Here is a 72,089-nt window from a genome sequence, read left to right as displayed (position 1 = left end):
GAAGGGGATCTAGTCCTGGGGGCGGTTGTGTACAGTAATGGAAGGGGTCTAGTCCTGGGGGGGGGGGCCTGTGTACAGTAATGGAAGGGGATCTAGTCCTGGGGGGAGGGGGACTGTGTACAGTAATGGAAGGGGACCTAGTCCTGAGGGCGGTTGTGTACAGTAATGGAAGGGGTCTAGTCCTGGGGGGGGGGGGGACTGTGTACAGTAACGGAAGGGGATCTAGTCCTGGGGACGGTTGTGTACAGTAATTAAAGGGGTCTAGTCCTGGCGGGGGGGGCTGTGTACAGTAATGGAAGGGGATCTAGTCCTGGGGGGAGGATGACTGTGTACAGTAATGGAAGGGGATCTAGTCCTGGGGGGGGGGGGCTGTGTACAGTAATGGAAGGGGATCTAGTCCTGGGGGGAGGGGGACTGTGTACAGTAACGGAAGGGAATCTAGTCCTGGGGGCGGTTGTGTACAGTAATGGAAGGGGTCTACTCCTGGTGGCGGTTGTGTACAGTAATGAAAGGGGTCTAGTCCTGGGGGGGGGGCTGTGTACAGTAATGGAAGGGGATCTAGTCCTGGGGGCGGTTGTGTACAGTAATGGAAGGGGTCTAGTCCTGGGGGCGGTTGTGTACAGTAATGGAAGGGGTCTAGTCCTGGGAGCGGTTGTGTACAGTAATGGAAGGGGATCTAGTCCTGGGGGGGGGGTGGTGTACAGTAATGGAAGGGGATCTAGTCCTGGGGGGGGTTTGTGTACAGTAATGGAAGGGGATCTAGTCCTGAGGGGAGGGGGACTGTGTACAGTAATGGAAGGGGATCTAGTCCTGGGGGCGGTTGTGTACAGTAATGGAAGGGGTCTACTCCTGGTGGCGGTTGTGTACAGTAATGAAAGGGGTCTAGTCCTGGGGGGGGGGGCTGTGTACAGTAATGGAAGGGGATCTAGTCCTGGGGGCGGTTGTGTACAGTAATGGAAGGGGTCTAGTCCTGGGGGCGGTTGTGTACAGTAATGGAAGGGGTCTAGTCCTGGGGGCGGTTGTGTACAGTAATGGAAGGGGATCTAGTCCTGGGGGGGGGGTTGTGTACAGTAATGGAAGGGGATCTAGTCCTGGGGGCGGTTGTGTACAGTAATGGAAGGGGATCTAGTCCTGGGGGGGGGGCGGTGTATAGTAATGGAAGGGGACCTAGTCCTGGGGGGAGGAGGACTGTGTATAGTAATGGAAGGGGATCTAGTCCTGGGGGAGGGAGGCTGTGTACAGTAATGGAAGGGGACCTAGTCCTGAGGGCGGTTGTGTACAGTAATGGAAGGGGTCTAGTCCTGGGGGGGGGGACTGTGTACAGTAACGGAAGGGGATCTAGTCCTGGGGGCGGTTGTGTACAGTAATTAAAGGGGTCTAGTCCTGGGGGGGGGGGGCTGTGTACAGTAATGGAAGGGGATCTAGTCCTGGGGGGAGGATGACTGTGTACAGTAATGGAAGGGGATCTAGTCCTGGGGGGGGGGGGCTGTGTACAGTAATGGAAGGGGATCTAGTCCTGGGGGGAGGGGGACTGTGTACAGTAACGGAAGGGGATCTAGTCCTGGGGGCGGTTGTGTACAGTAATGGAAGGTGTCTACTCCTGGTGGCGGTTGTGTACAGTAATGAAAGGGGTCTAGTCCTGGGGGGGGGGGGCTGTGTACAGTAATGGAAGGGGATCTGTCCTGGGGGCGGTTGTGTACAATAATGGAAGGGGTCTAGTCCTGGGGGCGGTTGTGTACAGTAATGAAAGGGGTCTAGTCCTGGGGGCGGTTGTGTACAGTAATGAAAGGGGTCTAGTCCTGAGGGGGGGGGCTGTGTACAGTAATGAAAGGGGTCTAGTCCTGGGGGGGGGGGCTGTGTACAGTAATGGAAGGGGACCTAGTCCTCGGGGCGGTTGTGTACAGTAACGAAAGGGGTCTAGTCCTGGGGGGGGGGGGGGCTGTGTACAGTAATTGAAGGGGACCTCGTACTGCGGGGAGGAGGACTGTGTACAGTAATGGAAGGGGATCTAGTCCTGGGGGGGGGGGGGGCTGTGTACAGTAATGGAAGGGGATCTAGTCCTGGGGGGGGGCTGTGTACAGTAATGGAAGGGGATCTAGTCCTGGGGGCGGTTGTGTACAGTAATGGAAGGGGATCTAGTCCTGGGGGGGTGGCTGTGTACAGTAATGGAAGGGGACCTAGTCCTGGGGGGCGTGGTTGTGTACAGTAATGGAAGGGGACCTAGTCCTGGGGGCGGTTGTGTACAGTAATGGAGGGGGATCTAGTCCAGGGGGGGGGTTGTGTACAGTAATGGAAGTGGATCTACTCCTGGGGGGGGGTTGTGTACATTAATGGAAGGGGATCTAGTCCTGAGGGGAGGGGGACTGTGTACAGTAATGGAAGTGGATCTAGTCCTGGGGGCGGTTGTGTACAGTAATGAAAGGGGTCTAGTCCTGGGGGGGGGGGGACTGTGTATAGTAATGGAAGGGGACCTAGTCCTGGGGGGAGGAGGACTGTGTATAGTAATGGAAGGGGATCTAGTCCTGGGGGGGGGGGGACTGTGTACAGTAATCGATTGGGACCTAGTCCTGGGGGCGGTTGTGTACAGTAATGGAAGGGCTCTAGTCCTGGGGGTGGTTGTGTACAGTAATGAAAGGGGTCTAGTCCTGGGGGGGGGGGGACTGTGTACAGTAATGGAACGGGATCTAGTCCTGGGGGCGGTTGTGTACAGTAATGGAAGGGGTCTAGTCCTGGGGGCGGTTGTGTACAGTAATGAAAGGGGTCTAGTCCTGGGGAGGGGGCTGTGTACAGTAATGAAAGGGGTCTAGTCCTGGGGGGGGGGCTGTGTACAGTAATGGAAGGGGACCTTGTCCTGCGGGGAGGAGGACTGTGTACAGTAATGGAAGGGGATCTAGTCCGGGGGGGGCTGTGTATAGTAATCGAAGGGGATCTAGCCCTGGGGGGAGGGGAACTATGTACAGTAATGGAAGGAGATCTAGTCCTGGGGGGGGGGCTGTGTACAGTAATGGAAGGGGACCTAGTCCTGGGGTGGGGGCTGTGTACAGTAATGGAAGGGGATCTAGTCCTGGGGGCGGTTGTGTAAAGTAATGGAAGGGGATCTAGTCCTGGGGTGGTGGCTGTGTACAGTAATGGAAGGGGACCTAGTCCTGGGGGGCGTGGTTGTGTACAGTAATGGAAGGGGACCTAGTCCTGCGGGGAGGAGGACTGTGTACAGTAATGGAAGGGGATCTAGTCCTGGGGGCGGTTGTGTACAGTAACGGAAGGGGTCTAGTCCTGGGGGAGGGGGGCTGTGTACAGTAATGGAAGAGGACCTAGTCCTGCGGGGAGGAGGACTGTGTACAGTAATGGAAGGGGATCTAGTCCTGGGGGGAGGGGGGACTGTGTACAGTAACGGAAGGGGATCTAGTCCTGGGGGCGGTTGTGTACAGTAATGGAAGGGGTCTACTCCTGGTGGCGGTTGTGTACAGTAATGAAAGGGGTCTAGTCCTGGAGGGGGGGGGGGCTGTGTACAGTAATGAAAGGGGTCTAGTCCTGGGGGGAGGCTGTGTACAGTAATGGAAGGGGACCTAGTCCTGCGGGGAGGAGGACTGTGTACAGTAATGGAAGGGGATCTAGTCCTGGGGGGGGGGGGCTGTGTACAGTAATGGAAGGGGATCTAGTCCTGGGGGGGTGGCTGTGTACAGTAATGAAAGGGGACCTAGTCCTGGGGGGCGTGGTTGTGTACAGTAATGGAAGGGGACCTAGTCCTGGGGGCGGTTGTGTACAGTAATGGAGGGGGATCTAGTCCAGGGGGGGGGGTTGTGTACAGTAATGGAAGGGGATCTAGTCCTGGGGGGGGGTTGTGTACATTAATGGAAGGGGATCTAGTCCTGAGGGGAGGGGGACTGTGTACAGTAATGGAAGTGGATCTAGTCCTGGGGGCGGTTGTGTACAGTAATGAAAGGGGTCTAGTCCTGGGGGGGGGGGCTGTGTATAGTAATGGAAGGGGACCTAGTCCTGGGGGGAGGAGGACTGTGTATAGTAATGGAAGGGGATCTAGTCCTGGGGGAGGGGGGCTGTGTACAGTAATGGAAGGGGACCTAGTCCTGGGGGCGGTTGTGTACAGTAACGGAAGGGGTCTAGTCCTGGGGGGGGGGGGCTGTGTACAGTAATGGAAGGGGATCTAGTCCTGGGGGGAGGGGGACTGTGTACAGTAATGGAAGGGGATCTAGTCCTGGGGGCGGTTGTGTACAGTAATGAAAGGGGTCTAGTCCTGGGGGGGGGGGGGGGACTGTGTACAGTAATGGAAGGGGACCTAGTCCTGGGGGCGGTTGTGTACAGTAATGGAAGGGCTCTAGTCCTGGGGGCGGTTGTGTACAGTAAAGAAAGCGGTCTAGTCCTGGGGGGGGGGGGGGACTGTGTACAGTAATGGAACGGGATCTAGTCCTGGGGGCGGTTGTGTACAGTAATGGAAGGGGTCTAGTTCTGGGGGCGGTTGTGTACAGTAATGAAAGGGGTCTAGTCCTGGGGAGGGGGCTGTGTACAGTAATGAAAGGGGTCTAGTCCTGGGGGGGGGGCTGTGTACAGTAAAGGAAGGGGACCTAGTCCTGGGGGCGGTTGTGTACAGTAACGGAAGGGGTCTAGTCCTGGGGGAGGGGGGCTGTGTACAGTAATGGAAGTGGACCTAGTCCTGCGGGGAGGAGGACTGTGTACAGTAATGGAAGGGGATCTAGTCCTGGGGGGAGGGGGGACTGTGTACAGTAATGGAAGGGGATCTAGTCCTGGGGGCGGTTGTGTACAGTAATGGAAGGGGATCTAGTCCTGGGGGGGGTTGTGTACAGTAATGGAAGGGGATCTAGTCCTGGGGGGGGGTTGTGTACAGTAATGGAAGGGGATCTAGTCCTGAGGGGAGGGGGACTGTGTACAGTAATGGAAGGGGATCTAGTACTGGGGGCGGTTGTGTACAGTAATGGAAGGGGTCTAGTCCTGGGGGAGGGGGGGACTGTGTACAGTAACGGAAGGGGATCTAGTCCTGGGGGCGGTTGTGTACAGTAATGAAAGGGGTCTAGACCTGGGGGGGGGCTGTGTACAGTAATGGAAGGGGATCTAGTCCTGGGGGGAGGAAGACTGTGTACAGTAATGGAAGGGGATCTAGTCATGGGGGGGGGCTGTGTACAGTAATGGAAGGGGATCTAGTCCTGGGGAGAGGGGGACTCTGTACAGTAACGGAAGGGGATCTAGTCCTGGGGGCGGTTGTGTACAGTAATGGAAGGGGTCTACTCCTGGTGGCGGTTGTGTACAGTAATGAAAGGGGTCTAGTCCTGGGTGGGGGGGCTGTGTACAGTAATGGAAGGGGATCTAGTCCTGGGGGCGGTTGTGTACAGTAATGGAAGGGGTCTAGTCCTGGGGGCGGTTGTGTACAGTAATGAAAGGGGTCTAGTCCTGGGGGGGGGGGCTGTGTACAGTAATGAAAGGGGTCTAGTCCTGGGGGGGGGCTGTGTACAGTAATGGAAGGGGACCTAGTCCTGGGGGCGGTTGTGTACAGTAACGAAAGGGGTCTAGTCCTGGGGGGGGGGCTGTGTACAGTAATGGAAGGGGACCTAGTCCTGCGGGGAGGAGGACTGTGTACAGTAATGGAAGGGGATCTAGTCCTGGGGGCGGTTGTGTACAGTAATGGAAGGGGATCTAATCCTGGGCGGGTGGCTGTGTACAGTAATGGAAGGGGACCTAGTCCTGGGGGGCGTGGTTGTGTACAGTAATGGAAGGGCACCTAGTCCTGGGGGCGGTTGTGTACAGTAATGGAGGGGGATCTAGTCCAGGGGGGGGGTTGTGTACAGTAATGGAAGGGGACCTAGTCCTGGGGGGGGGTTGTGTACATTAATGGAAGGGGATCTAGTCCTGAGGGGAGGGGGACTGTGTACAGTAATGGAAGGGGATCTAGCCCTGGGGGCGGTTGTGTACAGTAATGAAAGGGGTCTAGTCCTGGGGGGGGGGGCTGTGTATAGTAATGGAAGGGGACCTAGTCCTGGGGGGAGGAGGACTGTGTATAGTAATGGAAGGGGATCTAGTCCTGGGGGAGGGGGGCTGTGTACAGTAATGGAAGGGGACCTAGTCCTGGGGGCGGTTGTGTACAGTAACGGAAGGGGTCTAGTCCTGGGGGTGGGGCTGTGTACAGTAATGGAAGGGGATCTAGTCCTGGGGGGAGGGGGACTGTGTACAGTAATGGAAGGGGATCTAGTCCTGGGGGCGGTTGTGTACAGTAATGGAAGGGGTCTAGTCCTTGGGGGGGGGGGGACTGTGTACAGTAATGGAAGGGGACCTAGTCCTGGGGGCGGTTGTGTACAGTAATGGAAGGGCTCTAGTCCTGGGGGCGGTTGTGTACAGTAATGAAAGGGGTCTAGTCCTGGGGAGGGGGCTGTGTACAGTAATGGAACGGGATCTAGTCCTGGGGGCGGTTGTGTACAGTAATGGAAGGGGTCTAGTCCTGGGGAGGGGGCTGTGTACAGTAATGAAAGGGGTCTAGTCCTGGGGGGGGGGGGGCTGTGTACAGTAATGGAAGGGTACCTAGTCCTGGGGGCGGTTGTGTACAGTAACGGAAGGGGTCTAGTCCTGGGGCGGGGGGCTGTGTACAGTAACGGAAGGGGACCTTGTGCTGCGGGGAGGAGGACTGTGTACAGTAATGGAAGGGGATCTAGTCCGGGGGGGGGCTGTGTATAGTAATGGAAGGGGATCTAACCCTGGGGGGAGGGGAACTATGTACAGTAATGGAAGGAGATCTAGTCCTGGGGGGGGGGGCTGTGTACAGTAATGGAAGGGGACCTAGTCCTGGGGGTGGGGGCTGTGTACAGTAATGGAAGGGGATCTAGTCCTGGGGGCGGTTGTGTAAAGTAATGGAAGGGGATCTAGTCCTGGGGTGGTGGCTGTGTACAGTAATGGAAGGGGACCTAGTCCTGGGGGGCGTGGTTGTGTACAGTAATGGAAGGGGACCTAGTCCTGCGGGGAGGAGGACTATGTACAGTAATGGAAGGGGATCTAGTCCTGGGGGCGGTTGTGTACAGTAACGGAAGGGGTCTAGTCCTTGGGGAGGGGGGCTCTGTACAGTAATGGAAGAGGACCTAGTCCTGCGGGGAGGAGGACTGTGTACAGTAATGGAAGGGGATCTAGTCCTGGGGGGAGGGGGACTGTGTACAGTAATGGAAGGGGACCTAGTCCTGGGGGCGGTTGTGTACAGTAACGGAAGGGGTCTAGTCCTGGGGGGGGGGGCTGTGTACAGTAATGGAAGGGGATCTAACCCTGGGGGGAGGGGAACTCTGTACAGTAATGGAAGGGGATCTAGTCCTGGGGGCGGTTGTGTACAGTAATGGAAGGGGTCTAGTCCTGGGGGGGGGGGGGACTGTGTACAGTAATGGAAGGGGACCTAGTCCTCTGGGCATTTGTGTACAGTAATGGAAGGGCTCTAGTCCTGGGGGCGGTTGTGTACAGTAATGAAAGGGGTCTAGTCCTGGGGGAGGGGGGGACTGTGTCCAGTAATGGAACGGGATCTAGTCCTGGGGGCGGTTGTGTACAGTAATGGAAGGGGTCTAGTCCTGGGGAGGGGGCTGTGTACAGTAATGAAAGGGGTCTAGTCCTGGGGGGGTGGCTGTGTACAGTAATGGAAGGGGACCTAGTCCTGGGGGCGGTTGTGTACAGTAACGGAAGGGGTCTAGTCCTGGGGGGGGGGGCTGTGTACAGTAATGGAAGGGGACCTTGTGCTGCGGGGAGGAGGACTGTGTACAGTAATGGAAGGGGATCTAGTCCGGGGGGGGCTGTGTATAGTAATGGAAGGGGATCTAACCCTGGGGGGAGGGGAACTCTGTACAGTAATGGAAGGAGATCTAGTCCTGGGGGTGGGCTGTGTACAGTAATGGAAGGGGACCTAGTCCTGGGGGGGGGGGGCTGTGTACAGTAATGGAAGGGGATCTAGTCCTGGGGGCGGTTGTGTATAGTAATGGAAGGGGATCTAGTCCTGGGGTGGTGGCTGTGTACAGTAATGGAAGGGGACCTAGTCCTGGGGGGCGTGGTTGTGTACAGTAATGGAAGGGGACCTAGTCCTGCGGGGAGGAGGACTGTGTACAGTAATGGAAGGGGATCTAGTCCTGGGGGCGGTTGTGTACAGTAACGGAAGGGGTCTAGTCCTGGGGGAGGGGGGCTCTGTACAGTAATGGTAGAGGACCTAGTCCTGCGGGGAGGAGGACTGTGTACAGTAATGGAAGGGGATCTAGTCCTGGGGGCGGTTGTGTACAGTAATGGAAGGGGTCTAGTCCTGGGGGCGGTTGTGTACAGTAATGGAAGGGGATCTAGTCCTGGGGGGGGGGTTGTGTACATTAATGGAAGGGGATCTAGTCCTGGGGGGGGTTGTGTACAGTAATGGAAGGGGATCTAGTCCTGAGGGGAGGGTGACTGTGTACAGTAATGGAAGGGGATCTAGTCCTGGGGGCGGTTGTGTACAGTAATGAAAGGGGTCTAGTCCTGGGGGGGGGGGCGGTGTATAGTAATGGAAGGGGACCTAGTCCTGGGGGGAGGAGGACTGTGTATAGTAATGGAAGGGGATCTAGTCCTGGGGGAGGGAGGCTGTGTACAGTAATGGAAAGGGACCTAGTCCTTGGGGCGGTTGTGTACAGTAACCGAAGGGGTCTAGTCCTAGAGGGGGGGGCTGTGTACAGTAATGGAAGGGGATCTAGTCCTGGGGGGAGGGGGACTGTGTACAGTAATGGAAGGGGATCTAGTCTTGGGGGCGGTTGTGTACAGTAATGAAAGGGGTCTAGTCCTGGGGGGGGGGGCCTGTGTACAGTAATGGAAGGGGATCTAGTCCTGGGGGGAGGGGGACTGTGTACAGTAATGGAAGGGGACCTAGTCCTGAGGGCGGTTGTGTACAGTAATGGAAGGGGTCTAGTCCTGGGGGGGGGGGGGGACTGTGTACAGTAACGGAAGGGGATCTAGTCCTGGGGGCGGTTGTGTACAGTAATGGAAGGGGTCTACTCCTGGTGGCGGTTGTGTACAGTAATGAAAGGGGTCTAGTCCTGGGGGGGGGCGGCTGTGTACAGTAATAGAAGGGGATCTAGTCCTGGGGGCGGTTGTGTACAGTAATGGAAGGGGTCTAGTCCTGGGGGCGGTTGTGTACAGTAATGAAAGGGGTCTAGTCCTGGGGGCGGTTGTGTACAGTAATGAAAGGGGTCTAGTCCTGGGGGGGGGGCTGTGTACAGTAATGAAAGGGGTCTAGTCCTGGGGGGGGGGCTGTGTACAGTAATGGAAGGGGACCTAGTCCTGGGGGCGGTTGTGTACAGTAACGAAAGGGGTCTAGTCCTGGGGGGGGGGGGCTGTGTACAGTAATGGAAGGGGACCTAGTCCTGCGGGGAGGAGGACTGTGTACAGTAATGGAAGGGGATCTAGTCCTGGGGGGGGGGCTGTGTACAGTAATGGAAGGGGATCTAGTTCTGGGGGGGGGGGGCTGTGTACAGTAATGGAAGGGGATCTAGTCCTGGGGGTGGTTGTGTACAGTAATGGAAGGGGATCTAGTCCTGGGGGGGTGGCTGTGTACAGTAATGGAAGGGGCCCTAGTCCTGGGGGGCGTGGTTGTGTACAGTAATGGAAGGGGACCTAGTCCTGGGGGCGGTTGTGTACAGTAATGGAGGGGGATCTAGTCCAGGGGGGGGGGTTGTGTACAGTAATGGAAGGGGATCTAGTCCTGGGGGGGGGTTGTGTACATTAATGGAAGGGGATCTAGTCCTGAGGGGAGGGGGACTGTGTACAGTAATGGAAGTGGATCTAGTCCTGGGGGCGGTTGTGTACAGTAATGAAAGGGGTCTAGTCCTGGGGGGGGGGGGGGACTGTGTATAGTAATGGAAGGGGATCTAGTCCTGGGGGGGGGGGGACTGTGTACAGTAATGGAAAGGGACCTAGTCCTGGGGGCGGTTGTGTACAGTAACGGAAGGGGTCTAGTCCTGGGGGGGGGGGGACTGTGTACAGTAATGGAACGGGATCTAGTCCTGGGGGCGGTTATGTACAGTAATGGAAGGGCTCTAGTCCTGGGGGCGGTTGTGTACAGTAATGAAAGGGGTCTATTCCTGGGGTGGGGGGGGACTGTGTACAGTAATGGAACGGGATCTAGTCCTGGGGGCGGTTGTGTACAGTAATGGAAGGGGTCTAGTCCTGGGGGCGGTTGTGTACAGTAATGAAAGGGGTCTAGTCCTGGGGAGGGGGCTGTGTACAGTAATGAAAGGGGTCTAGTCCTGGGGGGGGGCTGTTTACAGTAATGGAAGGGGACCTTGTCCTGCGGGGAGGAGGACTGTGTACAGTAATGGAAGGGGATCTAGTCCGGGGGGGGCTGTGTATAGTAATGGAAGGGGATCTAGCCCTGGGGGGAGGGGAACTATGTACAGTAATGAAAGGAGATCTAGTCCTGGGGGGGGGGCTGTGTACAGTAATGGAAGGGGACCTAGTCCTGGGGGGGGGGGGGCTGTGTACTGTAATGGAAGGGGATCTAGTCCTGGGGGCGGTTGTGTAAAGTAATGGAAGGGGATCTAGTCCTGGGGTGGTGGCTGTGTACAGTAATGGAAGGGGACCTAGTCCTGGGGGGCGTGGTTGTGTACAGTAATGGAAGGGGACCTAGTCCTGCGGGGAGGAGGATTGTGTACAGTAATGGAAGGGGATCTAGTCCTGGGGGCGGTTGTGTACAGTAACGGAAGGGGTCTAGTCCTGGGGGAGGGGGGCTGTGTACAGTAATGGAAGAGGACCTAGTCCTGCGGGGAGGAGGACTGTGTACAGTAATGGAAGGGGATCTAGTCCTGGGGGGAGGGGGACTGTGTACAGTAATGGAAGGGGATCTAGTCCTGGGGGCGGTTGTGTACAGTAATGAAAGGGGTCTAGTCCTGGGGGCGGTTGTGTACAGTAATGGAAGGGGATCTAGTCCTGGGGTGGGGTTGTGTACAGTAATGGAAGGGGATCTAGTCCTGGGGGGGGGTTGTGTACAGTAATTGAAGGGGATCTAGTCCTGAGGGGAGGGGGACTGTGTACAGTAATGGAAGGGGATCTAGTCCTGGGGGCGGTTGTGTACAGTAATGAAAGGGGTCTAGTCCTGGGGGGGGGGGCGGTGTATAGTAATGGAAGGGGACCTAGTCCTGGGGGGAGGAGGACTGTGTATAGTAATGGAAGGGGATCTAGTCCTGGGGGAGGGAGGCTGTGTACAGTAATGGAAAGGGACCTAGTCCTGGGGGCGGTTGTGTACAGTAACCGAAGGGGTCTAGTCCTGGAGGGGGGGTTGTGTAAAGTAATGGAAGGGGATCTAGTCCTGGGGGGAGGGGGACTGTGTACAGTAATGGAAGGGGATCTAGTCCTGGGGGCGGTTGTGTACAGTATTGAAAGGGGTCTAGTCCTGGGGGAGGGGGGGCTGTGTACAGTAATGGAAGGGGATCTAGTCCTGGGGGGAGGGGGACTGTGTACAGTAACGGAAGGGGATCTAGTCCTGGGGGCGGTTGTGTACAGTAATGGAAGGGGTCTAGTCCTGGGGGGGGGACTGTGTACAGTAATGGAAGGGGACCTAGTCCTGGGGGCGGTTGTGTACAGTAATGGAAGGGGTCTAGTCCTGGCGGGGGGGGGACTGTGTACAGTAACGGAAGGGGATCTAGTCCTGGGGGCGGTTGTGTACAGTAATGAAAGGGGTCTAGTCCTGGGGGGGGGCTGTGTACACTAATGGAAGGGGATCTAGTCCTGGGGGGAGGAGGACTGTGTACAGTAATGGAAGGGGATCTAGTCCTGGGGGGGGGGGGCTGTGTACAGTAATGGAAGGGGATCTAGTCCTGGGGGGTGGGGGACTGTGTACAGTAACGGAAGGGGATCTAGTCCTTGGGGCGGTTGTGTACAGTAATGGAAGGGGTCTAGTCCTGGGGGCGGTTGTGTACAGTAATGAAAGGGGTCTAGTCCTGGGGGGGGGGGGCTGTGTACAGTAATGGAAGGGGATCTAGTCCTGGGGGGAGGAGGACTGTGTACAGTAATGGAAGGGGATCTATTCCTGGGGGGGGGGCTGTGTACAGTAATGGAAGGGGATCTAGTCCTGGGGGGAGGGGGACTGTGTACAGTAACGGAAGGGGATCTAGTCCTGGGGGCGGTTGTGTACAGTAATGGAAGGGGTCTAGTCCTGGGGGCGGTTGTGTACAGTAATGAAAGGGGTCTAGTCCTGGGGGGGGGGCTGTGTACAGTAATGAAAGGGGTCTAGTCCTGGGGGGGGGGCTGTGTACAGTAATTGAAGTGGACGTAGTCCTGGGGGCGGTTGTGTACAGTAACGAAAGGGGTCTAGTCCTGGGGGGGGGGCTGTGTACAGTAATGGAAGGGGATCTAGTCCTGGGGGGAGGGGGACTGTGTACAGTAATGGAAGGGTATCTATTCCTGGGGGCGGTTGTGTACAGTATTGAAAGGGGTCTAGTCCTGGGGGAGGGGGGGCTGTGTACAGTAATGGAAGGGGATCTAGTCCTGGGGGGAGGGGGACTGTGTATAGTAACGGAAGGGGATCTAGTCCTGGGGGCGGTTGTTTACAGTAATGGAAGGGGTCTAGTCCTGGGGGGGGGACTGTGTACAGTAATGGAAGGGGACCTAGTCCTGGGGGCGGTTGTGTACAGTAATGGAAGGGGTCTAGTCCTGGCGGGGGGGGACTGTGTACAGTAACGGAAGGGGATCTAGTCCTGGGGGCGGTTGTGTACAGTAATGGAAGGGGTCTAGTCCTGGGGGCGGTTGTGTACAGTAATGAAAGGGGTCTAGTCCTGGGGGCGGTTGTGTACAGTAATGAAAGGGGTCTAGTCCTGGGGGGGGGGGCTGTGTACAGTAATGAAAGGGGTCTAGTCCTGGGGGGGGGCTGTGTACAGTAATTGAAGGGGACCTAGTCCTGGGGGCGGTTGTGTACAGTAACGAAAGGGGTCTAGTCCTGTGGGGGGGGGCTGTGTACAGTAATGGAAGGGGACCTAGTCCTGCGCGGAGGAGGACTGTGTACAGTAATGGAAGGGGATCTAGTCCTGGGGGGGGGGGCTGTGTACAGTAATGGAAGGGGATCTAGTCCTGGGGGCGGTTGTGTACAGTAATGGAAGGGGATCTAGTCCTGGGGGGGTGGCTGTGTACAGTAATGGAAGGGGACCTAGTCCTGGGGGGCGTGGTTGTGTACAGTAATGGAAGGGGACCTAGTCCTGGGGGCGGTTGTGTACAGTAATGGAGGGGGATCTAGTCCTGGGGGGGGATTGTGTACAGTAATGGAAGGGGATCTAGTCCTGGGGGGGGGGGTTGTGTACAGTAATGGAAGGGGATCTAGTACTGAGGGGAGGGGGACTGTGTACAGTAATGGAAGGGGATCTAGTCCTGGGGGCGGTTGTGTACAGTAATGGAAGGGGTCTAGTCCTGGGGGGGGGGGGGCTGTGTATAGTAATGGAAGGGGACCTAGTCCTGGGGGGAGGAGGACTGTTTATAGTAATGGAAGGGGATCTAGTCCTGGGGGAGGGGGGCTGTGTACAGTAATGGAAGGGGACCTAGTCCTGGGGGCGGTTGTGTACAGTAACGGAAGGGGTCTAGTCCTTGGGGGGGGGGGGCTGTGTACAGTAATGGAAGGGGATCTAGTCCTGGGGGGAGGGGGACTGTGTACAGTAATGGAAGGGGATCTAGTCCTGGGGGCGGTTGTGTACAGTAATGAAATTGGTCTAGTCCTGGGGGGGGGGGGCTGTGTACAGTAATGGAAGGGGATCTAGTCCTGGGGGGAGGGGGACTGTGTACAGTAACGGAAGGGGATCTAGTCCTGGGGGCGGTTGTGTACAGTAATGGAAGGGGTCTAGTCCTGGGGGGGGGGACTGTGTACAGTAATGGAAGTGGTCTAGTCCTGGGGGCGGTTGTGTACAGTAATGAAAGGGGTCTAGTCCTGGGGGGGGGGGGGGACTGTGTACAGTAATGGAACGGGATCTAGTCCTGGGGGCGGTTGTGTACAGTAATTGAAGGGGTCTAGCTCTGGGGGCGGTTGTGTACAGTAATGAAAGGGGTCGTGTCCTGGGGGGGGGGGCTGTGTACAGTAATGAAAGGGGTCTAGTCCTGGGGGGGGGGGCTGTGTACAGTAATGGAAGGGGACCTAGTCCTGGGGGCGGTTATGTACAGTAACGGAAGGGGTCTAGTCCTGGGGGGGGGGGCTGTGTACAGTAATGGAAGGGGACCTTGTCCTGCGGGGAGGAGGACTGTGTACAGTAATGGAAGGGGATCTAGTCCTGGGGGGGGGGGGCTGTGTACAGTAATGGAAGGGGATCTAGTCCTGGGGGCGGTTGTGTACAGTAATGGAAGGGGATCTAGTCCGGGGGGGGTGGCTGTGTACAGTAATGAAAGGGGACCTAGTCCTGGGGGGCGTGGTTGTGTACAGTAATGGAAGGGGACCTAGTCCTGCGGGGAGGAGGACTGTGTACAGTAATGGAAGGGGATCTAGTCCTGGGGGGAGGAGGACTGTGTACAGTAATGGAAGGGGATCTAGTCCTGGGGGGGGGGGGGCTGTGTACAGTAATGGAAGGGGTCTAGTCCTGGGGGGGCGGGCTGTGTACAGTAATGGAAGGGGACCTAGTCCTGCGGGGAGGAGGACTGTGTACAGTAATGGAAGGGGACCTAGTCCTGCGGGGAGGTGGACTGTGTACAGTAATGGAAGGGGACCTAGTCCTGGGGGGCGCGGTTGTGTACAGTAATGGAAGGGGATCTAGTCCTGAGGGTAGGGGGCCGCCCCACAGAAGGCGCTGATTGTTGCTGCCTGGCACCTCCCTGAGCAATCTGGCTCCCTGCTCCAGCCCGTTAGAGTGGAGCCAGGCCCGTGGCACTCGGGGCTCTGGAGCTGTGGGAGGACCGGCGGGAAGCCTCCTTGTCTTGAAGGCCTGGGCCTCCTGCCTCCCACCAGGTGCGGTGAGACCCAGGCCCACTTAGCACCACTGGAAATGGCAAGAAAATCACCACATGGCCTTGTATTCTTGTTGCTCTCTTATCTTTTTTTAAAGTTAGGAAGCCACAAAGCCACAGCAAAATCACTGAAAATGTCAAACAACTACCCATTTCATTTGGCCTCTGTGTGTGTCTGTGTTTATTTTATCCTAATTATCATATCAGTGACATGCCACCTTTCAAATTAAATCTCTTTCCGCATTACCTTGGCTTACCATCCTTGTCTGAGTTCACTGGATATCGTGGCAGCGCTAAAGCCAGAGCTGCCGAGTGTGGCTGTCATTAGGCGGAGGCTCCATGCTTGCTTCCTCACTTCCTTTGGATTCTACCGCCTGAATGCTGAGCGAGGGTCTGGCGTGAGTTCCGTGCGGATTTCTCAGAATTCCTCCCCAGGCTTCCTGTGATCCTGGGACTGTCTGGCGCCACACGTGGTTTCTGCAGGGAGAGCTTTGATCCCGCGATGCTATGCTCCATGCAGGCAGCTGCGAGCAGAAAACCCCAAACAAAATGTCTGGGAGTCTCTGCCTAGTACCACCCGGAGCACCCCAGTCGCCTCCAAATAGAGGGACCTCCACTTTATTCAAATGATGTGCAAAGTGGCTTTTCCCAGACTTTGCCTGGCCCTTCCCTTGCCTGGAGACAGGCAGGTGTCCTGATTAAGAGGTTGGCTCTGGCCCTGGCTGGTTTGGCTCAATGAATGGGGTGTCAGCCTGCAGACTGAAGGGTCCCGAGTTCAATTCTGGTCAAGGGCACATGCTCAGGTTGTGGGCTCAAACCCCAGTTGGGGGCGTGCAGGAGGCAGCCAATCAATGATTCTCCCTCATTATTGGTGTTTCTATCTCTCCCTCTCCCTTCTTCTCTGAAATCAATTAAAACATATTTAAACATTTTTAAAAAGAGGTTGGCTCTGAAGCCACAATGTCAGGTTCAAATCTTACCTTGATCTCTTACCAGCCCTTGAACTTTGGGGTTTACTCCTTGGATGGAGATGTGGGAGCTGTGCTCCACAGTGGACTGCGAGCTCTGAGGTAACGTATATAGAGCGTTCAGAACATGCCTGCACCGCAGCGGCACACGGGTGCTACTGCTGCTGCTGCTGCGAGCCTGACCTCCTGGAGGCAGCAGCTCCCAGCTGGGTTCACAAGTAGCAGGAAGGCAGACATAGGCTGAGTTTAGGGGCCAAATTCCTGTCCCTGGGAGAGAAGCTCAAAAGGACTACACAGGACTTAATGTGTAGTGGGCACCTATTGATTTTGCCTGCCCAATAGATTCATGGTCCCTCCGGGGAACTGCGACTTGGGGCCTCGCAGCAAAGTAGAAAGCACTCCAGGCATTTCAAATGCAGTCAAGTTACCCCGGGAGCTAGTTATGAAGTCGATGGGAGAAGGGTCAAGGGGACAAGCAAGGGTGGTGAGGCTGCCCAGTGGGTAGCAGCAGCAGGAGCTCTCCACCACACTTAGGGCCGGGAGACCCAGGGGGAGGAAATGTCACCAGAGTCCAGGGCATCTTCTGGTTTCTAGGCAGGTTCTGCCATTGGAGTCATTGATGGACATGAGAGGACAGGAGGAGAGTGAAGCTAAGGTACTTGTTCTCCTCTGTTTCCTTCCAGGCTGCAGACATGGCTGTGTCTCTGGGGCGCTCCCTGAGTGTCCGGTGCCTGCTGGTCAGGCCCACCATAGTTCTAGCTTCCAGAAGACGCGCTCCCTGTGGTGCAGAAGACCTGAGAGCAAGCAGGCAAATGCCTGGCCCGGGAACCGTCTCTCCCCCACCACCCAGTCCATCTGATTCTGGTGGAGCCCATCTTGACCTCTGGCTTCAGGGAGGCTTGTGACTAGACCCGGCCAATCAGTGCATTTCACTCTGCTAGTGATGGTGACCCAGGTTGGTCCAGTAAGAGTGAAGTCAGATAATGAGAGACTGTTAGGCAAGAGGAGTCGTATACCTGCCCTGACTACCATGTAACCATGATTCTCTCTTCACTTGTCTTCTCCAGTAGACTGTGAGGTTTCAAGAGCAGGAATTCTGTCTTTCAACTCCATTTCCTGGCCCTCAACCTGGCACCCTGCGGGCCCCTCCTGGGCATTGCTTGGCTAATTGACTGATGGAATTCCTGGTGCCAAACCCACCTGCATTGTTCTGGGCTGAGGTGTGAGGGAGAAGCCCGTGCAAACCCAAGTGGCTGTCTGCTCCATCTGGCCTTAGCGGGACGCCAGCTGTTCGAGGACCCGCACACTGACATTGCACAAACTCCGCCTACTTCCTTATTATTCCTTACCATGTTACTTGCCAGACAGAGGATGTTACTCTCCATTACTTAAAATATGTGATTATTGGTTGAAAAGTGTTCCTCTAGGGATGGTAGGCAGTTTCCAGAGTCACTCATTTATTCATGTATTATTCAGTAAATATTTACTGAAGGATATGGCAAGTTCATGGCTGATGGGAGTGGGTTAGGGAATAGATAAAACATGAATCCTGCTCTCAAAGCTGAGTTAAAATATGATAGCTACTATTTCTAGGGCACCTACTATGTACTAGGCATGTGCTAAATAGTCTTCATATATCGTCTCATTTGTTCTTTGCCATCGCCATAAAATATAAATAACAGATGAGGCAATGAGCGACCTCGCTGTTAAAGCTACTTGCTCAAGATCATGCATCTGGTCAGAAGAAAGTGGAGATTCATTCCAGGTCTCTGAGGCGCTGAAACCTGGTCCTCCCTGCCCTGCTGTACCGCCTCCAAAATAAGGGCGGATAATCTCAGGCATGAGCCAAGATGAGGCATTGGACTGAGTGCTACTTTGGTGATTGGCTATTCTAAGAGGTCGGGTATATGTGACTGGGATGTGTCTTGGACATAAAGCAAATGCGGAGTTCTGATCTGCAGTTCTGTTCTCCCATGAGGGAAGAGGCCAGAGAGGGATGAAGCAGATCTCAGGGAGTGCAAGAAATCTCCAGTATGGGGGATTGAGTGCCGTTCAAGAAATCTCCGTTATGGGGGATTGAGCACAGTCACAAGGGACTCTCGGGGACTGCAAGAAATCTCTACTATGGGGGATTGAGCACAGTGCAAGACATCTGCAATGTGGGAGGTTGAACACGTAGTCACAAGGGACTTTCTGAGGATGAAAAACAAAAATTCTAGGCCTAGGGAATACATTCCCCAAATAGTCCATTGGGAGAATGCTGAGGTTCTGGAGAAGGGCAGTCCCTGAAGCAGGGATAGAAAACATTGCTCTGCTTCAGTGGTATTTTTATGCAAGGCATTCTGTGGTGTCTGTGGTCATGCATGCCCGTATAAGAGTGTTTCTGTTAATGTTTTATGTCTTTTTGTTGTTTGGTTTAATTTCTTTAAAGATAGAGCCCATTCCACTTTGGGGGAACCCAGCTATTGTGGTAATGCTGAACACGTGGCAGAGATGGCAGGAACATCTCAGCAGCTGCCAAGAATTCTTAATCTTGGGGACTCTTCCTGCTTTCCCTCTCAGGGCGTCAGCCACCAGAAACTCCTAGCTAGTGAGATTTTTGTCTGTGTCTGTAATGTAATTTTGGTTACTGATTTGCTTTTCTTGCTTTGTATATTTTGGGGGACTTAATTTGACATGGGGAAGTAGGGATTACAGGCATGGGGGAGTAAGCAATGCAGGCTAGGGTGGGACTCCATTGTTTGGAAAACAAGGTTAATGTTTCCATGAAGGTGGGCAGTTCTTGAATAAGAATCCAAGGTTGACTCTCAGGTCACAGGGGTGTACAATTCCCAGATTTTTGCTCCTAACACTAGAAGGAGCAGATTTGCAGAAATACCCTCCAGCAGACTGTAAAATAGCAGTGGGGGGCCACCCCCATTTTGTAAAGAAGAATAAGCTTGTACCCTAACTGGTTTGGCTCAGTGGCTAGAGTGACAACCTGTGGACTGAAAGGTCCCAGGTTCGATTCCGGTCAAGGGCATGCACCTTGGTTGTGGGCACATCCCCAGTGGGGGGTGTGGAGGAGGCAGCCAATCAATGTTTCTCTCTCATCTGTTTCTCTCTCATCGATGTTTCTGACTCTCTATCCCTCCCCCTTCCTCTCTGTAAAAAAATAAATAAAATATATTTTGAAAAAAACAAAGAAGAAGCTTGTGAGTAATCCCTGTTACAAAATTTGTCAAGAAAATGCCTTGGGTAATAATAATTAGCTTTAAAATCTTAAAGTTGGTAAGACATAAAAAATAGATGTAACTAAAATAAAGGGTTTATGGTAAAGCTTTTCAGTGATAGATATGTATGCCTAAACATAGTTTTCCAAAGTTTTTGGTAACTTAAAACTTTGGAGTTTGCTGAGTTAAATGGTAAAAATCATTAAATATCAAGGCATTTTGAAATAACAGGATACTGAAATATTAATCTGTGTATGCCTCATATGGAGAATCTAGAGGATGAATTTGAATCTGTTAATGAATAAATCGTGTATTTTATTTAAAATATCTCTTAAAAATGTGAATATATTGCTAATCTGAAGAATGTTAACTACTTACATATCACCTAAAGGTTAAAGTTTCTAAGGGTTAAGAATTCTAATTGGAAAGAAATAATGGGTTTGGTGTCATTTTGAAGGAAAAAGTGGGTTCTGAAAGTTGCAAGGTTTGTGAGGAAGGGTAATATTTGTAAAGAAAAATGTTGAAAGGAAGTTAAATAAATGACACATGCCAGTAAGCCAGGACAAGTAAAATAGGGAAACTGAGATGGTTAAACAGCAATTTGGAGCTACCTAGTAAATCCCATATTCCCTAAACCAAGGACACTTAAGAGTAAATGATTTACATTTTACATCCCTAACCAGAGGGCAAATAGCTTATATCAATGTACTCAGGGAGACAGATAGCAGAAATCCAATTAGTGTCATTTGCTGGCCACACTCAAGGACAAAGGAAGTTAAACTTTCTCTTGACCTAGAATTGCCATTAGGCCCTGGAATGCCTCAAGATCTTCCTACAATGGAGACTAGGGACCAATTTCTTAAAAACTATGTACTGGGTATCTCTTCTACTTTAATGTCTCTCAGGTTAGAAGGCCTCCTGGCTCAAAGCCCTCCTCCAAGTTTCCAGTTCATCGCACCGACCAGCAGACTATGTTCATTCTAATCAAGACCTGGATGGGAAATAAGTTTTAACCCCTTCTGGGAAGGACCCTACTTTGTCTTGCTTACCACTGAGGCTGCTGTTTGGACTGCAGAATGAGGTTGGATCCATTACACACGGGTTAAGGGCGGACTACCAGCTTCTCTGGGTGGAGACATCTCAACTTGAACAGCCATACCAGGACATAGCCCCTTGAAATTAACACTAAAAACTGTGAGCTCTCTTAATAACCATCGTATACTGGGTTCTATTTGCCTTAGAGCTCTGGAAAATTGCAGGGGCTTACAATGTGGGCTGGAGAAGTGTGTACAATCCAGATCATGCTTACCCAGTTAAGTTGCTGGTTATAGATAACTCAAATGACTTGAATATTTCAACCTTTAGGCCAAAAGATTGGCTAGGAGTAGATTTAGGAATAGATGTCACAGGACAAGATCCTTTAGGCCACTGCCACCACCATGCAAATAGAAGTAGGATACAAGGGAATGAATGCCTGGGTGGAATGGATTAAATATTCTGTACGCTCCCTAAATATTCTGTTACGCTTGCATGGCAGGAAAACTAGAGGCCAAGTGGTCCCATTGCCATTCTGATGGACCTCAGACAGTAGCAAGATGGAATGTGTGCTTGCCCTGTATCAGGAGGAAACTGCCTGGGGAAATGCTTCCTGTAAGACTCTCTCCCTGCTGTTCCCATCAACGGAGGTAAAGAGCAGGGATTCCCCAAAACGATCCAGCCCCAATCTTCCAACTTAAACTATACCTCCTTCCTCTCAAGGAGTGGGGGGAACAGTACTCAGAGTTTATGGGAAATTTGTCTGGATGCATAAATGGCTGAGTATCCTCAGAAACCAGTCGTGCTGCACTGTCAATGCCCTGTGCTGATGTCTGGTGGTATTGTGGGGGACCATTACTTGCAGCCTTGCCCAGCAGTTAGAGCGGAACTTGCTCTCTGATACAGTTGGCTATCCCTTTTGAAAGGGTGAGGGCTAGGCCCTCCACCTTGCCCCAGGGTAAGGGCTACACCCTCCACCTTGCCCCAGGGTAAGGGCTACGCCCTCCACCTTGCCCCAGGGTAAGTGCTCCATCTTACCTTGGCCACGTGCTTGGCAAGGAGCTTCTTCCCGGAAGTCTAAGCCTCTGCTAGCCACACCCAGGAACAAGACACCAACTTGTGCCTGGCCAATCGGCAGAGCACAGTCCTTTCTCCTCCCCTTACTCCAACTCCCCCTATATAACCCGTCTCCACACAGAGTTATCTCTCTCTGCTTCCTGCCGCTGCGTCGGCAAGATGGGGGAGCCGAGCTAGCTTGAATAAAGATTCTTATGCTTTTGCATCGGACATGGCTGGCTCCCTGATGTGGTTTCTTGGGGATCCTGAAATCTGGGCATAACATTTGGGGGCTCGTCTGGGATTCCCAAGACCATCCAGGGACCCCCAGTTCGAAGAGTCTGACTGGCCGCGGTAAGTGTCTGTGTGTTGTGTATTCTGTTCTGTGTGATATATGTTATCTCTAAGGGACTCATCCTGTATCTGGAGGAATGGCTTCTAGATGGTGCTCACCATCAGGGTAAAAAAGGTAGAAGAGAAGCATTCCTAGGCAGTTTTCTACTGCCTCTGTTCAGGGTCTTGTTCTTTATCTGTCCTGTGTGAGCTCACTTCTGGAATCTGTGCCTGAGGGGTCCAGGCGGACGCGCCATGTACGACCACAGGCGGGGGAGAGTTAGAAGACATTCTGCTCCCCACGAGGAATGTGTATTCTCCTCACGGATTTGAGGGATGTGTATTCCCCTCATGAGAGATGTGTATTCCTCTCCCGGATTTGAGACGAGGCGGTTCGCTCCCACCGGTTTGGCGTAAGGCCATCGTCCAGTTGCTTCCATGGAGTTGGAAGGCTGTTCTTTGGGGCCCTGTTTGTCTGTGTCTGTGTTTTTCTGTTTTCTGTGGACTTACTGGACGGATGTTATGGGACGGACTCAGACTGCTCCTTTGGGTATTGTGATTGATCATTTCAAGGAGATTGGGGGAGGCTGTAGAGCTCCCTCAGGAGTTGGGAAGTTGTTAGGAATTGAATGGATTGTTTAAACTCTGAATGAATGTCTGGTGAAAGTATGTGAGTGCAAAGGCAGGGGAGGGGTCCCCGCCCGCCCGAGCACCTCCCAGGCAGGGAAGGTGAGCAGGGATCACTGTGCCTCGGGCTGCAGGAGAGGAAAGATGCGCCTGGATGCGGAGGCTGAGGCCGGCGCACCGAGGCCGCTTGCTGCGCAGTTGGGTGCCGGGCGCCCAGGGGCAGGTATGCAGGAGTGCGGTGCGTGGCGAGCGCAGCCCTCGCCCCGGGGCCCGGCCGCGCCGCAGGCCTAGGCGGCTTGGGAGCAGGGCTCTTCCTGTGGAGATCGCCCCAGCTAGATGATAGAAGTTAAATGTATCCTTAAATGTAAAAGTATTGATTTGAAAGTCCTTCTTGTAATTGAAAAGTTTTAAAATGCATCTGGGATTTCTGTGCACGTGTAAAGGGAAAAGGCCAGTTCAAAAACGAGTGAGCATAGTTTTGAGTTGAACTTGACCTTTTGCGGTGTACAGAATAAAAACCCGAGACTGTTTTGGCCTTAAAAATGGTGGAGATGAACCTGACAAAGAAATGTTCGGGTTGAATTGGGAAAAATTGTGTTATTGTGGTAACTAAATGCCTTTGCTTTATTGGTACAGCCACCATTTTGGGCTGCATGTCTTGGCAGCCGCCATGTTGGCCGCATGGTTTGCCGCTCCCCTGGGGGCCGCCATCTTGAAACAGCAAAGGCCCCTCCCTCTGATTTAGTCAGGGGTGGAGCTTTAAGGCAAAGTTTTATGGGGCTGCAAATGTGCTTGCTTTGATGTATCCTTGTTGTTAAATTTGAATGTATTGTTAATCTGAGGAATGTTCATTATTTACGTGTCACCTAAAAATTAAGGCTAAAAGTTCTAACTAACTGAAAAGCATGGCTTTGATGTGATGGGAGGAAAGAGAAATGCTGAATGGATGGTAGGCCAGTAAGCTGGAACTGGTCACTGGTGGTGGATTGTGAGAAGGGCTGGACATTGCCTAACTTCTCCTTCCTTGGTACCCCTGAAACATCAGAGGGTACTTCTGGCCTCGATTTTCTTGGTTTTTGGTTTTGGATTTGTTTGTTTGTTTGTGATGAAAACCGTTTCTATCTGAATGAGACATAGGTCAAGAATCCTGTCCTGGGATGTGGGAAAGGGAAGACCCCCCACATCTGTTCCTGTCAGGCCCCCATCAGGGGACTTGGGCGATGTTCCTGTTATCAGCTCAAGAGCCCAAGACTGTAAAAATACTTGTTCACTGAAAAGGTGTAAGTGTAAATGTTTATTTGATGTTTGTAAGCATCTCTGTTTGTTTGCTGGGAACTTTGATTTGCTATGTGATATTCTGTGCTGGGTTGCGATTTTGGAATTCTGGGGTAAATTTAAAAGGTATTTGTGGCTTTTCTAGTCTGATTGGGACATTTAAGGATGGGGCTCACAGTTCCTCAAGGCAAAGATTTAATGGGCCCTTCCCCCTGCCTGTGCCGAATTAGATAATACAGGCCAGTACTGATTAAGAAAAAAAAAATGGGCCTTGGAATCTGTAAAGATAGGCGGGAATGAAGCTGGTCTAATGTACTGAAAGGGTTTGGTACCTATTACTGCTAGCAAAGGAGGGGCTGATACCCCCCTCCTAGCGCACTCCCTTGAAAGAGGCCTGGTTGCTGCTCTGCCACAAAGGGAACTGGTAGAAACAAACCATGGAACCTGGTGGGGGCCATGGAGTGAGACCCTCGTGAGGTCTGAGAGTCACTGGAGCAGCCGGCCACCATGGGGCCCTGGGGAGAACCAGAGCTCCTGGTGTGGTGCCCAGAGGCAGTAGCCTCGGCTCCCCCACTGCCTGTGGGCCTGGAGGTGAAGTTGGGGACCCTGGTGCTCCTGCTGGTGCTCATGCTCATCTGCAGTCTGGTGCCCATCTGTGCTACGCCGACCGGGATCCAGCCCCGAAGCCTCAGCCTTCCGCCAGAAAGTCCTGAGCCTGGTAAGCTGCTTTGCCAGGGGTGTGTTTCTGGCCACCTGTCTCCTGGACCTGCTGCCTGACTAACTGTCTGCCATAGACGAGGCCCTGGCAGCCCTGCACGTGCGACCTGGGTCCATCACACCCACGTCCAGTCAGCGGACCCATCCATGATCTGGAAAGACTTCGTCACCAAATGGAGTGTCGATCGAGATCAACTCAACCTGCTACCTGCCTGATGCTGGTAACATTGCTCGCGACTCAGATGATGCCTGCATCTTCATGAACATGGCTCCCAAGAGACAAGGACAATTTATAGGAAGGCCAAAAATAGACTTTAGTAGGATGTGGCTGCCTGAAGCAGCCATGATGCCAATATCATGTTTCATTGTATTGATATGTTATATTAACCTTTAATTCTCTTGCAGGTTTGAATGTATGTTGGCTGTCCTGGAAGGGAACTATGTGGGGTAACCCCCAAAAGTAAAGGGTGACTAGCTGCCAAGAGGGCAGGTACCCAACTGGGCAGGGAACGGTGCCCATCAGGTTTTGGTCTCTGTTGAGAGACAGCTAACAGTTGGCAGCCTGTGTACTGCTTGCAGGCCTTTGTGACGATGCCCATGTCAGGGGTAGTAAGCTGGAAAAGGCCTGCTTAGAATAGAAGGTCGAAGGCATGGTTATGCATAGAAAGAAAGTTTAATGCCAACAATTAAAAGGAATTGGCAAGGAAAGTCAGAAAATCTTATAGTAGATCAGTATCTTTCTTCTTATGTAATTCCTCCGAAATTTGGCAATGCTAACATCAGGACATTTCTTTGCATAGATTCAATAAGACCGGTTCCTAATAGTGGTTTTATTAACGGAAAACTTTGACTGGAGTATCATGTTTTAAAGAGCCCTGTCTGAGCTCTAAAGACTTGAAGCCAGTAAGAATGCCATGAAGAAAGCCTGGTATCCTGCTTGGAAGCCCTGAAGATGGCTGGCACTGGAGTGTCAGGCCGATGCCCTACCATCACTGGCGGTTGGTAAGAGTAGAAGGGGAGCAGTAAGGATGCCTCTGCATCCCTGCGGAACCCCCACACACTCTTGGCCACAACAAGTAGGAGGGCTACTGAGATGGGCCTTAAAGCCTGGAGCGTGGGCTCAGGTGGAGTTGCTACAGGTGAGGGATTCACCTAATTCAGCAGATACTGCAGGCAGGCCTGATGGCAGCTGGGTGGCGTGGCTTCCTGGCCCTACGGGGCATATTAAGATTCAACCATGAGATTCCAGTAAAGGTGGTCGGTTACCATTCTTGTGTTTATGCAAACATCAGGCCAAATTGAATACAGTAGATAAATTAATCTTGATTTGGTTTTTTGATAGCCATGGAGGAATTTTAAGAAGAAAAATCCTATTTCAATAGAAGTTGTTAAAGCTAAAATGGTTTCTTTCCCTTCCACCGGACCATTTGTTAAGCATATAGGGATAGTTCAGTTGATAGTTCTGTGTGCCCAGTTCAGGCCTCTAGCAACGGTGGAATAGAAATGCAGTCCGTCTCATGATTGAGCCGGAAGTTCCAAGACAAAGGGGGGAATGAAAGGACGAGGGCTAGGCCCTCCACCTTGCCCCAGGGTAAGTGCTCCATCTTACCTTGGCCACGTGCTTGGCAAGGAGCTTCTTCCTGGAAGTCTAAGCCTCTGCTAGCCACACCCAGGAACAAGACACCAACTTGTGCCTGGCCAATCGGCAGAGCACAGTCCTTTCTCCTCCCCTTACTCCAACTCCCCCTATATAACCCGTCTCCACACAGAGTTATCTCTCTCTGCTTCCTGCCGCTGCGTCGGCAAGATGGGGGAGCCGAGCTAGCTTGAATAAAGACTCTTATGCTTTTGCATTGGACATGGCTGGCTCCCTGATGTGGTTTCTTGGGGATCCTGAAATCTGGGCATAACACCTTTCACTTTGGCATATCATAAACCTATTTCAACAGACAGACTAGGAAGAAGAGAGAGTTCAGGGGGCTCCCATATTTACATAGATTCCACTGGAATTCTGTAACTGGACAATCAATGGGTCTGTGCTGCCTATCACTACTTGAGCCAATTAAGCAGAGACAAGGTTGAATAATATATGAGTGTTTATTCCAGTACTGCTGGCACTATAGGAGAGCAGCAGGTCATCCACAAAAATCTTCTCTCCAGCCCCTCATAAGCCAGCTTCTTATATAGGGTAAGACAAAGATTGCATGGGGAAGTAGAAGGCTGGGGTAGGACTCCATTGTTTGAGCAACAAGGTTGTTAATATTTCCATGATAATAGGCAGTTCTTGAATGAGAGTGGTTTCAAGGTTGATTCCCAGGTCCTGGGGATGCACAACTCCCAGCCAGGTCACAATGTCCTTTCTTTAATCAACACAAACAATCATGGTTAACAGAGCAAGATTAATATTTCCCATAACCATAGCTAGTCCCCAAATTCTATTTTTTGCCCCTAACACTTCCCCACTGCTATTTCTATCATCTCATATCTATGAGATTAGTTTTAGATGAGAAGTCTCCTGCTGGACTGCATCTCCTTCTACCTTGAAAGCAGTTCCCAGGGATGGAATACACCAAGAGCAGGATCTTGGATGTTTTCAATCAACTGAGAATTGTACATTCCTTTAAATTCTTCACAATCTTGGTTTTGCCACAAACAGCAAACAATCTATTGCTGTCCAATTCTCTAGAACTGTCTCCCTGATCTGGCTCAGCTCTTGATTTATCCCCTGTATAGCCCTGTAAATAGTATTCAGGGCTTTTACCATGCTACAAGCCAGCCTGATCACTTCTACATTAAGGGAGCCTACCAGTACTAGCATAACAAAAATGATTAAAGCAGTATATTCAGCAAGGCTCTACAGGTAGAGATCATCATTGCAGTCCAGTGCCACAGCCTTGAGAAAGTCTCTTTTGATTCAGACCCTGTGATGTTCGAGGCATAAAGACAGTCAGTCGTCCTAAGGAACAGCCTCACACACACATGCACACCCTGCTCCCCCCTTCCCCCGGTGCTGTTAGCAGGGATAAATAGTTATCCCACATATCAGAAACCAACCAGCTAGCAGCTTAGCATGTCCATTACTATAAGGAAAGGTGAAATTATCTGAACAATTTATATCACAGTTATTAGATACTGAAAGACAATAACTAAAGCACTCAGTAACAGTCAGACATTTGCCACAGGGAACTACTACAGTAACCTTTAAGGGAAACATCCCTTTTCCCAGACAGTGGGTCCAAACATATGGGACCTGTATATGACTTCCCAAAATGAATGGAATAATTCTATATATTATCAATAGGTGTCCCAACTCCTACTCAGCTGTGCTGAGCCAGCTCAGCCAACGATTCCACAAACCTGAGTGAGGGTGGTAAAGGATGAAGAAATGACAGACAAAGGGAATAAGCTGGGTCTAGGTGGATCTTCCTGTGCCTGGCTGAGGCCACAGAGAGAGATCCAGAGGCAAGCTGAACCTTTATTTTATAGCCAGAGGTAAACAAGGTAGTGGTCTCCATAGTTACAATGTTCTTGTGAGTTTCACTTGTTTTGACAGCACTTGCTGCATCTGCCTCAGCTCATTAGCTACCCAGATAAGATCTAGGGAGCATCATAAGGTCAAGACTAATTATGCTAAAAGGACTGTGCTCTCTAAGCTGGGACTTATTTGTGGCTTTGCCAACAGGTCAGTCCGAGGCTTAACCCTATAGCTGCACCCCACACTCAGCAAAATGTAAAGGTACATTCTGCATAGGTTCCTCCACTACCAGCTTCAGAGCAGTTGGAGTTATGAGAAGTACACCTCAGGATCTTGTCCATTTCTCCTCTGGTTGGCCCATCGTCCTTGCTCTGCTCAGGTCTGTCTAACTGCCTATCACATCCCCCTCAAGGATCTTGGCTCTGAATTCTTTCAGAGAAGCAGGGTGCAGGGTCTCTTCTGTAACTGCTTCATGCTGAGGAGGGACAAAGTTTTTCCTTCAGAGCCAAGAGACCCTTGCTCTCTGGTCACAGAAGTAGGTGGCAATGGTGTCTAGAGGTGGTATTCCCTGAGTGCTGAGTAGGGCTTGTAACCTGGTGTAGAAAAAGTGTGTTATAAAATGTAGTATTACTGGGCAAAATTTAGAACAGCAAAAATTAAGAAAAATGGTCTGGTGGAAGGAAAAAATATTTCAGTTATAATAATTTCCTATTGAAACAATTTTTCTCCCTAAAATCACCCTCATTTTTATTAAAGAGCCAACTTAAGACTAATTTATTTAATATTAAGTCTAGTTACTATTTGTTCTGATTGTTTGCATGAACACAATAAGAATAACAGTTGATCACATAGACTATTTTAAAAAGATATGCTTTGGAATTTCATGATCAAGTTTTAATTAGCCGTGCAGGGGAAAGAAACTGAGCCAGCTAGCTGCCATCAGATTTGCCTGAAATAACTGTATATATGGGTGAATTCCTCAACTTGAGGTCCCCAATGATGTCTTGAGGTTCCTTCCTTGCCATCTCTCAGGAAAGCAACCTTTGTTTCTTACCTGGAAAGATTTCCATGAACCAGGTGACCAAGCAAAGTACAAGGCTTTCTCCAGGTGCTCTTATTGGCTTCATTCCTTAAAGCTTTCTGGTGACATCCAGAGTCTGGGCATGTCACTCTCAGATATAACATTCCAGTCAAAGTCTTCGTTAATATAGCTGCAATTGTAAACAGGTCTATTGAATTCATGCAAAGGAACATATTGCCACTCATTAAGAACTGCCAAATTCTGGAGGGACAAGTAGGAAGAAAAATATATAATTTACCAAATTGCTTTAAAAATGCTTCTTTATATCTGAAAAACAAAAAGTTACAAAAACTATAATAATTATTTTCCATTCATTCAGCCCCAAAATAACGTTTTTGTTTCCCCTGAGTTTTTTCAGTATTTCTATAAATCCAGATACTTTATAGAGTAATGCAAATGACATGGAATCTTGTCCTTTCTGAAAAACACAATATTTCAGAATAACAATTAGAACTATAAATGAAAGCATAATATAGTTATTATTATGTGACAAAATTTTCCATGTATCTTAGGCAGAAAATTTTCCTTCATGAGAGAAAACAAATCATTGAGGCATTCCAGGGTCTATTGGAATGACCTAAAGCCAATTCTAGGTCAAGAAAAGTTTCTTAAAATTCAAACCCTTGGAAGGTTGTCAAACTTATTTTACCCAAAGATCATATATCATTATTATTATTATGCATTCAAGGTGACAAAGGGGTATTAATATAAACATAGGCTAGCAACTTTCAGTTCCCATGATTAAGATGGCTCCTTTTAAAAAAATAAATAATCAAGTACCTGATTAATATAACATATAACCATTTCAATAACTTATAGAACTTTTGCTTCCTGGGAAAAATCAGGAAAAATCTTTTCCTTCTAATAGACTAGAAAAGGACTAACCAAAATGAGGTTTATTCTCTAACTTCATTTGTCCTTGGGTGTGGTCAGCAAATGACACTAATTGGATTTCTGCTATCTGCCTCCCTGAGTACATTGATATAAGCTATTTGCCCTCTGGTTAGGGAGGCAAAATAGAAATCATTTACTCTTAAGTGTCCTTGGTTTAGGGAAGATAGGATTTACTAGATGGCTCCAAATTGTTGTTTAACCAGCTCAATTTCCCCGTTCTACTACTCCTGGCTTACTGGCATGTGTCATTTATACAACTTCCTTTCAACATTTCTCTTTACAAACATTCTACAACTTTCACAAACCTTTCTTCAGAACCTTACAACTTTCATAAATAACCAGCTTTAGAACCCACTTTCTTTTACCTTCAAAATTCATCTCCATGCCCTCATGCCTTCTATTACACCAAATCCATAATTTCTTTTCAATTAGTTAGAATTCTTAACTCTTAGAAACCTTGATTTTTAGGTGGCACATAAGTAATGAACATTCCTCAGATTAGCAATATATTTACATTTTAAGAGCTATTTCAAATAAAATACAAGACATTTATTAACAGGTTCAAATCCATCCTCTAGATTCTCCATATGAGGCAAACTCAGATAAATATTTCAATAACTCACGGGCCTTCAGTGGCTTTAATGTGAAAGTACTATTTTTTTTCCTAACAAAAATGGAAGTGGCTCCCCACTGCTATTTCTTTAACCTGCTGGAGGGCACTTCGGCAGATCTAGTCCTCCTAGGAAAAAAAAATTGGGGAGTTTAGAAGATTTTATTTCCCACATTTCTTTCTTTCTGAGAAAATATGAAATCTTGCATATAAGAGATCTTAAAAACAGAAACAAAAAACAACAACCCTATAGTAAATAGATGAGTACTCACAAAAGCGTGGACTGGGATATTAGCCTTAGGATCTTATCTCACACAAACCCAGCAGAGCAAATGGGTTCTGAGTGGCACGAAGCCCAAACAGCAGAGACAGGGAATTCCCTATGTTCATAAAATGGTGAAGAGCAAACTAAGTCCCCCAAAGATAAGAAAGCAAGCAAGGACATCAGTAACCAAGTTACATTAGAGACAGACAAGAACTTTCACTACCTAAGAGTTTTCAGTGGCTGATGCCTTGAGAGGGAGAGCAGGAAGGATCCCCAAGATTAAAAATTTTTGGCAGCTGCTGCGAAGTTCCTGCAATCCCTGCCACGGGTTCATTCTGCCACAAGCAGCTGGGACCCCCAGCCAAAGTGGGATGTGCCCCACCTTTAAACAAATTAAACCAAACAACAAAGAGACAGAAAGCAACAATCAACAGAGATACTCTATGTACAATATTTACAGGCGCGCACAACCTACAGACAAGGGCTTCACACCATGCTCCTTATCTGTGCAGCCACAGACACCTCAGAATGCCCTGCATTAAAACCGATGGAAGCAGAGCAATGTGTCTCATCCCAGAGTGGATCAGACTAAGGGATTGGAGACCAGGCAAGGACCGGTGAAGGTCCCTTGCCACCCGGAGCTGATCAGGCTCATCCAGACGAGAGGCAGTAAAATGCCTCCCGTGCCATACACAGTACATGCGTCCTTACACGGAAGCCCGGACAACAAGCAGCAAGTGCTTCTTGTGCCACACAAAACGCTTGATTCCTCCTACAAAAAACGCTTGATTCAACTTCGGTCTCAGGTGAGAGGAGGATTGCTGAGGCTGCAGCTGGACCTCAGAACAGGAAATTCCTGGCAGCGCTGCAAATAAAGGTCCAGGCCTCAGCCCCAGGAACCCCCAGTCCAGGCAGCAAGTGGGATCCCCTGTACTCACCCCAGAGGAGTCTCGCACTTATATCCTTTTATAGTTACCGGAATATGTAACGGGACAACCAAGGGGTCCTTGCTGCCTGTCAGTGCGTGAGCTAATTCAGCAGAGACAGGGCTGCATCATATGTGAGCGTCTATTCCAGTCCTGCCGGCAACGTGGGAGGGCAGCAGGTCATCCACAGAAAGCTGCTCTGTGCTGGGGTCCAATCCCAGCGGGTCCAGGGGTCCCCAAAGGTGTGGACGGAGTCGGCGAAGAAGGAATGACACGAAGACAGCCTTCAGTTGATCAGCAGCCTAGTCAGGACCTCTAGCCAGGATCTCCAACCAAAGTTCTGGTCGGAGTTCTGGTTAGGAGCTGATGAGGATCTGATGAGGATCTGATGTTTATTGTCTTGTTACATGCGTATTTATACCAGCCGATTTTAATCCTGTCAATTTCTATTACAAAGGTTAGGGCGTTTCTTATCTCCATTCCAGGGAGTAAAGATTATGTAGCTTAACTACCCGCCTGGCACTTAATTAAGGGGTTGTATCCCCTCCCTAACCTCAGGGAAAAATCCCCACCTGAGGAAACAACCTTTCTCAGAGAGGTGACCTTGGTTAAAACACATGGCGCTAAGGAGAGCAAACATATTAAGAACAGTATGCTATATATGCCAGGTCCCTTGAAACATATGCTGTGCAGATTTCTTTCCTGCAGCGACTGTGTCAAGCAGCAAGGTTGGACCGGCTTCCGGCAGCTCTGCAGCCCCATTAGCCAGCTGCTTGTGTGGGGTCGGACAGGATTACATGCGAAGCAGGGACTGCAGGCGGGGGAAGTAGGAGGCTGGGCGGGACTCCAGGGCCTGGGGGCGCACAACTCCGAGCCAGGTCAGAGTGGCCTTCCTTTAACCAACACAAGGCAGGCATGGCTGATGGACATGACTAACATTTCCCATAAGCAGAGCGGGTCCCACAATTCTATTTTTGTCCCTAACAGTTCCCGGAGGGGAGCCAAGGAGCTTAAGGCTGGAACTCGGGTTTGCGTCTGTCCTGCTGGTGGCCACCGCGCACAGGAATTCGGTGGGTGAGTTCCACTCACTAGAACCGCGAAGGCTCGGCATCTACACGCGATTCTGGCAGAAGGAGGAGGACGCTGTGTCCTGGTGGGGCCAGTGCTGCACATTCACCCCAACAACACAGCAGTCGGACGTCACTGAGGCCCCACGGGATTCAGCTCTAGCTGATGAGTCAAGGGTAATGGACACCGCACTGACCAGCCGGCCAAGCAATCCTCCCCGAGACGGCAGAGCAGGAAAGTAGCGAATGTCAGCCAGTCAAATAAGAGGGGGGCATTGTGAGAACAAACAAGTCACCTCCCTGTCACAGGAGGGAGTGTAGGCAGCCGCCAGCTTGCCCGCCATTTTGAAATGGCCGAGGTCCACCCCTCCCTTTGGATCAGCCAATCACGTGAGGGGGAGCCTAAGCTCCTCCCATCAAGAGTGAGGACGGATCAGGTGGGTCTGGCATGACCCCGTGTGGACTGTGCTCCCAGCGGGCGCCCAGCATGGGGAACGGGGTCTCCCGCTGCGGGCTCCCAGCCCGGTGCACACCCCGCCTGCAGGAGGAACGGGGTCGCCCGCTGCGGGCTCCCAGCCCGGTGCACACCCCGCCTGCAGGAGGAACGGGGTCGCCCACTGAGGGCTCTCAGGCCGGTGCACACCCCGCCTGCAGGAGGAACGGGGTCGCCCGCTGCGGGCTCCCAGCCCGGTGCACACCCCGCCTGCAGGAGGAACGGGTCGCCCGCTGCGGGCTCCCAGCCCCGTGCGCCCCGCCTGCAGGAGGAAGGGGTCGCCCGCTGCGGGCTCCCAGCCCGGTGCACACCCCGCCTGCAGGAGGAAGGGGTCGCCCGCTGCGGGCTCCCAGCCCGGTGCACACCCCGCCTGCAGGAGGAACGGGTCGCCCGCTGCGGGCTCCCAGCCCTGTGCGCCCCGCCTGCAGGAGGAACGGGGTCGCCCGCTGCGGGCTCCCAGCCCGGTGCACACCCCGCCTGCAGGAGGAACGGGGTCGCCCACTGAGGGCTCTCAGGCCGGTGCACACCCCGCCTGCAGGAGGAACGGGGTCGCCCGCTGCGGGCTCCCAGCCCGGTGCACACCCCGCCTGCAGGAGGAACGGGTCGCCCGCTGCGGGCTCCCAGCCCCGTGCGCCCCGCCTGCAGGAGGAAGGGGTCGCCCGCTGCGGGCTCCCAGCCCGGTGCACACCCCGCCTGCAGGAGGAAGGGGTCGCCCGCTGCGGGCTCCCAGCCCGGTGCACACCCCGCCTGCAGGAGGAACGGGTCGCCCGCTGCGGGCTCCCAGCCCGGTGCACACCCCGCCTGCAGGAGGAAGGGGTCGCCCGCTGCGGGCTCCCAGCTCGGTGCACACCCCGCCTGCAGGAGGAACGGGTCGCCCGCTGCGGGCGCCCAGCGCCCTGGGACTGCAGGACCCGGTTGGGCCGCCTTACTCCTGACTGGGGCCGAGGCGGCACTGTGTGGATCGCGACCACATCTGTTACCCATGGCGGAGCCACACATCGGACCACGTCATGTACTACCGTCTCACTCCGCGTCCGCGGCTGGGTTCCGTGCGGACCGCCCTGCTGTCCTGAGCCGCTGCTGGCCCAGGGCCTGCGAGCCCAGGCGCCTCCTCCCAGGCGGCTGGCCGGGCGGCTGAGGCTTCCTCGCGTCTCGGGCCTCAGCTGGCGCCCCGGGCGTTCTCCGTGGCACCTGCCCCTCTCGGCCGGGAGGCTAGTTCCACGGCAGAAGAGGGTGGCCCTGCCGCACAGCGTTCCCAAGCCTCTCTCTGCATCACGTTCGCTGGTGTCTGACGGGCCAAAGCAACCTCCGTCCACCACCAGGAGTGGGCAAACTTTTTGACTCGAGGGCCACAATGGGTTCTTAAACTGGACTGGAGGGCCGGAACAAAAGCATGGATGCAGTGTTTGTGTGAACTAATATAAATTCAAAGTAAACATCATTACATAAAAGGGTACGGTCTCTTTTTTTTTAGTTTTATTCATTTCAAACGGGCCGGATCTGGCCCGCGGGCCGTAGTTTGCCCACAGCTGGCCCAGCCTCAGGGTGGGGACACCAGCTGGACCCTGGCCGTCCAGCGAGCCAGTGCGGCCAGCGAAGGCAGCGTCCACACCACGGGGCCAAATGGAAGCATCAACTCCTGGGCACTTGAAGTGCGGCTTGTATAACTGAGACCCTTAATTTCCATTTTAATTAATTTTAGCTTAAATGTAAATAGCAAGTATGGCTGGTATTTGCCACATTGGAGAGTTCAGATCTCGCCATTCAGTCACCTCTGGTAAATTCCAACCAAAATGTTTGTCATGATGCCATCAGTCCTGCTGACCTGGCTTCCAGTCCCGAGGACCGGTCTAGGAATAAGCTACCTGGTGCGACACGGACAGCCAGGCACATCTGGATGGCGAAACAGTCCACAGCCCAGCTGGCCTCTGCCTCCCACAAGCCAGTGCCTTAGGGAGGGGCTCGGAGAGGTTGAAGAGAAAAGGGCCCTGCACTCAGGTTTCTTCACAGGACTCCTGGATAGGACCAAACAGTTGCAAGAATGTTTTTTAGCTCAATTTGAGAAATTTGAATATGATGTAGCCATTCAATGGCATGAAAATGTACTGAAGTAGAAAGGTAAAAGATCATTGACTAAAAAAGGTTAAGATTTAGAACAGTAGACAGTATAATCTCATGTTGGTAAAGGAAAATACATAAAATATATGTGAATATAAATACAGGTATAATACAGACATATAAAGGTTCAGAAGTATATGCACTAAAGTGTAAGATGTCACTCTGAGTGATAGGAAGGTAGATTTTGCATGTTTGTGTTTCTAATTTTGTATGCATGTAAATGTGCTGCTTCTATAATAGTAAAGGTATTATTTAAAAAACTAGAGGCCCGGTGCATGAAATTCATGCACTCGGGGGGGGGGGGTCCCTCAGCCCAGCCCGTGCCCTCTCACTGTCCAGAAGCCCTCGAGGGATGTTCTTAGCGCTGCCACAGAGGTGGGAGAGGCTCCTGCCACCACTGCTGTGCTCGCCAGCCATGAGCCCGGCTTCTAGCTGAGCAGTGCTTCACCTGTGGGAGCGCACTGACCACCGGGGGCAGCTCCTGCACTGAGCATTTGCCCCCTGATGGTCAGTGTGTGTCATAGTGACCGGTCATTCTGCCATTTGGTCAATTTGCATATTAGCCCAGGCCACTGGAGGTGACAGGCGTGGAGTGTGATGGCTTGGCTGCTTGGGCCTCCCTCTGCAGGGCAATCATTGGCAGGCTGTCCACCTGCCACAGAGTCACCTCCAGTGGCCTGGGCCTCCCTCTTTCTTTGCTGGGGGGCGGGGCCAGCCCTGCGAGGGGCTGTCTGCCTACCTGATTGCCCCTAACCACTCGCCTGCCTACCTGATCACCCTAATCACTGGTCTATTTACCTGATCACCCCTAACCACTCTGCCTGCCTGCCTGATCACCCCTAACCGCTTGCTTGGGGGTGGGGTCAGCCTGGTGAGGGGCCATGGTGGTTCTGATCTCTGGTGTTATGCTTATGGTGGCTGGCCTTTTATTAAATAGGATGATAGACACTACTATGTGTCTAGCAGTTGCCAAAGATAAACAGCCATTGTAGTGTGCGTGTTTGTGTGTGTGTGTGTGTTCATCATGATAACATTGCAAATATTTCCTGCAGACAGAGAAAGACTCCCGGGCTCTGAAGCTGCTGAGAGGCTGAGCTAATCTTAAAGACCTGGTGGATGGATCACTCCTTCCTGAGCCACAGAATCCTTGGCGTCAAGCTGGACCAGCCAGTCAGCATGTCTCATTGAGTGGCGTGTTCTAGAGCATTCTAGTTTGAATCATTCACAGAGGCTTCTAGTTATGTTGCTTGGTTTTCCTCAGAAATAATGGCCCCAGGGACTGAATGCCACATGACAGAGGACATGAATAAATTGGTTCAGGCCTTGCCAGATGTTGAACAAATAGGAATATATCACAGGAAAAGTGCTCCATCTATAATTAATGACAGCATTTTAAAGCTATACCAGAAATTGATAACAGTGCTTTCTTTGAATGCAACTTTCCCTTTAGTGATGTGCACACATTTTAAAATAGTTCTAATATGAAATATGCATTAAACTCTTGTAGAAAATGTAACCACTGAATAGAAAAATATAATATTTATAAATGTCTTATTGTCACCCTTTATGCAGTTATTCACTCTGGGTGTGCAATGTAGAAGTTTCAAGAACATGTTTATTGCACAAAGCCTATTTAAGACTACCAAATAAAAAGCAAATTTATGGCTGCAGATTTTTTATTACAACTTTTTACATAATTGTCAAATTGCTGCTTTCATAATAAAAACCAAGATTGCCACTAGTTTGTTTTATAATTACTTGGCTATCTTTTAAAATAAACATGTATCATCACTTCTAAGTTACAAGTCCATTTTGGTAGCTAAATCTTTCTAGCAGTCAACTGAATAATTAACTAGCAAGTCAAGAGCTTTTATTATCCCCTCAATCCACCATTGAGCATGTGTGCAGAACAAATGGGTACCTTCCTTTTTGGGACCCATTAGGGAGAAAGGAGAATTTTAAAACTCTTATAGTCTAGCAAATAGCAGTTGTTCAAGTGTTACATTCTATCAGATAAAATTAAGTGCATCCAAATTCTCTTCTCATTTGTATACTTTATGTCTTTGTTGGCATTCCTTATTCTGAGACACAATAGGCTGTCACACCTGGCCCCTAAGTTTCCCAAGCATTCAGGCATCACTCTACTGTCTAACTTCTATTAGTGCCATTTCCCCTTAACTCTTGTAGTAAACAAATCTTCAACGGATTCAGAGAATCTCTTCTTTTCTACAGTCTCCTACCACCAGCATTGATATTAAATCTTGCAAATGACACACAATATGATGTTTTGATTATAGCCAAAGAATGATAGTGATTTTGTAATATTTACTCTTCAGCATTATATTTACACAGAGCCCTCTCAAATTGCTTGTCCAGGATCCATCTACAATGTTTATTGAGCACAGTCATTTACAATGTATTTCATCTAAATGAGGAGGGTGGGGAGCATCATAGGAGCTGGACAGTATAAGTTGCATATATTCATTTATTTTATGTATTTGTGCTGGCAATATGCTAAGCATTATGGTAGGTGTTACGGACCCATGGGTGAACAATACAGGCACTCACAGAATTTACAACCTGCCAGGGTAATAGCAGATATTAAAAATGTAATTAATAGCTGAGGATCAGCCATAGCTGCTTGCTCTGCCTTGTTGATCCCCTGAGACCTTGCCCCACCCAAGCTGCAGCAGAAGATTTGCATATGAATGCCCTGGCCCTTTGCAATCTGAAAATTACCTAACAAACTGCAGCTGGGCCAGACAGAACCAGAACTTCCAAAAGAAGGCCCAAGGCTCCACAGCAGTTTGCATTTCTTCACAGCTGGGCCTCATCTGGGCACCTCCAAACCCCAAACAAGGAAGGGGAATCTGCAGATTTCTTCATAGCTCCTGCTGGGTAGCCTCAGGCAGAGGCTAAATTAGCACCTCCTTAGATCCAAGAGCCAGTGTACCCCGTGGTCAGAGTGGGACCATCCAGATTACAATTCCTCAGATCCATTAGGGACACACTCAGGGGGCAGACTCAGTGAGCACCAAAGCCCCACTGAAGAAGGTCTTGCCCCAGAAGGCTGTCTTCAGCACAGAAGTTCTCCCACCATAGACACAGCTGATTCTCACAGCCAATTGGCCTGGAGGTCAATTCCTCCCAGTGATACCTACAACAATCAAGGCTTAACTACAACAAGACTGTGCACAAAGCCCACAAAGGAGTGCACCAAGAGTGTCCACCTCAGGTAATTGGGGAGGCTGAGCCACTGGGCCCTATAGGACACCTAGCACACAAAGCCACTCTATCAACACAGGGAAGCATAAAAAATGCCGAGACAAAGAAACAGGTCACAAATGATAGAAATGGAGGAAAGCAAACTACTGGATATAGAGTTCAAAACCACACTTATAAGGTTTTTCAAGAATTTTCTAGAAACCACCAATAAACTTAGTGAGACCCTCAAAAAGACTGATGAAACCGCTGATAAATGTAGTGAGACCCTCAAGAAATCTAGTAAGACCCTCGAGGTTATGAAAAAGGACCAACTAGAAATTAAGCATACACTGACTGAAATAAAGGATATTATGCAGAGTTCCAATAGCAGACTAGAGTATCGCAAGAATCAAGTCAAAGATTTGAAATACAAAGAAGCAAAAAACACCCAACTGGAAAAAGCAAAATGAAAAAAGAATGCAAAAATACGAAGATAGTGTAAGGAGCTTCTGGGACAGCTTCAAGTGTACCAACATCCAAATTATAGGGGTGCCAGAAGAAGAGAGAGAGCAAGATATTGAAAACCTATTTGAAGAAATAATGACAGAAAACTTCCCCTACCTGGTGAAAGAAATAGACTTACAAGTCCAGGAAGCACAAAGAACCCCAAACAAAAGGAATCCAAAGAGGACCACACCAAGACACATCATAATTAAAATGCCAAGAGCAAAAGACAAAGAGAGAATCTTAAAAGCAGCAAGAAAAAGACAGTCAGTTACCTACAAGGGAGTACCCATACGACTGTCAGCTGATTTCTCAACAGAAACTATGCAGTCCAGAAGGGAGTGGCAAGAAATATTCAAAGTGATGAATGCCAAGAACCTACAACCAAGATTACTTTATCCAGCAAAGCTGTCATTCAGAATTGAAAGTCAGATAAAGAGCTTCACAGATAAGGAAAAGCTAAAGGAGTTCATCACCACCAAACCAGTATTATATGAAATGCTGAAAGGTATCCTTTAAGAAGAGGAAGAAGAAGAAAAAGGTAAAGATACAAATTATGAACAACAAATACACATCTATCAACAAGTGAATCTAAAAATCAAGTGAATAAATAATCTGATGAACCGAATAAACTGGTGATTATAATAGAATCAGGGGCATAGAAAGGGAGTGGACTGACTATTCTTGGGGGGGGGAGGAATGAGGGGGTGCTGGGTGCGGGAAGAGACTGGACAAAAATCGTGCACCTATGGATGAGGACAGTGGCGGGGGTGGGGGTGAGGGCGGAGGGTGGGGTGAGAACCGGGTGGAGGGGAGCTATGGGGGGGAAAAAGAGGAACAACTCTAATAATCTGAACAATAAAGATTTAATTTTTTAAAAAGTGTAATTAATAAATTAACTAACTTCAATCATGAGAAGTGATATGAAGGAGGAAAATAGATGCAAGAAGTATGTAACACTGCATCTGACCTGTCAGGGCACAGGTTGTAGCAGCTGCATTCAGGGAGTCTGTTAGAAAAGGTAACTAAATACAATTCAAGCAGATGACTAGGAGGAGTTAGTAAGTGAAGAACAGAGAGAGTGTTACAGACAAGGGTGAGCAGAAACTGCAGAGACCTTGAGATGGGAAGGGACACGACAGATGTAAGAAGTGACAGAAACCAGATGTGGCTGACATGCAGGGAACAAAGGGAGAATGACACAGAGCAGGCTAGGGACATGGTGCAGATCAAATACAAGGTATTAAGTAGATTGGATGATCTGGGCTTAAAGTTGGATAAAAAGAACAGATAAATAGTGCACCACTTTAGCAAGAAAAAAACAAAACATCCCGTCAATGGTGTTTGAGCAGCGGTGTGTAGCCAAGATGCATGCAGGTGTCTAGAGACAGGGTGCCCAGCTCAGAGGGTTCACAGAACCCTGCTCAAGGGGCTTATGTGCCTGGATGTGGGAGGACAAAAGGAAATTATAGTTGATACACAACTATTTGATGAGAGGGTGGATGAATATTGTGGAAAAGAGGAATTAAAAATAACACTAAGAATATGAACTTCATACTGATGATACTGCTTAGCCAATACCTAATGGCAGGTTGTGGATAAATATTCTAGCTTGACAGAACATGTTCTACACTGTTCTCCAAATGTTCCAGAGTGGGGTTGAGCCCCACTTTATGCTTTTCTCACCTGCTTGATAACACACCTTCTGCCTCTCACTTCCCTGTGTCCCTACTTTCTGAAACCATCTTCTGAAGAAACTCCTTGACCTCACATTCTTATCTCAGAGAATTAAACTAAAGAAGAAAATGGTAGAGTAAGAGGAAGCTACATTGACACTCTCCCAGGACCAAACTGGAAATATAACTGAAATATAGAAAAACCACCGTGAAACTAGCTGGAGACAACTCTGATAACCAAGGACGGAAAGGGGAGACTGCATAGAGACTGGCAGAAAGTGCAGAGACATAAAAGGGCTAGCCAAGCTCCACAGACAGAAGCTGAATGTCTGGAGGGATATCTCAGTAGTGGAGGGTTCCCACTGAGAACTCTGGGCTCTAAACCCAAAGCTGGGTTCTCAGCCCAGAGCACCAGAACTGAGAAATGTGCCCACAGAACATCTGGCTGTGAAAAGGAGCAGCTTGCTGTCTGCCAGGGAGAGATGGCTGGAAATACAGGCATCCTCTTAAAGGACCAACACACCAAATCTTGAAAACAGCCACTTACCTTGGGCTCTGGCATAGAGAGGGCAGAATGGACTGGAGCTGTGTAAGGAGAGTCCAGGGTTGGGGGCTTTGGAGTTGGAGCTCAGTGGGCAGTCACCCCGGTTTCCTGTGCTGAGTCATTCCCTCATGCTGCAGAGGGTATCTTTCTCCCCAGATCTTTGCTATCCAGGAGGGTTTTGTCTGGGGGGGGAGGCAATTGCCCCACCCTATTGGAAGACCTCTAGCCCCACTCTGTGGTCAATAGCCTGAGGCTAATCGAGCCTGAATATAATCAGACTACAGGCAGAGGGGGATTTCTGGAGGCTTTGAGTCTTTGCCTGACTTCCTTCTGATCTTGGGGATAGGAAAAGCAGACCCTGGTCCTTTTCAAAGCACATCTTGGTCCTTTTCAAAGACACCCAGCCCCAGCAGAGGAGCCACAGGCCATGTATGGCTCATAGCTCCAAACAGGGTACTCAGGACTAGTCAAAAACAAGATCTGACATTGGACTGCACTAGAGATTGGGAGTTATAGCAGATCTTCCTACTACATAGACACAAACCCAAAAAGACAGCCAAAATGGAGAGACAAGAAAACAACCTCCAAATGAAAGAACAAGAGAATTCTCCAGAAGAGCTCAACAAAATGGAGATACGAACTTTATCAGATATACAGTTCAGAATAATGATGACAAAGATGCTCAGTTAGCATGAGAAAAGGTATAATAACTATGAAAAAAAAACCCATTCAGAAATAAAGAATGACATAGGACAAATAAAGAACACAATGGAAGGAATACACAGCAGATTAAGGGAAGCTGGAGATTGGATCAGTGAAAGAGAAGACAGCATAGAAAAATCACTCCGAGAACCAAAAAGTAAAAACAAGAGGACAGTTTAAGGGAGCTGTGAGACAACATAAAAGGTAACAATATTCACATCACAGGAGAACCAGAAATAAAAAAAAAAATGATCAAGAGATAGAGAACATGTTTGAAGAAATAATAGCAGAAAACTTCCCTAACCTGGTGAAGGAAAAAGTCACACAAGTCCAGGAGGCACATAGAGTCCTAAGCAAGAAGAACCCAAAGAGGTCTACACCAAGACACATCATAATTAAAATGACAAAAATTAAAGACAAAGAGAGAATCTTAAAGGCAGCAAGAGAAAAGCAATTTGTTACCTACAAAGGAGCTGCCATAAGGCTATCAGTTGATTTCTCATCAGAACCTCTACAGTTCAGAAAGGAATGGCATGAAGTATTCAAGGTAATGAAAAGCAAGGATCTGAAAGCAAGAGTATTATATCCAGCAAGGCTATCATTCCAAATAGATGGTGAAATAAAGAGCTTCCCAGACAAAATAAAGGCTAAAGTTTATCACCACCAAAGCAGCATTGCAAGAAATGCTAAAGGGGCTGCTGTAATAAGAAGAAGAAGAAAGAGAGAGAGAGAGATGGGGGGGAGAGAAATAGGCATACAGAATTAAAATGGCAATAAATAAGTACCTATCAATAATAACCTTAAATGTAAATGGACTAAATGCTCCAATCAAAAAGTGTAGGGTAGCTGAATGGATACAAAAACATGACCCAGTGATATGCTTTCTACAAGAGACCCGCCTCAGAACAAAGGACTCACACAGGATGATAATATAGGGATGAAAAAAAATTTTCATGCAAGTGGAAACAAAAACCTGGGGTAGCAATACTCAGATCTGACAAAATAGACTTCAAAATGAAGGCCATCACAAGAGACAACAAATGTCACTACATAACACTAAAGAGATTGATCCAACAAGAGGATATAACCCTGGTAAACATATATGCATCCAATATAAGAGCACTTAAATACAGTGGGGTCTTGACTTATGAGTGTCCCGACTAACGAGTTTTTTGAGATACCAGCTGTCTCTCGGCTGATATTTTGCATTGAGTTGATAGAGTAATTTGAGTTAATGAGCTTCTTAACGAGCTCCTTAACGAGCTTGGTCTCGGAACGAATTAAACTTGTAAGTCAAGGCCCCACTGTATATACAAAATTTCTAGAGGACTTTAAGGGAGAGATCAACAGCAATACAGTCATAATAGGGGACTTTAACATCCTGCTGACTTCACTGGATAGAACTTTCAGACAAAAAATATAACAAGAAGGAAATAGTCTCTAAATAATATACTGGATCAGGTTGATTTAATTGACATTTATAGAACATTTCACCCCAAAGCTGCAGAATATACATTATTCTCAAGTGCATTCATGGGTCATTTGCAAAGATAGACCACAGGTTAGGATACAAAACAAGTCTTTACAAGCTTAAGAAGACTGAAATCATATCAAACATCTACTCAGATCACAATGGAATGAAATTAGAAATCAACTACAGCAAAAACATTCAAAAACATTCAAACACATGGAGGCTAAATAGCATGTTATTAAACAATAAATGGGTTACCAATGAGAGCAAGAAAGAAATCAAAACTTCCTGGAAATAGATAAAAATCAACACACAACAATCTAAAATCTATAGGACACAGCAAAAGCAGTCTTGAGAGAGAGGTTCATAGCACTGTAGGCCTACCTCAAAAGAAGAAAAGCAAGAAAAATTAATAATAAACTATTTAACCCTACAACTTAAATAATTAGAAAGAGAACAACAAGAAAGGCCCAGAGTAAGTAGAAGGAAGGAAATAATAAATATTAGAGCAGAAATAAATGACATAGAGACTAAGAAAACAATACAAAGAATCAATGAAATCAAGAGCTGGTTCTTTGAAAAGGTAAATAAGATTGATGAACAGTTAGCCAGACTCATCAAGAAACAAAGAGAGAGGACCCAAATAAATAAAATCAGAAACAAACGTGAAGTAACAACTAACACCACAGATATACAAAGGATTGTAAGAAAATACTATGAACAACTATATGCCAACAAGCTGGACAAAGTGGATGAAATGGACAACTCCTAGAAAAATAAAGTCCCCCTAAACTGGATCAGGGAGAACCAGAAAACCTGAATAGGCCAATAACAACTGAGGAAATAGAAGCAGTAATCAAAAAACTCCCAGCAAACAAAAGCTGGGGTATAGATGCTTTCACAGTGGAGTTTCACCAAACATTCAAAGAACTAATACCTATCTTCTACTCCAAAAAATCCAAGAGGAAGGAACGCTTCCAAGTTCTTTTTATGAGGCCAGCATTATCCTAATTCCAAAACCAGATAAAGACACTACATAGAAAGAGAATTACAGACCAATATCCCTGACGAACATAGACGCCAAATTCCTCAACAAAATGTTAGCAAATCAGATTCAGCAATATATTAAAAAGATCATCACCATGACCAAGTGTGATTTATTCCAGGGATGCAAGGCTGGTACAATATCTCCAAATCAATAAATGTTATACATCATATATACAAATTGAGAGGAAAAAATCACATGATCATATCAATTGAAGCAGAAAAAGCATTTGACAAAATCCAACACCCATTTTTTAATAAAAGCTCTCAGCAAAGTGGGAATAGAGGTATCATATCTCAACATAATAAAGGCCGTATATGACAAACCCACAGCCAATATCATACTCAATGGGCAAAAACTAAAACCATCTTCCATAAGAACAGGAAAATGACAATCTGCTTTCACCACTCTTATTCAACATAGTACTGGAAGTCCTAGCCACAGTGATCTGACAAGAAGAAGAAATAAAAGGTATCCAAATGGAAAGGAGGAAGTAAAACTGTCAATATTCACATATGACATGATATTGTACATAGAAAACCCTCAAGACTCCATCAAAAACTACTAAATATAAAAAATGAGTTTCACAATGTAGCAGGATACAAAATTAACACCCAAAAATCAATGGCTTTTTTATACACCAATAATGAATTCTCAGGATGAGAAACTAAACAAACAATCCAGTTTACCATTGCAACAACAACAACAAAAAAAAATAAGATACTTAGGAATAAGTTTAACCAATGAGGTAAAAAGCTTGTATTCTGAAGACTACAAGACTTTGAAAAAAGAGATAGAGGGAGATATAAACAAGTGGAAGAATATACCATGTTCATGCATCACTAGAATTAATATCATTAAAATGTCCACACTACCCAAAGCAATCTACAGATTCAATGCAATCCCTATTAAAATACAGCATATTTCACAGATATAGAACAAATGCTCCAACAATTTATATAGAACCAAAAAAAAGACCCCCAACAGCTGTAGCAATCTTGAGAAAGAAGAACAAAGTTGGAGAAATCACAATACCAGATATCAAGTTATACTACAAAGCCACTGTACTCAAACAGCCTGGCACAAGAACAGGCATATAGATCAATGGAACAGATCAGATACCCCAGAAATTGACCTAGGCCATTACACTCAATTAATATGTGACAAAGAAGGCAAGAGAATACAATAATATTAAAATAGTCTCTTCAATACTAGTAAATGGTGTTGGGAAAATTGGACAGTTACATGAAAAAACATGAAATTAGACCACCCTACCCAAGAATAAACTCAAAATGGGTAAAAGACTTAATTGTAAGTGGTGAGACCATAAAAATTCTAGAAATAACCATAGGCAGCAAAATCTCAGACATCTTCATAGCAATATGTTTATGGATACATCCTAGGGCAAAGGGAACTAAGGATAAAATAAACAAGTGGGACGACATCAAAATAAAAAGCTTCTGCACAGCAAAAGAAACCATCAACAAAATGAAAAGAGAGCCCACCGTATGGGATAACATATTTGGCAATGACACATCTTATAAAGGGTTAATATCCAAAATATATAAGAAACTCATACAACTTAACAAAAGGAAGACAAACAATCCAATAAAAAAATGGGCGAAGGACCTAAAGGGCAAAGTGGACATACAGATGGCCAAGAGACACATGAAAAAAATGTTCAAAGTCATTGATCATCTGAGAGATGCAAATTAAAATGACAATGAGGTATTACCTCACACTTTTCAGATTGGCTACCATCAACAAATCAACAAATGACAAGTGCTGGCAAGGATGTGGAGAAAAGGGAGCCCTAGTGCACTGCTGGTGGGAATGCAACTGGTGCAGCCATTATGGAAAACAGTATGGAGTTTCCTCAAAAAATTAAATATGGAACTTCCGTTTGACCCAGTGATCCCCCTTCTAGGAATATATCCTAAAAAATCTGAAACACCAATCAGAAAGAATGTATGCACCCCTATGTTCATAGCAGCACAATTTGTAATAGCTAAGATCTGGAAACAACTCAAGTGCCCATCTGTAGATGAGTGAGTAAAAAAGCTGTGGTACATTTACACCATGGAATACTATACAGCTGTATCAAAGAAGGATCTCTTACCCTTTTGTACAGCATGGAGGGACCTGGAGAGTATTATGTTAAGCAAATTAAGCTGGTCAGAGAAAGACAAGTATCACATGATCTCATTCATGTGGAATCTAATGAACAAAATAAACTGATGAACAAAATAGATCTAGAGACTTAGAAGCATAAAGAGACTTGGGATTCTCAGAGGGACAGTAGGATGCGGGGGACGTGGGGGGGGGGGTGTTGTGAAGAGCTCAACCAAGGACCTTGTATGCATATATGCATGGCCCATGGATACAGACAATAGGGTGGTGGAGGCCTGGGGTGGGGGGCAGAGGCGGGCTAGAAGGGGTTAATGGGGGACAAAAGGCAACATATGTAATACTTTCAACAATAAAGATTTAATTTTAAAAAAACTAAGAGAAAAGATGGAACACACATATGCACACATGTGTACATGCACACACATTTTAAATTTCAAAACTTCAACATAGTCTAGCTTGGGCTATAGCTTTAAGGCATCATTTCCATGCACATGATAATTAAATTCCACAAGAGGCTGAGTTTCTTAAAAAGAATAAGGAGGCTCAGCCACTGTTGGAGGGCACAGGAAGATAGACTTACAGTTACGTAGAGGATGCTGTTATGAGTGAGAGGGGCACAAAGGTTTGGCTTTGTAACCTTAACATGGAACGCCTTCAGAACAGCTGCTCAGGGATTTGGAAGAGAGTTTATTCCTTTGAGAAAACTGGGTGAACATCATAGTGATATATGAAAACTTCTGGGTTTGTGTAACATTTTTGTCATTATTTTGTGTAGCAATATCTTTAGTAAGAGGTCTCACAATTTACTTAACACAGTGACTTTAAAAAACTATAATTAGCCTGGCCGGTGTGGCTCAGTGGCTGAGTGCTGACCCATGAACCAGGAGGTTGCTGGTTCAATTCCTGGTCAGGAAACACGCCTGGGAACTAAGGAGAAGATAAACAGATGGGACTACATCTAGACAAGGAGTACAATAATGCATTTCCTAACTAACTAAAGTGATAACTAACTAAATACAGTTCCTAACTAACTAAAGTGATATAAACATTTGTGAAATATTTGGAATAACCAAGAGCTAGAGAAGTGTAAGGCATCGATCCCTAGCAGGAGGCATGCAGGAGCCAGCCCATTAATGTTCCTCTCTCATCATTAATGTTTCTATCTTTCTCTCCTTCTCCCTTCCTCTCTCTCTAAAATCAATGAAAATATATTTTTAAAAATAAAGTAAAAATAAAAAACTATAATTAGTAAGCACTTTATAAGAAATGCTACGTGTGATATTGCCTTACACTTCTCTAGCTCATGGTTATTCCAAACACTTCACAAGTATTTGTATCACTTTAATCACTTTCATTAGTTAAGAACAGCATTATTGTTCTCCTTGTCTAGAGAGGAAATTGACACAAGAGAGAAATGTGGCTCACCTAGTTATTTCCACAATTAATAATGAATTTGAGACAACAACCCAGAGCGCTTTATTTCCAGCATTTCTCTAGTTTGGATTTAATTAGAAATTAATGTAATTTAATATATTTGTTCTGTGGTTGGATGTTTGATAGTAGTTTCTGAAGGAAAGGCTCTTGGAGCAAACATTTGGGAACGGAAGGGTATGTTTACTTAGAAAATGTGTTCTTTTTCCTGGAAGCTATTTAGATAGTTAGGTCTAATGGGTTAATAAGATAGATTTGTCTTTCCTCATGCTCCACATGGCCCAGCAATAGGGAAGGTTCCCCTGAGATGGGAGACTTGCCCCCAAAAACACAAGATCGGGGGTTCAGCAGGGGATACCATTCTAAAGAAGTTTGGTGTAATGGAGTCCACTATTCTTATTTTTAAAGGTCTCATTAAACCTAAATTATCAAATTTAGAAACAGAATATTTTCTAATTTTTTTCTCTTTCATCTTAAGCAGTTTCTTCTGTCTTCTACTTACTAAGCTTATTAAGGTTGATCTTCAGAGAGTGTATTGGTCTGTTCAGGTGGCCATACCAGAATATCACAGACTGGTGGCTTACATAACAGGAAGTTATTTCTCATAGTTCCACAGGCTGGAAGTCCAAGATCAAGGTGTCAGCAGTGTGATTTCATCCTGAGGCCTCCCCCCTTGGCGTGCAGACGGCTGCCTTCTCACCATGTCCTCATGTGGTCTTTGTTTTGTGTACCTGCATCCTGGTGTCTCTCTGAGTCTAAATTTCCTCTTACTATCAGGACACCAGCCAGACTGGATCAGGGCCACCCTAAGGGCCTCATTTTAACTTCACCCCCTCTTTAAAGTCCCTATCTCCATGGATTAGAGCCCACCCATATGACCTCATTTAATCTTAATCACCTCCTTAAAGATCCAATCTGCACATACAGTCATAGTCTGCGGTTCTGGGTTCGACAAAGACTCTTTCCTTGACGCAACAGCAGTCAGAATTATCTAAGCTCTCACAGTTCTGACCTTGGGATTTGTCCTTGGCCCATTTAATCATTTTAGCAAGAATCCTGCAGGGTCATTTTAGTGAAAATCACCCCCCCCCCTTGATATCTGATGAAATTCTTCACCCCACTCTCAGTATCTCATCACTCTGTGTTTCTACAGCAAGAAGACTGTTGAGTGGGTCTAGCAAGAATCCCCCTGGCCTCTTAGCAATTTTCCATCTGCTGACCCCACACTGCTCCGTGGCTATGAATCTCCATTTGTCCTTGTATTTGTGGCTGAGCTGGATCTCTCTCCCCTATTGCAAAACACTTTGTGAATAATTTCCGACTTACTATCTTTAACAAGTGAATGAATAATTTCAATAGCGTTAGGACTGGAGGAGGACAAAATTTGTCACCCCTAAGTGCGCTACTTTGGCCCAAGGATTATTCTGAGCTAAAGGAAGTGAAAGCCCAGCAGATTCTGGAGAAGCTTTTTACGCCCCCCTCAACTGACTAAACTGATATTGAAAAGGGGCCTGTACCAGGAAGAGAGCTGTTACCAAAGATACCTTTTACCTAAGAAACTCATCTGCGTAACAGCACAACCACTATTTTCCAGACATCTCAGTGGGTCCATGGCCACCTGCCACTACTTGAGCCAAATTAAGTAGAGACAAGGTTGAATTATATATGAGCATGTATTCCAATAATGCTGGCAGCATGGAGAGAGCAGGCTGTCACCCTGAAAATTCTGCTCTGACTCCCCTCACCAGTTGGCTGATTATATACACACAAAGGAGAAGGTAGCTACATGCAACTGCAAGCAAAAGTGTAACTGGGAAGGGGAGGGGAGGGTCGTAGTCCGATAACAAGGTGGCTAATCTTCTATGATGTTACAAAGAGCTCAGCCTGTTCCTGGGACCAGAGAATGGTCAGCATTCATGAGAAAAACTCCTAGAAGGGGTCAGGGTCCAGGCTCAACCACCAACTCAAAGTGTGTCCTGTCCTTGGTCTGTTCTCAAAATGTATTTCTTTTCTGAGTCATGGACCCATTGAGGCATCTTATCTTTTTACAGCCTTGTTTCATCCTCCAGTTTCCCAGGGTCTGTAAGAAAACTTCTTATCTATAGTCAGTAGGTGAATAATTATTAAACAACTATGGCTCTATTCTTATTACATGTCCCTTCCCCCATTAGTATTACCATCTCATATCTATGAGATTAGTTTCATATGGAAGGTGTTTTGTTGTTGAACTGTATTAGTTCTGGCCTATTATATTTTCCCCTTATGGATTTTGGCTCTGAATTCTTTCATGGAAAAGGAGTGTCTGGTGTCTTTTTTAACTGCTTCCTGCTGATGGGGGTGGAGTCCTGAAGTCCTCCCAGTCTGACAAGTGAAGGAGGTAGCCACAAAGGGGGAAAACAGTTTTAAGTGAAGCCGATATACCATCCACGTCTTATTGACTCAATCATAAGTCCAAACTGTTGAGTCTTATTTTCAGTACACAGTGATAAGCAGATGGCTTCTACAGTGAGGCCCATACTGTGTGAGTAAGGAGTAGATAGGGACATAGGCATACATCTTATGACAAAGAAGAACACAACACATAAAGGTTAATGTATGCAGTAAATCATAAGCCAGTTGAGAAGATTTCCAGATGTCAGGCTTCTGCTGGAATAAAGTCACACAGTGACAATCTGATAGATTGTCTGGAGTTGGAACATTTCTGGTGATGTCTTCAGGTGCTGAGGTCTGTATGGCATACAGACACACAACCTTAAAACAAAACTTTGAAGACAGTTAACTGCATTGGAGTTCATTACCTACAATTGGGTATTATGGTTTCCATTGAAACACATTTTTTCTCCCTAAGTTTACCCTCATTTTCATCAAAGAGCCAAATCAAGACTAATTTATTTACTGTATTAAGTTGAGTTCCAGTTTGGCCTGATTATTTGCGTAAACACAACAGGAATAGCAATTGATCATATAGGCTTTTTAAATCTGCTTTGCCAGAATCTCACAAGAAGGTTTCCTCTCAGGCCAAAGAAGCCAAGCCACACCGTTGCCATCAGACTTTGCCTGCAATGCTTATAGGTTTGGGTAAATTCCTCAAGTTTTTGAGGTCCCTACAGGTGTCCCGAGGTTCCTCCTTGCTATCCTTCAGGAAAGCAACCTTCATTTCTTACCTGGAAAGACTACCATGGACTACATGACCATGCAGGTACCAGGCTATTCCTCCAAAGGGCTCATCAGCTTCAAAGTCCACTTTCATTCCTTAGAGCTTTATGGTGACTCTCTCAGACATGACATTCCAGTCAAGGTCTTGGTTAAGAAAACCACACTTGAAAACTGACTTTATGTCCTGTTATGAAGTAATCAGATTATTATTGGATTTATGCAGACAAACATATGTCCATGAGAATGAAAATACTTACTTATAAATATTTCCAAATTCCAGATGGATAAGGTAGGGAGAAAAATATAAATTCCTCAATATTGTTTATAAAAATATAGTTTATCAAATTGCTTTAAGAAAAGAAACAAGTTTTCTTATGTCTGGAAAACAAAAAGATTAAAAATCAGCAATACTTTCAACAAAAAAATTACAAAAACTATAATTATTTTTCAGTTCATTCAGTCCTATAATCAAATTTTGTTTCTCCTGATTTTTTTTCTTTCCAGTATTTCTACAAATCCAGATACTTTATAGAGTTCTAATAATTTTCATCCAATTTAAAAGGATGATCTGTAAATGTATTCTCAGAGATATGTAATTTAAAATAAGTCAGAATCCTTTCCTTGGATCTTTCAGAAGATGTAACATCTTTGCAAATGTATCAGAGTAAAACGATGACTGTGTGAGTAAGCAGTAAATAGGGACATAGGCATACATCTTATGTACATGACAAAAAAATTTAAACTGACACAGTTATAGATCTGATCATGATGTAATTGACCCAGCATTCTGTCCTTTTTGTAAAACACAATATTCCAGGATAACACTCAGAGTTATAAATGAAAGTATATCAGAATTTATAGACTCCTGGAGATTTTTATGTAATCTCTAGAATATCCATTTTAATAATATGTACATATATATAAATAGAATTTAGTTATTATTTCTTCATTTGACAAAGCTTCCCATGTATCTTCAGCATAACATTTTTTCTTCATAAAAAGAGAAAACAAATCTTTAAGGCATTCCAGGGCCTATTGGAATAACCTAAAGTCAATTCTAGGTAATGAAAAAGTTTCTTAAAATCTAAACCCTGGGAAGGTTGTCAAACATTTCTGACCAAAAATCATGTATCATTATGAAATAATATTAAATTATTTATTCATTCAAAGTGACAACCAAAGATATTAAACACACATAGGCTAGCAAAACTTCAGTTCTTACAATTAAGAAGATGAGCTTTTAAGTCATCAAATACGTGATTAACATAACATAATCATTTCAATAATATAGAACCTTCATTTCCTAGACAAATACAGGAAAAAAATTTTCCCTTTTAACAGACTGGAAAAGGACCAAACAAATTTTGTATTATTTTACTTTAGGTTCATTTATCTAATAAAAATTTATTCAGTTTACCTATATGTTTCTTTTTTTTAAATATATATTTTTATTTATTTCAGAGAGCAGGGGAGAGGGAGAGATAGAAACATCAATAATGAGAATCATTGATCAGCTGCCTCCTGCACGCCCCCTACTGGAAATCAAGCCTGCAACCTGGGCATGTGCCCTTGACTGCAATCAAACCTGGGACCTTTCAGTCTGCAGTCTGACATTCTATCCATTGAGCTAAACGGGCTAGGGCACCTATATGTTTCTTTTTGTTTTTTGCCTCTATATAATTTTTTTCAACTTGCATAGAGCCTCTGCAATTTTCCTAGTCCCTTTCAGTTTTTTTTCTGATCTTATTCAGAAATAACTAACTTTAGAACAACCTATTCTCAATTCTATATTACCAAAACTGTATAATTTCTTTCCAACTTAATTAGAATTCCCTTGGTCTTCTTAGTGGCAATCAGAAGCCAACTTTCCTCAGATTGGCAAGTACTTTTCACAACCTCCAGAAACAGGCCCTTCTTTTTTTTATTAGCAAATGTATTCACATTTTTAAGAGACATATTTCAAATAAGATATAAGACATATTCATTAACAGATCCAAATCCATTTTCCAGCTTCTCTTTAATAAAAAGCCAAAAGTAAGCAAACTTCAATCAATTAATATTTCAGTATCCTGCTATTTCAAAATAGATATTTAATGATTTTTATTATATAACCAAGCAAGACTCCAAAGTTTAAGTTGCCAAAGACTGGAAAACTGTATTTAGCTATATATAATTATAATTTAAAACTTTATTAAAACCCTTCATTTTAGTTATATTTATTCATTATGTCTTAACAACTCTATGAGATTTTAAAGTCAATTATTACCCAAGACATTTTCTTGGCAAATTCTGTAACAACTTTGAGGAGGCTGGAGAAAAGGGGAGGAGGAGAGCAGATAGCAGGCCCACAGCTTGTTCCCAGGACTGCAACAACTCCCAGGCCTCCAGGGGCGTTGGTGTAAAAGTGCCATGTTCTCCTCCCCCTACTGCTGCCTCTGCAGCCTGCTCAAGGGCACTTCTGCAGTTCCAGCCCTTGGGAGAAACACTTGGGGGATTTAAAAGATTTATTTCCCATATTTTTCTTTCTGACTAGAATCCTTATGATATAGCAACATGACGTCTTGCAAATATGAGATCTCATCCTATTTCAAACAAAAACAACCTCTAAAGTAAATAAGTGAGTACTCTCAAAAGAAGGGACACTAGCCTTAGAATCTTCTCTCACACCAACCTGCACAGCCAATGACCTTCACAAGGTCTGACGGGCACGAAGCCCAAACAGCAGAGACAGAGGATTCCCAGTGTTCATAAAACAATGTAGAGCAAACCAAGTCCCCAAAAGATAAAAGAGTCAGCAAAGGCCATCGGCAACGAAAGTTACATTATAGACAGACAAGAACTCTCACTAGCCAAGTGTTTCAGGCAGCTGATGCCTTGCGAGGGAGAGCAGGGAGGGTCCCCAAGATTAAGAATTCTCGGCAGCTGCTGGGAAGTTCCTGCAATCTCTGCCATGGTTCAGTCTGCCACAAGCAGCTAGGACCCCAGCCAAGTGGGATATGCCCCCATCTTCAAATAAATTAAAACAAACAACAAGGAGACACAAAGCAACAATCAACAGAGACACTCTATGTACAATATTTACAGGCACACACAATGCACAGATAAGAGCTTCACACCATGCTCCTTATCTGTGCAGCCACAGGAATCTCAGAATACCCTCCATTAAAAAAAAATAAAACTAAACTAAAAACATTGAAGCAGAGCAATGTCTCTCATCCCAGAGTGGACCAGACTAAGGGCTCCAAGACTAGGCAAGAACTGCTGGAGGTCTGCTGCCACCAGGAGCTGATCAGCCTTGCCTGGACGAGAGGCAGTGGTGTCTCCCATGCCATATACAGTAAATGCCTCCCGTGCCTTACAGAGAAGCCCAGATGAGAAGCAGCAAATGCTTCTTGTGTCATACCAAAACTCTTGATTCAACTCAAGTGAAAGGACCAGGATTGCTAGAGCTGAGAGTGGACTCCACAGGAAAATTCCTGGCAGTGCTTCAGGTTAAAAAAAAGATCCTGATTTCAGGCCCAGAAAACCCTAGTCGAGGCAACCAGTGGAATTTCTTACCCAGAAAGAAATCCCACTTGGGGTCCTATCTGGGTAGCCAAGTTTAAAACCAGACAAAATGGTTCGAGGCCACCTGTCACTACTTGAGCCAAATTAAGCAGAGACAGGGGTGAACCCTATATGAGCATTTATTCCAATAATGCCAGCAGTAAGGGGAGAACAGTCCGTCACCCTGGAAATTCTGCTCTGCCTCTCCTCACTAGTTGGTTGATTATATACACATGAGGGAGAAGACATCTACATGCAGCTATGAGCAAACATGGGACATAGGAAAGGGAGGGGAGGGACCTTCAGGAGCTCAAAGTCCGATAACCAGGTGGGGTCCCTCAGCCTTGCCTGCAGGGATCTAGTATGCATATAAGATCTTTGGTTAATCTCTTCCAGCCCTCCCCCTCTCCCCCTTCCCTCTGAGATTCATCAGTCTGTTCCATGTTGCCATGCCTGTGCACTGAGCGTCTGCCCCCTGGTGGTCAGTGCACATCATAGCCAGCCAAAGCTATGAACTCTTACATGTCGGTTTCTTTAATCTCTGCCTGAAGGTCTGATGAAAGTGAGAAAGGCAAGAGTCCTTATTTTTCCTAAATTTAGATGAGCAGAAATAAAAATTTGTGTGAATTAGTTCCTCAGGTATAGTGAATTTGATAAAGATTTGTGCTGGGGGCAAGGACCAAAAAGTGGTTGGCATGTAGATGTGAGAAGTTCGTCAGAAGGCTGATGGACTTTGATATTCAGCAGGGCTGAAGAATCTGCATATTATTACCTGCTGCTGGCTAAATAGCTGAAGGCGATCCCCTAACCCAGTGGTCAGCAAACTCATTAGTCAACAGAGCCAAATATCAACAGTACAACGATTGAAATTTCTTTTGAGAGCCAAATTTTTTAAACTTAAACTATATAGGTAGGTACATTGTTATTAACTTAATTAGGGTACTCCTAAGGCTTAGGAAGAGCCACACTCAAGGGGCCAAACAGCCGCATGTGGCTCGTGAGCCGCAGTTTGCCGACCACAGCCCTAACCTGATAATCCTTTTATTGTTTACCAAACTTTACCTTTGATATGTCTGTTTGCTTTGCTAAAGGGAAAATGTGTATTCTAGTAAATAAAAAGCTGATGGGTCCAGAGATTCAGAGAGCCACTCCACTAGAGGGTGAGATCTCTGCCTGGCTTTCCCCCATGCCTTCCAAATTTATATTTCTTGTCTAGTATATCCATTTATGCACGGCCCCTTCTTTAGATCCTGAACCCTTGCTGCAAAAGGCTGCAGCAGATTTGTTATAATACTTTTTATACCATTCCTCCCAGGGAAGGTTATTGTTTGCCTTTGTCTTGCTCTATGTCCTGGGAGCTTGGCTTTCTGAAAGTGAGAGTGTTCTCTCTGGTCTCTGCCACTGAGCGGATGCATGCAGCTGGCAGACAGCCAAGGAGGCTGTGCATGCAGCTCCGGGGAGCTTGTCATAAGAGGTTCTTGTCCACAGGCCATTTGTCATCTCAACCTTCATTGTCTTGTTAGTGCTGGAAAAGTTCCGTTCCAGTAGGACCTGCCAGAGTCTCAGATTGGCGGGTCTGTCACTGATGGCATCTCACCTTCTTGTGGGTAACCAGAGATACTGTTTTCCCTACATCATTCTTACCACCAGTGACAACGAAGGTCTTTGCTTTCTTAGACTTACTCTGGAAGTGAACTTACTGGATCTCATAAGGGCTCCATCTTTTGCCCCTCTTTGGGATGCGTCTTCAGTCCATGTTTAAGCCATAAACAGATGTATTGGTTTGAGTTGCTATTGAGATTAATATAAGATCCTACTCATCAATGACTAGATGATGGATTCTTTGAATTAGTTGTATTTAAAAGAAAAATTTTTATAGAGATCTGTCATTATAAACAATTGTTTTATTGGTATCTATCCTATGGAAAGACCAAGTTAAAAAGCAGATACAAAGGAGTATGACAGCTAGCCTTAGAAACTCCCATAAAGGATGAAATAACAGAAATTGGACTTAGAATAAAAGTTAAATTCCTCAACTCCCTCTCTCTAATTATTTAGAAGATCTTTAGGAACTCTGAGTTCCTAGTCTAAACCTCCCTCTCAAAATTGAGCCCCATCACCTCAGCAAATTCCTTTAGATCCCAAACTCCCACAATCCTCCCAGAAAGCCTCTGAAACACCCAGCTGCCTGTTTTGACTTCCTTCTCTTGACAAAATGACAGAGAGCACTCTGCCCTGATCTCCACTCATTTAAGTGCTAAAACCCAGGGAGTGAATTTAACAGGAGCACTTGGAATGGGCAGTAGGACCCACTTTGCCATCCCTGATGACTGCTCCTACTCCCCAGAGCTCTGTGATCAGGCTCTGCCAGCATTACGCCTTCCCAGACTGTGACCCTCCCCACTGAGGCTCAAGTCATGGCAGCAGCAGAGCTCCTAAAGTAGGATCCTTTTTACCTCTATGGGGAAGAACAAATTTTCCTCTACCCTCAAAGTTCTTCTGGCTGGTCTAATAATCAAATAGACATTAGACAAATTAAGAAGAGAAAATAGCACTAGCCAGTTTTTCTCAGTGATTAGAGCATCAGCCCTCGAACTGAAGGGTCTTGGGTTCAATTCTGGTCAGGGGCACATACTTCAGTTTCAGGCTCGATCCCCAGCCCTGGTTGGGGTGTATGTTGGAGGCAACCAATTAATGTGTCTCTCTCACATTGAGGTTTCTCTCTCTGTCTCTCCCGCTCCCATCCACTCTGACTAAAAATCAATGGAAAAAAAATATTCTTAGATGAGGATTAACATACACAAAAAAGAGAGAGAGCGAAAATAACCAAATTTAATACATGCATATGTATGGTAACCTTGCATGCATGAGCTAGTCAGAGAGCACATATGCAAGAGAGGTTCAGAGACAGAAAGGAAACATGGGTGTATAAGACATCCTGAGCGAGGGATGAGGTGAGGGGCCTTGGGGGCTTCAAAGGGTCACTGCAGGATGATACTAGAGCAGTGGTTCTCAACCTTCTGGCCCTTTAAATACAATTCCTCATGTTGTGACCCAACCATAAAATTATTTTCGTTGCTACTTCATAACTGTAATGTTGCTACTGTTATGAATCGTAATGTAAATATCTGATATGCAGGATGGTCTTAGGCAACCCCTGTGAAAGGGTCGTTTGACTGCCAAAGGGGTCGCGACCCACAGGTTGAGAACTGCTGTACTAGAGCAAATGTTGAGTAAATAGAAGTTTGCCCTGCCCTATAGATAGGTCAAAAGAGGTTATTCTGATAATCTCTTACTATGAGCAAGACCCCTGATTCAAATTTTTCCAGGTAGTCAAGGAAGAGGCAAAAGTTTCTTTTGAGCTTTTCCCTCAAAACCATCTGCATACCACAGAGGCACATCTTAGGGTGATTCATCCTGGACCCCCACAGTTCCCACCTCTGAAATTTCCCTGGAAGTTTCACATTCCAGAGATCGTGTTGATAGAGATTGTTCTATGTCTCATTAAATCAGTCTCAATCTTCAGATAAGTTCAGGTCAGTTAAACAATTGTGTCTCATTTCAGGAAGTGGTGATGCAGGTGGGCTCCCAAAGGCAATCAGGCAATTAATGAGGCACCTGTGTAGAAACAAAAGAAAAATAAAGGTTAGACACTGCAGCAACTCTAATCTCAGTTTCTGAGTTCGGCAGGCAGGCAGTCAACAAGATTTCTAGATGTCTGTCTTAATCATCTTCAGATGTAGTGAAAGCAGGCTGTGAGGGTCTGGTAGGGCCTCCTGGTCTGCAATTTGAAAGTCTCCGGTGCTCTCTCTGCAGCAGCACTGTCCATAGTTGAGCAACTGTGGTGACTTCTCTGAGGTCTATATCAAGCTATCAAACGTTAGCTTGCATGGCCTTGGAGACAGGCAGTTTCAGTTCTCAATGATTCCAACTTAGAAAATGGGAAAATGAAAATGTTAGTTAAGAGAATTGCAGCCAAATATTTAATAAAACAAGAAAAATTTAAGAAACAATGCAGTTTATAGGTAGAAAAATAACAGAACTCAAAAGATAATGAGCAGCACTAGACTTTAACAGCCACTAACATACATTATAGTTTCTATTGAAATAATGCTTCTCTCTAAAATCACCCATCTTTAGGGAGAACTGAGATGGCTGTGTAGGTAAACGCCAGCACAACCACATAAAAATTACAACTAAAATACAGAACAACCATAATTCAGAACCACCTGAAAGCTGGCTAAATGGAAGTCCTACAACTAGAAAAGTAAAGAAGAAAGCACACTGAGACTGGTAGGAGGTTTGGAGGCATGGAATAGGCTAGTCAGACACCCATGTATGGTGTTTAGGGATATGGTGGCTGCCCAGGCTGCCCACGAGGAGCAAGGGGTCCCAGCCCCACACCAAACCCCTAGTCCAAGGTTCTAGAGCTGGGAAGAGAAGTCCCTGTAACTTCAGGCTGTAAAAATCAGTGGGGATTGGTGTTGAGTGACATGGAGGCAGCTGGAGTCTCAGGCAGTCCCTCTTAAAGAGCCAGCACACAAATTTACACAGTCTCACTCCCTCTGAGCTCCAGCATGGGGGGAACCAGGGAGATACAGGGAGGCACTGGGGTGTCTGGCATCAGGGCAAAACTTGAGGGTAGTTTTCTCCCAGACAGAGGTGCTCGCAAGTTAATTTTTCTGTGCTGGGATCTCCCCTGTCCCAGAGCTGACTGGCAGCCATTTCTGAGTTTCCATCAACCTGGTTCACACTGTTTGCTCTGCCCTGGGATTCCCTGAGACCAAGGCCTATCCAATTTGCAACCCTACCCAAGCTGTTTGCAGTGGCTTTTCCATACGAATGTCCTGTCCTGGCTCAGGCTTCAGATTTTTCTAAAATCTCTCAAATGAACATCAGCTGATATCAGTGTGTCCCAAACCTATCAAATAAGAGGCCCAGGACCTGGCATTAGCACTAGGCTGCCTTGCTTCACAGCTGGGCCTTGCCTGGGAACTTATAAGCCCAACACAAGTAACAGCCATCTGCAGATCTCTGTAGCTCCTGCCAGGTAGCCCCAGGCAGTGATTGACTTTGCACCTTCCAAGAGGCCCAGAGCTGGTGCACCTGGTGGACAGCTTCCGACCATACCAGATTACAATTCTACACATCCAGAAGCGACACACTCAAGGGGCAGACTCAGTGAGCACCAAAGTCCTGCCCCATAGGGGTGTCTCCTGCACAATAGCTCTTCCACTGTAGTTACAGCTGGTCCTCACAGCCAATTGGTCTGAAGGTCAATTCCTTCCAGTGAAGCCAACAGCAGTCAAGGCTCAACTACAAGACAGTGCACACAACCCACACAGAGGCACACCTAGAGGGCCCAGCCCAGGTTTCTGGGGAGACTGAACCACTGGGCTTTACAGGACACTTACTACACAGGCCACTCCACCAACTCCGATAGGCATAGCAGCTCTACCTAATAATAGAAACAAACATAGGGAAGCAGCCAAAATGCAGAGACAGAGAAGCATGTCACAAATGAAAGAACAAAATATATCTCCAGAAAGAGAAATAAATGAAATGGAAGCAAGCAAACTACTGGACACAGAGTTCAAAACAATGGTTATAAGGATGCTCAAGGAATTTAATGAAGACTTCAGGGGACTTAGTGAGACTTTCAAGTAAAGAGAGAATCTTAAAGTAGGAGAGAAAAGCAGTTAGTTACTTTCAAGAAAGCGCCCATAAAACTGTCAGCTGATTTCTCAATAGAAACTTTGCAGGCCAGAAGGGAGAGGCCATAAATATTGAAAGTGATGAATAGCAAGGACCTACAACCAAGATTACTTTACCCAACAAAACTATCATTTATAATTGAAGGTCAAATAAAGGGCTTCACAGACAAAAAGCTAAAGGAGTTAATCACCACCAAACCAGTATTATATGAAATGCTGAAGTGTCTTCTTTAAGAAGAAGAGGAAGAAGAAGAAGAAGAAGAAGAAGAAGAAGAAGAAGAAGAAGAAGAAGAAGAAGAAGAAAGAGGAGGAGGAGGAGGAGGAGGAGGAGGAGGAGGAGGAGGAGGGAGGAGGAGGAGGAGATAGGAGAAGGAGAAGGAGAAGGAGAAGGAGAAGGAGAAGGAAAAGGAGAAGGAGGAGAAAAGAAGGCAATAAACTGGCAATAAACACATATCTATCAACAATTGAATCTAAAAATAAAATGAACAAGAAATCTAATTAATAAAATAATCTGATAAATAAAATAGAGTCAGAGTCATGGAAACATGGAATAGACTAACGAATCTCAGAGGGAAGGGGGTTGGGAGTTGCAGAGAGATTAACCAAAAATTTTATATGCAGGTATGCATTACCTTTGGACACAAACAATAGGGTGGTGAAGGTCTGGGGGGGGGGGGGGGGCGCGACAGGAACTGGGTGGAGGGGGCAATGAGGAGGAAAAGGGGGATATCTGCAATACTCTCAACAATGAAAATTTAAAAAATAAAAATAATAATGCATACAATAAAAATAAAATCACCCATCTTTATCAAAGATAACCAGATTAAGACTAAATTATTTTCAAAATAAGCCTAGTTTCAGTAAACTGGGCTTGATTTTGTATTAGTTCAGCAAGAATAATAATTAACCACATAGACTCTTTTAAATCAGCTTTACTGGAATTTTCATAAAGAATCTTCAAATTGGACTTAAAAAGGCTTCTCAAGGCCAGAAAAAGCCCAGTCACACTTGCCATCAACTTCACCTGTAATAGATTTTGGTTTAATTCTGCTCTTCTCAGGGTCCTCCAATATATCTTGAGGTTCTTTCTCTGTATCTCCCAGAAAGCAAGCTTTGCTCCTCACCTGGAAAGACTTCAGTGAACCATGTAAGCAAGGTACCAGCTGTGTTTCTAAGGGACTTTTATTGGGTTTCAAAGTTAATCTTAACTTTTAAAGCTCTCTGGTTATATCGGGGTTATATACGTCTCTCAATCGGATATACAGGTGCAGTTGTTTTAGTGTGTGTGTCTCAATTTATTTATTTATTTATTTATTTATTTATTTATTTATTTATTTATTTTAAATTAAATCTTTATTGTTCAGATTATTATAGTGTTCCTCTTTTCCCCCCCATAGCTCTCCTCCACTTTGTTCCCACCCCACCCTCTGCCCTTAAACCCCCCTACACACTCTCCTCATCCATAGGTGTACAATTTTTGTCCAGTCTTTTCCCGCACCCCCACACCCTCCCCCCCCCGCACCCCCCCGCTGAGAAGAGTCAGTCCACTCCCTTTCTATGCCCCTGATTCTATTATATTCACCAGTTTATTCGGTTCATCAGATTATTTATTCACTTGATTTTTAGATTCACTTGTTGATAGATGTGTATTTGTTGTTCATAATTTGTATCTTTACCTTTTTCTTCTTCTTCCTCTTCTTAAAGGATACCTTTCAGCATTTCATATAATACTGGTTTGGTGGTGATGAACTCCTTTAGCTTTTTCTTGTCTGTGAAGCTCTTTATCTGACCTTCAATTCTGAATGATAGCTTTGCTGGGTAAAGTAATCGTGGTTGTAGGTTCTTGGTATTCATCACTTTGAATATTTCTTGCCACTCCCTTTTGGACTGCATAGTTTCTGTTGAGAAATCAGCTGACAATCATATGGGCACTCCCTTGTAGGTAACTGACTGTTTTTCTCTTGCTGCTTTTAAGATTCTCTCTTTGTCTTTTGCTCTTGGCATTTTAATTATGATGTGTCTTGGTGTGGTCCTCTTTGGATTCCTTTTGTTTGGGGTTCTATGTGCTTCCTGGACTTGTAAGTCTATTTCTTTCACCAGGTAGGGGAAGTTTTCTCTCATTATTTCTTCATAATAGGTTTTCAATATCTTGCTCTCTCTCTCTTCTTCCGGCACCCCTATAATTTGGATGTTGGTACACTTGAAATTGTCCCAGAGGCTCCTTACACTGTCTTCATATTTTTGGATTCTTTTTTCTTTTTGTTTTTCCGGTTGGGTATTTTTTGCTTCTTCGTATTTCAAATCTTTGACTTGATTCTTGTGATCCTCTAGTCTGCTCTTGGAACTCTGTATAATATTCTTTATTTCAGTCAGTGTATGCTTAATTTCTAGTTGGTACTTTTTCATATCCTTGAGGGTCTCACTAGATTTCTTGAGGGTCTCACTGAATTTATTGGTGGCTTCTAGAAAATTCTTGAAAAACCTTATAAGTATGGTTTTGAACTCTATATCCAGTAGTTTGCTTTCCTCCATTTCTGTCATTTGTGACCTGTTTCTTTGTCTCGGCATTTTTTATGCTTCCCTGTGTTGATAGAGTGGCTTTGTGTGCTAGGTGTCCTATAGGGCCCAGTGGCTCAGCCTCCCCAATTACCTGAGGTGGACACTCTTGGTGCACCCCTTTGTGGGCTTTGTGCACAGTCTTGTTGTAGTTAAGCCTTGATTGTTGTAAGTATCACTAGGAGGAATTGACCTCCAGGCCAATTGACTGTGAGAATCAGCTGTGTCTGCAGTGGGAGAACTTCTGTGCTGGAGACACTCTTATGGGGCAAGACCTGCTTCAGTGGGGCTTTGGTGCTCACAGAGTCTGCCCCCTGAGTGTGTCCCTTATGGATCTGAGGAGTTGTAATCTGGATAGTCCCACTCTGACCACTGGGTACACTGGCTCTTGCATCTCTAAGGAGGTGCTAATTTAGCCTCTGCCTGAGGCTACCCAGCAGGAGCTATGGAGAGTACTGCAGATTCCTTTTCTTTGTTTGGGATTTGGAGGTGCCCAGATGAGGCCCAGCTGTGAAGCAATGCAAGCTGCTGTGGGGCCTTGAGCCTTCTTTTGGAAGTTCTGGGTCTCTCTGACCCAGCTGCAGTTTGTTAGGTAATTTTCAGATTGCAAAGGGTCAGGCCTTTCATATGCAAAAGCCTCTGTGCACAGCTTGGGTGGGGCGGGGTCTTAGGACATCAACAGGGCAGAGCAAACAGCTATGGCAGATCCTCAGCCCTGCCCTAAGAGGCCCGGGGTCTCAGTGTCCTGGGGTAATCACTGCAAGCACCTCTGAGAGAAAGCCGCGCTCGAGTTCCGACTGATGCCATACACTCCAGTTTCTCCCCATATGATCCTGGGTCCCCAGAGACTCACCCGGAACTGAAGTTCAGAGCGGGAGCGTGTGACTCCCTCCCGATTGAAAAAGACAACCTTGTCCTCAGTTGCCAGCCCTTTCCTTGCGCACCTCCGTACCTCTGCCCTTTGCTTCCACACCTCCTCTGAGTCTCAGTGTGCTTTTCTCTTCTCTTCTAGTTGTAGAATTTCCACTCAGCCAGCCTTCCTGTGGTTCTGGATGATGTCCGTTTTGTCTTTTAGTTGTATGTTTGAAGTGGTTGTGCGAGGCAGCAATTTCCAGAGTTTACCTATGCCGCCATCTTGGTTTTTCCTCTGTGTGTGTCTCAATTTAGATGACAGACATCTTATGCCAGGACTTCTCAGATTTCCAGCAATTTCACATATATTTCTGGAATATTTATAACATATACAAATACAACATAATTATTATTTCCTTATTTGTAAACTTTTCAGGTAATTTTATATATAAAACAGCCCTGTTAGTTTAATATTTCTCTTTTGTAAGGAGAGAAAACTAATCTTTTGAGGTGGGCCAAGGGCCCTGCTAGAGCACCCCAAAGGTAGTCCCAGGTCAGACTCTATATAATTTAAATTTTAGGAAGTTTGTCAAAATACAGGGTGGGCCAAAAGTACATTTACAGTTGTTCATAATGAAAATAATGCAGTAATTAATAAACAGTAAAACAAGAATAAACTTTATGTTTCACGTATTCACAATGGTAAACTTACTTTGCCCCACTCTGTATACCAAGAAGGTTAGACATTTGATTAAATAGGATCATAAGTAAGTACGATATTTAATGATGCATTTAACCAAAGTGAAAATAAAATATTTCAAAGAAAATACAGAAGTTTACATAATTGTTAGCAAAATTTAGTTCTTACTATTGAGGAGATTTTATTTTCTTAAGTAATCAAGGACATGACTAAGACAGTAGAAAACAGGAAGATTTGTTTGTTTGTTCATTTGTTTGTTTGTTTGTTTGTTTGTTTGTTTTAGTTAATTCTCACCCAAGGAGATTTTTTTCATTGATTTTTAGGGAGACTGGAAGAGAGAGGGAAAGTCAGAGAGAAACATCGATGTGAGAGAAACACATCAAATGGTTACCTCCTGCACGAACCCTGACCAGGGCCTGGGCTGGGGAAGTGCCTGCAACCAAGGTATGTGTCTTTGACCGGAATTGAACCCAGGACCCTTCAGTCTGCAGGCCGATGTTCTATCCACTGAGCCAAATCAGCTAGGGCAGGAAGATTTATTTTGATAAAACATAGAATCTTTATTTCTAGGCAGAAAACTTTTTGACAGTATCAAACTAAGAGTTCTTTTAGCAGAGAGACAAAATCAAACTCTAATTTTGGGTCACTATACTTTTGATATTTAATTTCACTTATTCAATTAAAATTTTGTGTCTCAAGATTCCTTTTTCATAAACTTTCCACAACTTTATGTGTCCCTTTAGTACACACTTGAAATAATAAAGACAATTTGCTTCACTTCTCTCATACGATTTTTAGTCAAAACTTATCTTATTTTTCTTGTATGTATAGTTGTATTCCCTATTATTTTAATTTCTGTAGCTTTAATTACATATTGGAATTCTTTACCTTTAAAGTCCTTAGTAAAAACTAAGAAGTAAGCAATTGTGAACTGTGTGTTATGCCGGTATTCTTTAGATTGACACATTTATGAACACATTTAATAATTCTAAAAATATATTTCCTCATACCACAATTTTTTTCTTAATGGCACACTCCTCATAATTGCCATGGTATTTTTAGATTATAATGTACTCTGGGCTGGAAGCCATTTGGTAGAACCCTAGCCATAAATGGAGTTTAGCCCATGTTTCTGTCTAGCCATGTTTTGGAGTCTTCAGCTTGATAGTTACCAAGCCAAGATCTTCAGACATAAAATCTTTAGGCTACCTTTCAGTTAGATTTGATCATTCTTTTTCTTTCATCTTTCCTCTGACGTGCAGGGTAATTATACTTCCAATGTCCCGATTTTTATAATATCTGAAAGCCAATAGGAAGGGGGCTGATTGGGCTTTGTTCTGTCATCTAATTAAGAGACTCTTAATGACTAGTTATTAAAACAATGAGAGCTCTCTAAGAAAAAAAATTATTTCTTTTCAAAAATAACTTAGAAGTTTTTGCAATTAAAAGGACCATACTGCTTTGATAGTAGGATCCAGAGTGACTCAGATATATCCTGTAGATGCAAGCAGCAGCCCAGAGGAGAGTGGAGAAGATGTAACCCACGCGAGAAAGATCTCTCCCCGCAGCGTAGGAAGGATGGGAGCCTGTCATCCAGCAGCTGTTCCAACACACAGGGAACCGCTGCCTTCCCTTCCCTGGAACAGGACAAGGCCTAGATCCCTGAGCTGATCCACAGCCCGTTTGGTTGCCGCCAGATGATACACATCATCCAATTGGTAGAGATGACAGACCATTTGTGGGAAGAACACGAGAAACACAGAAATCGAGTTGGGAGCTTGTCATGGCTGGAGGGAGACCTGGTGTGCCTGGGCAGTGCCCCCCTGAAGGGAGGGGCAGAGAGGAAATGTGCTCACTCGCCATAAGGCCAGGCCCTCAGGACATAGAACATGATGAAAGAAGAGAAACCAGACAGAGAAGAACAAAACCCATGGGGACTCAGACCAAGTAACCAAGAGTTGGTAGCCCAAGAAGCTAGTTTCACAAATATGTTCTCCTGCCAATCCAAACCTAAAAGAGAGATGCATGCGCACACTTTCACTTCCACCAGAGCCTGCGGACAGAGACCGGACAGAGACCGAGGAGTGCTGACGTGGCGAGAACCCTCCCCTCAAGGCCTGGGCTGCAGCAGTGAGGGTGGGGGTCGGGGGAGGGGGCAGGGGTCCAGCCTGCGAGTTCCCCGCCACAGGGGCAACTGGCGTGAGGAAGATTTCCCTCTGCCCTCAAGGTGCTTCTGGCTGGTCTAACATAAGACAGATTAGCAGGAGGAAATCACTGAATTTAATACACACAGGGGTATGGGAACCCTCACACAGGAGAGTCAGGTACCCCACATGCAGAACAGGTTAGAGATGGAAAGGAGGACTGAGGCGCATGAGGCATTCTTGAGGCAGCATAGGGAGTAGGGGGGCCTGGGCATACAAAATAGTGGGTGTACACAGGCCAAGTTAAGACCAGGTGGTCAGAAGAAATGCATGATAAGCTAACCACAGAATGTCACCACCCCTCCACCCCTCCTCACACCTCAGAGGGAACTGATTTCATCTGCCTCTAGCTTCCTGCTTACACTTCTGACCATTTTGCCTCACAGCACAGGAGGAACCTAGTTACCAGGCAATGCAGCTGGGAGAGGAAGTCACCTGACCCTGAAATGAAAAATTTGGCAAGTTTGCCTTTTTCAGAAAGCCCAATGCTTTGTCCCCAGCGTATAAAAGCAGGCCAGCAGAGCCTGCCCCAGCCAGTTCAGAGGGCCTTCCTTCCCGCTGCACTGCCTCCCTTGTGCTCAAACATAATCGTAATAAAATCTGTTCGGAAATTTCTGTGGGGTTTCTTCTCTGTTTCTATCTCAGAGAACCCAGAACCCCAATGCTGGTAACACTTGGGGCTAGGGGTGAAGTAACACACCTTGGGGGCTTCAAAGGGTCATTGCAGGGTGATGAGAGAGCAGATGTTGAGTAAATAGAAGTTTGGCACGCCCTATCAATAGGTCAACAGTTACATCTGATAATCTCCTATTATAGGCAAGGCCCCTAATTCAGTTTCTTCCAGTAGTCAAGGGAAGAGCAGAAGGTTCTCTTGAGCCTGCAGCTAAATTGCTTCTGGCTCAAAACAATCTGCATACCACAGAGGCACATCTTGGGGTGACTTGTTCTGGACGCCACACCTCAATTTTCAGAAGATTTTGCCAAATTTAGAGAAGAGTTGAAAAGACCAGTGGCCATTCACAGCCCCACTCACAGGAGCTTAGATTGGTTGTTAAAAGATGTCTGCCCACCCAAGATGATCTTACAGTTAGCTGGCAAGCCTATAAATGGGGGGACCCCCCAACCCCCAGGAGACAGATGGCCAGAATCTCTCCCAGACCCTTCTACAAATGATCAGGAAGGGGCTCAGCTGGAGTTGATGTTCAAGGCCTTAGAGGAGCAATAGTAGAGGCTTTCCCCTCTAAAGTGAACTGGTCTGAGGTTGAATGTGGACTTAGAAAGATCAGCTGAAGGACCTCGTGGAACACTTTGTACAGACCTTTTAGAGACATACTGCACTAAACCCTTAATTTCTGCCTCAGTAGAACATTTCCTCTCTCATATAAAAGGCAAATTCAAACCTGTGGTCGAGTGGGCTAATCAACCTCACGCATTGTAACACACACTGCTACTCACGTCTTTAAAAGCAGCTTGCAGGTATGCAGAAAAATGTTAGAAATGAACAATTTTTGATTTGCAAGTTGAATATTAAGAGCAACAAAAGCATAACTCTGACAGTAACTCAAAGCTCGCCATCTGAGTGGTCTCCTTCCCAATTTGCCTTCAGACTTTTGTAGATATTGTAAACACACACACACACACACACACAACATAGACTGCCTGTCACTACTTGAGCCAAATTAAGCAGAGACAGCAGTGAATTATATATGACCATTTATTCTAATAATGCCGGCAGTATGGGAAGAGCAGTCCATCACCCTGGAAATTCTGCTCTGACCCCCCTCGTCAGTTGGCTGATTTTATGCTCATGAGGGAGAAGACAGCTACATGCAGAGGGGAGGGTCCTTCAGGAGCTCAAAGTCCGATAACCAGGTGGCTAATCTCCTGGGATGTTACAAAGAGCTCAGCCTGTTCCTGGGCCTGGAGAACGGTCAGCGCTCCTGAGGAAAACTCCTGGAAGGGGTCAGGGTCCAGCACAGCCACCAAGTCAAAGCGTGTCCTGTCCTGGGCCTGTTCTCAAAATGTATTTCTTTTCTGAGTCATGGGCCCATCGAGGCATCTTGTCTTTTACAGCCTCATTCCATCCTCCATTTCCCAGAGTCCTGCCTGTGGTTGGTAAGGTGGAGAATTGTTAGACAACCGTGGCTGTTTACATGCCCTTCCCCACTATCCAGAGTACAATTGTCCTGCATTTAAGAGAAATAAAGTAAAATTTAAGCAGTAGTTATTCTAGACCTCTGATAATAGGCAAATATGACCTCAAAACTCCATCTTTTCTACTGTCAAAACAAAAAATGATGCAGCTGCTCTTTTATAAACTAGTGAGTTCTGCATTATCAGACCTGTCTTTGTGTTAATGGCAAAACAAGACCAGAGGTTAGACCTGGATTCAGCAATCTTGGTACTTGAGTTCTGGCTAAGAAAGAATTCAGAGCCAAAACTCAAACTATAAGAGAAAGTTTATTCAGAAAGTCACAGAGGCAGAAAAGGTGAGCCCACTTGGCTCTGAGTGCTCAGGAAATAAGTTACAGAAGGAGAGAAAGGCCTTGATGCTTAGAAGAGAGAAGGGCAGAGGCAGCTTGCCTGGGGGAAGAAGAGGAGGCAGGGGACATGCAGGCAACAGGGTGCTCTGGGGACAGAAGGGGGTAAGGTGCAGGCATGGTCCAGAAGGGGGGACTCACACTGGGTCCTTTGTCTTAAGGTTTTTGTCTGTTTTCCAAAGGCAGGAATTCTAGGGGGAGGTCTTAAGGGAGGATCTCAACAGAATTTTTATCAGCTTTATGCTGATGCACCAAAATCATATTAATTCCCCTGACTTCATTTGTCCTCGAGTGTGGTTGGCACAAATGGCACTAATTGGATTCTGCTATCTCTGTCTCCCTGAGTAGGGCTTTAAGCTATTTACCCTCTGGTTGGGGAGAAGAAGTATAAAACAATTTACTCTTAGGTATTTTTGATTAGGCAAGATAGGATTTTGTGATTAACTAGACGGCTGTAAACTGGCTATTTAACTACCTATCTCAGTTTCCCTATTCCATTTGTCCTAGCTTACTAACCTGTCTCATCATTGCTAAAATTTTAAAATAAAAGGTATAAATTGTGTGTGTGTGTGTGTGTGTGTGCGCGCGTGCACACGTGCATGCACGCAAATGCACACATGCTTGTGTGCACACATAGAAGAGCTCTATTTAATTGGCTTTAAAACAAACAAGTGCTTATGTGAATTAAGTATTCCTAAAATTCTCAGAAATATAACAGAAACTAACCCAAATGCTTTTCAGGTTCATGGAACCTGGGAAAATAATTTGGCATTAAAGCTACTTAGTGCACCTAAAGGGCACAAAGTGAAAAATAAGTCAGAGAAAGACAAAAAATAAAAATAAATAACTACACTTGTATGTGGAATCTAAAAAACAAAATAAATGAACAAATAAAACAAAAACAGACATATAGATATAGAGAACAAACTTTTGGTTGCCAGATGGGAGAGGTTTTGGTGGACTGGGTAAAAATGGTGAAAGGAATTAAGAAGTACAAATTTCCAGTTATAAAAACAGTCACAAGGAGAGAAGAACCAAGATAGTGGCATGGGTAAACACGGTGCTCACTGCCTCCCACAACCACATAAAAATTATAACTAAGCTATAGAACAACCATCATGCAAAATCACCTGAAAGCTAGCTGAATGGAAGTCCTACAACTAGAGAAGTAAAGAAGAAAGCACACTGAGACTGGTAGGAGGGGCAGAGGCACAGAATAGGCTGGTCCAGCACCCACGTGTGGCATTTTTTTTTTTTAATTGGGAGGAATATCTAAGCCAGGGGTGGGCAAACTTTTTGACTCGAGGGCCACAATTGGTTCTTAAACTGGACCGGAGGGCCGGAACAAAAGCATGGATGGAGTGTTTGTGTGAACTAATATAAATTCAAAGTAAACATCATCACATAAAAAGGTACGGTCTTTTTTTTTTTTTTTTTTTAGTTTTATTCATTTCAAACGGCCAGATCCGGCCCGCGGGCCGTAGTTTGCCCAGGGCTGATCTAAGCTGTGGAGACCTCCTATGAGGAGCAAAGGGTCTCAGGCCCACACCAAGCCCTCCGTCCAGGATTCCAGTGCTGTGAAGAGAATTCCCTGTAACTTTGGGCTGTAAAAACCAGTGGGGATTGTGGCTGAGTGACATGGAGGCTGCTAGAGACCCAGGCAGTTCCTCTTAAAGGGCCACCACAAGGACTTATTTGGACTCACTCCCTCTGAGCTTCAGCACTGGGAAAGTGACTTGGCAGGATCCAGGGACATACATGGAGGAACAGGATTGTCTGGCATTGGAGCAAGAACTCAGGGCAACTTTCTCTCAGACAGGGGTACTCACAGGGTTCATTGCTCCTATGCTGAGACTTCACCCATCACAGAGCTGACTGACAGGCACCACAGCTGAGTCTCCATCAACCTGTCCCACACTGTATGCTCTGCCCTGGTGATTCAATGAGACTTCCCCCACCCACCCATTTTGCAGCCCTGCCCAAGCTATTTGCAGTGGCATTTCCATATAAATGACCTGTCCTGGTTCAAGCTTCAGACTTTCCTAAACTGTCTCAAACAAGCAGCAGCTGGTGTCAGCATGCTCCATGCCACTCAATAAGAGGACCCAGGCACAGAACTAGCAGCAGCTTGGCCTTGCCTGGGCACTTCCAAGCCCAACACAAGTAGCAACCATATGCAGATTGCTCTGTAGCTCCTTCCCAGTGGCCCCAGGCAGTGATTGACTTTGTACCTCCAGAGGGGCTTCAGAACCAGTGCACCTGGTGGAGAGTTTCAGACCAGATTACAACTCTACACATCCACAAGAGACACACTCAAGGGACAGACTCAGTGAGTACCAAAACCCCACTGAAGCAAGTTCTACTCCATAGGGGTATCTCCTTCACAAAAGCTCTTCCACTGTAGTCACAGCTGGTCCTCACAGCCAATTGGCCTGGAGGTCAATTCCTGCCAGTGACACCAACAGCAATCAAGGCTGAACTACAACAAGACTATACACACAGCCCACACAGGGATGCAGCTAGAGTACCCAACTCATGTGACTGGGGAGAGAGGAGATCTACTACACAAGGCCACTCTACAAATTCCAGGAGACACATAGCAACTCTACCTGATACATTGAAATGAATACAAGGAAGAAGCCAAAATTCAGAGACAAAGAAAGATGTCACCAATGAAACAACAGAAGAAATCTCCAGGCAAAGAACTAAATGAAATGGAAGCAAACAAACTACTAGATATAGAGTTCCAAACAATAGTTATAAAATTGCTCAAGGATCTTAATGAGAGCTATAAGTGACGTAATGAGAATTTCAAGGATCTTAGTGAGAATTTCAATGAAATTAGTGAGAACATCAAAGATATGAATAAGAGGCAGTCAGAAATTAAGCATACACTAACTGAAATGAAGAATAATTTACAGGGAATCAACAGTAGAGGATGCTTAGAATCAAATCAGTGATTTGGAATATGAGGAAGCAAAAAACACCCAATTAGAAGAGCAAAATGAAATTAAAAGCCCAAAATATGAAGATAAGGAGCCTCTGGGACAAC

This window comes from Myotis yumanensis, unplaced genomic scaffold (genome assembly GCF_028538775.1).
Source record: "Myotis yumanensis isolate MYYU_CA2020_CCGP unplaced genomic scaffold, mMyoYum1.0.hap1 SCAF_14, whole genome shotgun sequence".
Lineage (NCBI taxonomy): Eukaryota > Metazoa > Chordata > Mammalia > Chiroptera > Vespertilionidae > Myotis > Myotis yumanensis.
The sequence above is the reverse complement of the archived record's forward strand: the minus strand, read 5'-3'. Positions refer to the sequence as shown.